At 40.5% G+C, this 72,089-nt stretch overlaps 1 protein-coding gene across 1 annotated transcript; it reads right to left on the bottom strand.

Moving 5' to 3' along the window:
• Nucleotides 1–20,851: 20,851 nt before the first annotated feature.
• Nucleotides 20,852–68,088, bottom strand: SAMD5 (sterile alpha motif domain containing 5). The gene is made up of 2 exons (XM_057738108.1): nucleotides 67,618–68,088; nucleotides 20,852–20,914 (listed from the first exon to the last, which is right to left on the bottom strand). Exons 1-2 carry the CDS (start codon nucleotides 68,086–68,088, stop codon nucleotides 20,852–20,854), a joined length of 534 nt encoding a protein of 177 aa, XP_057594091.1.
• Between the last annotated feature and the right edge of the window lie 4,001 nt (nucleotides 68,089–72,089).

Below are 72,089 nucleotides of genomic sequence, written 5' to 3'. Positions count from 1 at the left end.
TCACTATGACATGAGTGTAGACTATTGCTTAACTGTCTATATTTCTATATTTATTCATTTTACAAGATTTTAGATTTATTATACTGGATGATACTTGTCCAGAATGGCATGCCTTCAAGAGTTATTGAAAAAAATATTTTTAGCAAGAATCATAATAGTTGTTGCAGGTAATGGGAATGCGGTGATGAAAAAGACACGGGCCTTACCCTCTAGAAGCTTACAATCTAGCAGGGAAGATGACTTAAACAAGTGGACACGCAAATAAAGACTCAAACTCCACAACCAAATCTAATGGGAAAATAACATTCGTTTTTATCGGCATTCCCGTTACAATCAACATTGCAGGAAAGCAGCTATTTTTTTCAAAGCTTAACATATAAAATCGTAGGCAAGGAGCAGTGGAATACATAAGTTATATACTAATAATTGTTTATTAGTTCCCATAATTTTTTTTCTCTCAGCCTATTGGAAAGAGAAAGGCGAAAAGCAAGAAAAATGGAAGAACGCTAATGTATTTCTTCATTTCGGCTTTTATTTTATTAACTGGCCTTTATTTTATTTTTCCCGCCGTAGGCTCTTTTCCATTCCCTCTGTATCTTTATATTTATCTTTGTACCACTTATATCTTTGTATTATTGCAATATAAATTATAATACCTAATACTTTAACCCCCGTTATTTTCACAGAGTGTGGAAGAAATGGTGATTAAAAAATAAATCTAGGCAACGTGGACTTATTTAAAGAAAAAACGTGGTATTTGTTGATTAGTTTCAATGTGGAGTTCAGGCAGAAATAGTCTAGTCTAGTCTCTCCACTCGGCAATCTCTCTGTAAACATCCAAAGAGCTATTAACATCAACAGTAACACAGATATTTCTTCTCTAGTTTGTTCCCCTGTGAAAGGCATAAGCATTTTTATTAAATATTTATATGAATGAAATTTCATAAGATCGGGTGTTTTTGAATATATGTACACAAGGATTTTTCCCCACCCTTTTAAAATAAGTCAAATAGTTCTGTTTCCAAAGCTTTCCAAATACACACATCCTAACAAATTGGTTTGTGATGATATGAGACTAGGCAGTTTGCCCATAATTGAAGACATTTTGCCAACAAGTCACAGGCTGCCAAGAGAAGCGGTGACAGTGCTCTGAATATGAGCGTATCATCCCTATGTAAATATCCAGGCTTTCTGCCCTTTTCGAAGCGATGATTCAAGCCCATACGACTGGCAGATACCTTAATTAATCATGGCGCCTCGTGATGGCCATCCTTAAGGATGACGGCTATCTCAGCTCCAAGCTAATATTCACTTCCCACCCCATTCTTTGAGGTGACCCATTTCTTTTCGTCATGACCACGTTGTTCAGAACTGACACCAAGAAAATTTCATTTAAATTACAGCTCATCTTTTTCTGTGGTCCTTCCTGCAGGATTTACGTCAACACGGAATTTTCACTTTTCGCTAGCTGTTTTCCATATGCGTGGTGTGAAGACATGCATATATTTTCTCTCTCAAACTGAGATGGCATTATGACTTAGGAAAATCAAAGTTCTTTAGAAATTCATAATTAAAGACCAAAAATAAGACTTTTTGAAATGACAAAGAAATGCCAGGTTCTTCATACTGTATATGGGGCTTGTTCCTCCTGAAAAGAAGGAAGTAAATTGCTACTCCTTTGGAACACTTTTTCGGGCTATTAAGGAGCGCTTTCTTATGCTAGAGTAGTAATTTATTAAATGAATTCCTAGTTGCCTGAGAGACTTAATGCACCTTCTAACAGGAGCACTGCACTGCCTTCTCATTAACAGTTCTTGCCTATCGAATAAAGTTCGTAAGAGGCAGCAGTGAGCCCATCGCAGCTCTTAAGAGTAAAATCTTATTCTCTTTGGTGCGATTAATTATGGATACTGGGGGCGTGTTTTCTGACTTAATAATCACTAGAAAAAGGGTTCAGGCTATAACTCCATCAGCCTCATCTTTTCCTGCCTCCATTCCCTCTGCTAATATTTACAGCAGCATTTGGAGTTATCTCTGCAGCTTTCCATTTGAAACTGCTGATGTTTAAAAATCCCTCTGGCCTCCATCCCTCTCCATTAACAGATCCTCATCTAGTTGCCATGATATTCTCCAGATTCTTATATCACATCAATGGCTCTCAACCTTCTGTCTGCACCAACACACCTCCCATAAATGAGAGGCTGGCTCAAGTGGCTGCGGCTTTAGAGGTTGGGGGCAAAGCACAGGGTCCATGTGAATGGCTGCAATTTTTAGAACCCCCCAAATACTTTTAATATAACCATACATTTATACATCCCTGATGATATAAAGAACCATTGATTTGTTACATCTATTTGTACCAGCAAGCTACTTTTGTGAAGTCAACAATTTTCTCTCATACTCTTTTTTTTTTTCCTTTCTGTCACATTTTCTAATAAGGTTTTTATAGCTGATATCACATCTACCAAAGATAACACACAAGTTACATTTTGCCAGGCACTCACAGCGCTAATCTAATTAGTGGCTTGGAGCACTTTAACGATAAGTATGTGTTCTCATTTACTTATTCTAAGAAGGTATATGACACTAACAAAATAAGTATATATTTGTAATTCATATAGTAATTCATCAGTGATAAGACAGTGTGTAGAATCAGGGAAACAAATGTCATCCAAAGCCATGTTCCCACACTGCCTGGCATGGTCCCGGGGCTTCATTATTCAGCTAATAAGGAGAGGGTTGTGAGCCAGGAACTGGCCAGAGCAGCAGCTGTGAGGCCAGAGCAGCTCTGGCTGGGCTGGAAAAGCAGGTGGAAGACTTGGGCTCTGGGCAGCTTCAGGCTGAGTGAGCCCTGCCTGAAACCAGTGCTGTGCTCTTTGGTACCTTAGGATAAGGAACATGAGGGGCAAAGAGTTAAAGAAGCAGTGGATCAAATGACGGCTATAAAGAATTCCTTTATAAATCCAATATAATGCAAAGACAAATGACAGTTCTTTGAGAAACAAAATGAAGTCCTAAGTCAAGAACATCTGAATGGTTTCATGAACTTTCCATAAAAGTGTGTGAAACACTTAAGATTTTTTGTTTTCTTTGTTTTTTTTGGTGGGCTGTTTTATTAATCATGGACGTAATACGTGCTCGGAGCTAATATTCATTAATAAAGGAAAAATCATAACACTGCCTATAAGCATACCAATCAGAGATAAAAACTGTTACCTATGGCCATTTGACCTTCTGGTATATTTCCTACATGGATAGACTATATAAATTTTTACTGAAATACTACACACTTTGAAGTATGTTAGAGTATTTTTAAGGACTTTTTTTTAACTTGGCAATAGAATTGAACATTTATATACATTTTAGAAACGGAAGAAAATTCCAGAGACATAGTTTTCACTTATTTTAAAAAAAAAATCAACTAGTTTTTTTTAAATATATTTCTTCCAGGTAAATTGCCAATTTCTGCAGGGTTGTTTTAAATCCAGTTTTTTACATAATTATCAGGTAACTCATTCTAGAGCAAAGGAATCCTCCCCTAAATTTCTCTTGCTCTTCATTTTACCACCCTTCGTGCAGAATGGCAATAGATTATGGACTACTTTATGAGCAGTTCTTCATTTCAGTATAGGGCTGATGGTTCCTGCATAAAAATTACCTGTAACCTTCTGGAACTATCTTTCAAGTAGTTATGTGTATGATTGAATATGCTGGCTCAGGCATATTAGAGTCAGCTAAATATACGGATTGTATGTCAGCTCTTTCTCATAAATAATAATGTTGTACTTTCTCTCTCAAAACAGTTGGTTGCCACAATGGCAACTGATTGCAGGAAAAACAAAGAGGGTTTCTTGTGATGGATCCTTAATAGGTTTTAAATAATAAAAATTAGAACGTGATAAGCTCAAAAGCACAGCAACTACATTTCCCTTGTTTAGAAGGTAATCCAAATTCTCGCATTAATTCCACGCTGTGTGTTTAAATTTTGGTTCACTGAGGCTTACTGATTAGACCAGCTACATCTTGTAGTATTTCTTTCAATATTCAGCTAACTGTGGTATTGGATTGAGCAACTATTCCCTCCAGAGCCCTGATGTGGCATCTGGAGAAACAGCTGCTCTGTTTCATATTGGAGAAATATTCACGTAATGAAATGTTTATGTTTAAAACTAGATATGGATTTGATACATCCTGTTTTTATGTAATGAAAGGGGTATGTTATTTTAAGAAATCATTAAGTATTTTAATGTTTAGTCATATTTTCACTTTGCATAACAAGATTTTCTCAGAAGCTGATGCCACCCAGATCCCAATCCACCCCATCCGCCTGAAGCAACTGTGTTTTCTAGCACCTGCGAAGACAATGAGGGCTTCGGCTATGCACCACGGCAGGCAGGCAGGCAGGCAGGCAGGCAGGCACAACGTACCCCTGTCTCACACAAACAGGCGCTTCTAACACTGGACCTCTGGACGCAGTGCTGATCCAATCCAAAGCCTCGCTCACAGCTCTTAGGGCTCTGCACCTTAGAAACTCAAGGATGCATTTTTGTAGAGTTTTTAAAATTAAAACCACACATTTGCAATACAAACTGCAGAGAGGAAAAGCTAAAACAATTACTGTGCTCACTTCCTGCTTTTAACATACTCAAGGGGGATACATAGAGCTCCTCTTGATTTTAGAGCCTCAGGACGGCTTGCTGCTGAGAAGTGCTTCTGCAGATGACAGCGGACCCCTCCCTTTCCTAAAGCCCTAGACCAACTTCAGAAGCACAGCTGATTTGGATGGGGACTCTTCTTGTGAGCATACGTCTATTAGGTCAAATAAAAAGGTCACTTTAGGGATACAGAGAATCTTAGACGTAAAACTAGTTTTGGCAAAGCCAGCACTCAGCACTTTCTCACCACCTACTGAGCCTATTAACCTACCCTCAGTCACACCGGTCCTTTCCCTCTTAGACTGAAAGTCACCCTTCCCTCTGCCTAAGGTTGATGTCTCCCCCTCCACCTGTTCCTTGATACCAGTGATACCCCTTCTCAGGAGCCCCCTCCCTGGATGATCTGCTCACTCCCTTCCCCCTCTATGGACCCCTCAACTTGAGCCAACTCTATCCTACCTTCAGAACTAAACAAAACGAAATCCAAAAACCTCTCCACCCATCCCACGTCCCCCCAGCTACCACCATTCCAGCTCTCTCCCTAACACAACCAAACTTTTTCTAAGTAGTGGAACATACTTGCTCTCCTTGCTTTCTCACCTCCCACCCATCCCTCAAAGCTGTGTCACTCGTTCTCGCTGGAGCCTCTACTTTCCATGTCATGGGGCTTCATCCATTGGCTACTTTTCAGTCCTTCCTTAACTGGACCTTTTCAGAGCACATGACACTATCAAAAGTTCTTTTTCTTAGAATTGTCTCTCCTGTTGCCTTTGATGACTATCTTCTCTTGGTTTTCTCCTCCTCCTCTGTTCAAAGCTCTTATTCTTCACCGATCATGTAAATACTGATGCTATGGCTATATGCTATCTCTCATCCTTTCCTTTTCTCACTCTACACACTGGGTCTGGGCCATCTTATCTTTTCTGTGGCTTTAATTAGCATATGCCAATGACCTCCCAGACATTTATCTCCAGAACAGATCATTCTCCAGAGATGCAAATATATATCCCCCATCCAACTGCACATCTCACCACAAAGACCTCGAACTCAACGTGTCCAAAATGGAGCTCATCACCTCCCTGGCCCTGCTAATGGAGTCCTCCTCCTGTGCACCCTTCAGGAATGAATGGCACCAAGCATGGAGTTGCCTGTCAGATCATACGTGACCCCTCCCTCTCCTTCACCCCACATCCCTTAATAACCAGGAGCCAGTGAAGAGGAACCATGTCACTTTGCAGGGTACCTTTTTGTCTAAACAGAACTACCTCTTCTCTCTTGCAATTCTTACCCTGAGGTAGCCTGTTCAGAAAAGAGAGGAAGAAAAAACTGTTCTTTTTCTTGGCTAGAGAATGGCAAGTGGTAGATTAAAATAATAAGCCGCAGCAGAGCTGTACCTCTAAGATGGCATCTTCTTCTTGCCGGCTGCTATGGCTGGAAGGCCATGTGCAGACAAAGAACAAATAGCAATGTCACTCTCCTGCTCCTAGAGCTGGGTGAGAATTTAAATTTTTTAAAAAAATTATAGGGACTTCCCTGGTGGCGCAGTGGTTGGGAGTGCGCCTGCCAATGCAGGGGACACGGGTTCGATCCCTGGTCTGAGAAGACCCCACATGCAGCGGAGCAACTAAGCCCACGTGCCACAACTACTGAGCCCAAGTGCTGCAACTACTGAAGCCCAGGCACCTAGAGCCCTTGCCTAGCAACAAGAGAAGCCACTGCACTGAGAAGCCCACTCACTGCAAAGAAGAGTAGCCCCCCGCCCCTCACTCACCACAACTAGAGAAAGCCTGCACATAACAGTGAAGACCCAATGCAGCCAAATCAAAAAAAAAAAAAACAACAACTATTGCTATCCTCCATTAAATAAATATTTTTTAAAAAATCACAGATTGGCTGCAAAAAAGAATTCCGGGTACTTGAAAACTAGAAAAATTGAATGTAAGAATTTGTCACGTATATGCCTGTCAAGGAAGCAAAATATAGAATTGGACATTTTTTACGAACATCTAGATCTACGCTGTCTAATATGTTTCTCCTGGCCACCTAAGACTATTTAAATGTAAGTTAATTAAATTAAATTTAATTTAAAGTTGCATTCCTCAGTAACACGAACCATAATCCGAGCACTCAGCAGTCACGAATGGCTAGTGGCTACTGTACTGAATGGTGCAGAATGAAACATTTCCATCATTGCAGAGATTGCTACCGGACAGTGCTGGACCACACAAATATAATTACAGAATTCAGAACGGTAAATAAAACAAAGGGAGGTAAGACTGAATGAGAGGAAAAGGCCAGTGGTGGATTTGCACTGACAGGAGCTGCGACTTTGGCCTTCATGGTATAAAGCTGGTGCCAACAAACAAGTAGGAGGAAGTGTCAGGGGAGGCCCAGGGAAGGGCTGCCTGTGAATTCACAGGATGACAATGCTCACAAGGAGAACAGCCTTTCTTTTTCTTTTTGGCCACACCGCACGGCATGCAGGATCTTAGTTTCCCCATCAGGAATCAAAGCGGTGCCCTCTGCAGTAGAAGCTCAGAGTCATAACCACTGGACCACCAGGGAAGTCAAGACTAGCCTTAATGTTAGCATCCTCTGGTTTCTTCTCAGGTTTCCTTACTTTCCTCCTCAAAGACCTGAGCAGCAGTTGTCAGGACTGGGGTCCAGACACTCAGAAGAGCTGGCATGGATCTTGAGTTTACCAATAACCTGCTGACAAGTATATTTAAAGCAGCAGTTTGTGCATAATTGGCAATTTTATGCACTAGGCTCCTCCTATCATAACCTTCTTGAGTAAAAGAGGAAAGGAGTAGCCAGCACTAAATGACCCATACCTATATTTCTCTAGAAATACATGCTCCACAACAGCAGGACTATGTCTAGTTTTCCCTAGCACTTAGAACAATGCCTGGCATGAGTAAGAATGCAATATGTATTTGTCGCATGAAAATACGTTGGGCATGTGAATACCATCAGCCATACACCTTAAGAAAGAAAAGCTCGAAAATATCCAGCCTACAAAATAAAAATGTCCTCTTAGTATAATACTTAAGGATCGGAGACCTGCTTCCAAGCTATGACAGACATATCTTCCTCTTATTCACCTATTTGTTGTAGGTTCCTAGGCTCCAGAGCCACTGGCCAACGTCCTTTCCTCCACAAACACCACACATTTTCATCCCTTCAGGCCTCCGCTCATGCAGCTCTCCCCTCTGAGAATCCCTCCCCTCTTCACTCCTCTTCTATCCCGCAATAATCAAAATCCTACCCACCTTTTAAGACTATCCATCTAAATCACCTTCTCTTTTCTTCTCATCGTGTACTAGGAATTTCTTCGGCACTAGTGTTTTGATAGACTTTGAATCCTTTGCACACCTACCTCCTCCTATACACAGTATAAATCATTTGTTCTTTTTTCCTTGTGATCCCCTTAGGGCTCAATGCGGTACCTGTGGGCATACTGCTCAATCAATTCTCCTCAAACAGCATCATTTGGTTCATCACACAATCTTAACAGCATAGTTGTCAAATATGAAAATGAATTCTGATGACAACTGCTAAGATTTATTGGGCAATTACTATATGCACAATAGTTCATGTAGTCCTGACATAGATGAGCTAACTCAACCAAGGCCACATGGATTTAGGTAACAGAAAGGAATTCAAACCAACATCTAAGTCTTTTCTTTCCACTGACATTTGTGTTTTCTTTTCTTTGCGCTGTGTTGTATCACCTGTAATACGAGTGGATTGGTATAATTTTTTCACTCTGAAGATATTACTCTCGATGTTATCTATAAAATATGAATGATTATTACCCACAAACAACTTTCAACCTCTGCCATCTGTTTTTCCTATGGACATTAACTACAAAATGTTTGGGAGCATTTTTAACTACAGATGTGGACTACAACCTGTCAATATTTATCATTCTCTAAGTCTACTGTAACAAACTTTACTATCAAGGGGAAAATGCTGCTTACTTTTTTTCTATCACTAGATAATGCCTCAGAATTTTTGAATCATGCACTAAATAAATGAATCCTTTAGTGTGAAGATGTATTTATCTGTATGCAGTTTTTTAATAATTAAAGCCTCCCTCAGTATCTCCAAGGTGAGCAAAGAGGTGCAGTACCCAGTGCAGGTTTCCCTCCTAACCTAAGGTCACTCTTCTTTCAGGAGGTGAGAATGAAAATGGGCATAACATTTTAGTTGCTCAACATTATTTACTGTTTATGAAGCCAGGTAAATTATACAAAATTAGACCCCAAATATTCTACTACCATCACAACTAAGCAGCAGAGTACCAAAATGATTAAGCCTTAAGCAACTACTAATTAGACCCAAAAAATCTGAAGGTGAGATTCAAAAAACTTATAAAGCAGAAGGGCAATAAACTTCTTCTGATGGGCAGTAAACTTAATTCACAGCACTTTCTTGTCCTTCCTTATTCTGTCAGCTGTATGTATTCCATGAAGTGGGCTTTGTAAATGTGTTTCAACTTCTCCCCATTGTATGACACAGTCAGAGGCTTTGCCTTATTCCTTGCATTGCCTTTAACAGACCTATTATTTTGATAGATTGGACTTTTAAAATCATATACTCAATACTACAATATAGCCCTCATCAGTTTATTCTTTTCCAATTATTGGTTGCGATTACATTATGGTTTGTGTTATAAAAACACTAAACACTAGATAGATAGATATATATATAGTTAGTTAGTTAGTTAGTTAGTTGCTACATGCTTTTTTTTTTAAACTCATTCTTCAAAATCACGTACAACCTGGCTATTTTCTTTACTACAAATAGCTATTTTGGTTTATATCAATGATGTCTCTGGAGATTTTATATCTAAGTAGAGATTTAATTTTTCATTCAAAAATCACTTTTTTGCCAACCCTTTCCTCACACCTCCAAAATCTAGGAAATGTGCCAAGATTTTCAGAAAATATATTTACTTATTCTTCAAATGTACTTGGAAGGATATTAAAGCATAGAAAAATAAAAGCAGATGAATAGGACTTGTGGGTTAAGAGAGAGATATATGATTCATTTTGTTGTCAGTTCCAACAAAGAAAGAGAGAAAAACAAGGAAAGAAGACAGGCCCGAAAATTTGAGGCAATGATTTTAATATTTCCTAAAACTATGCCTTAATCAATTACTTCTATAAAATTCTTGGGTGAACTTCCTTGTCTTAACATGTATATAAATACTACCCTGTTTTGTATTTCGTGGGGGCAATAAAGTAATTTTCAAGAGGGAATATTTCTAATGGTAACACTGGGATTTTATCAAGATGAGAACTACTGGAAGTTATAGTTTGTTATGTATCTAACTGGATGATCATTGGTTCATGAAAAGTACAGAAGATACTAGATTTTCTCCGCAAAGGTCCAATTAAAAAATATTTGGTCACTAAATTCCTTCAGTTTAGGCATCAGGGAGATGTAAATGTTTGGATCTTGGTATGAAGCTGCCTACTGGGTTTTCTAAGTAAAAAAAAAAAAAATTAAAGGTTATCAATCACTTAAGACAAAACAGGAAGAATCAATGTGTATAACAGAAAATGTTCCAGGAAGGGTCAAAAATTCCAAAATGTTTATTTTCCTCTCAGAACATACAAGGCGATTTCAAATGGCAAATTATTACACCTTAGCATGTGCAAGGAGGAAGAGAAAAGCAATTAAAAACCAGCGAAATAAAATTACTTTCCATTTTAAGAACCCACTATATGCCATGTGTGTTCCGGATACGGCTAGTACTCACAACTATAACTTTTACAAACCTAAGGACACCTAGAATGAAAGAGGTGAAATGAATTTTCTAAGGTACTTAAAAACTCTGAGGCTTAGTTTCCTCACCTGTAAAATGGAGCAGTAACAGCAATTACCTTATTGGGTAGTTATAAGGATTCAATGGAATTTGTATATAGCTTGCTCTGACCATTGAAAGCACTTGGTATTTTTTCACCAAGGCCACTCATCAGGGAATCCAGCATTCCTTTCTCCCTGTCCCAAGGCCCCACACTCTTTCCATCACACCACACATACTCTGAGCACAAAGAATGGAAGCCTAAAAGCTCCTGAAGACATTAGCAACTTCAAATACTTTAACAGGGTTCTAATATATAAAGGTCAAATAGTAAATTATGAGCTGCCACTCAGAATTCTAATTACAGTATAGAGTATTTCTTACCCGGAAGCATTAGTGAGAACAAACTCCTGCTTCCAACAGTGGGCAGGGGCACTGGTGCTATGATGGTTGACCCTATAATGGGGCATCGTTAGTAAGATACACAAATAAAAAATTACTATCACTCCATGGAGAAAGGCGCTAAATTTAAATGATTTAAATAATATTTAAATCATTGTTTAAAGACTCTCCAAGAGCCAGAGATCCTCATGAAATAGAGAATACAGTAAGCCAAATGTACCCATATGTATTGTGTGACTGTGGGGTAAATCATGTCAGAGAGCCACTGGAGAATAATATCAGCACAGACTCAACTACAAAAAAAGTCAAAAGAAATTCTTATTGAGTCTAAGATAGTTACAGACAAAATTACTAATATATAACGCTCAACAAAGTAGAAGGACAGAAAGTAAAAAGAGACGGATAGTCTAATTTTCCTCATAACATACAAGTGTATTTCATAGATTTGAAGGCAGTTTGTCACACCTCAACAACACCAGGGTGGAGAGCAAGGGAGGGGGAGTTACCGCTGATGTGGACCGGCAGCTAGCAACACACTTGCCACTAGGTGCACGTGTGCAAACGCGATGCCGCTCCTGGCGGCACAACTACAGAGCCTCAAGCCCACATTTCAGCTAACAAACCACTTAATCACCATTTCAAGAAAGACTAAGACGCTGTCTGGAAACCTTCTGCAGACAACTTCGGGTAAGATCAAGATTGCACCAGCATCTAAACTCGTAAAAGGGTTTGGATGAAATCCAGAGATGACAGAGGCGCTCTCAAGACAGGTTGCATTAGCCATCCTCCTGCCGACCATGACACTGTGAGGACGAGCCTGAGTCTAAAAGTGACTCAGAAGAGTCTGCCTAGAAAAACGCTGAAGGATTACCTCATGCTTACTTAGATTTACTTTTACAGTTATGTATATCTGAGTGATAAATTATAAATATCTATGTATAAATAAGTCTAAGACAGCTCTGTCGATAAGTTAAAAATAAAAATCTTAATGGAAAAGCAGTGTCATGTACTAGCTGAACATTTCTTTTCCTTACTAGTGGTCTTACCCTTTATGGTACCTTAGACTTGTAATACGTTTCACACCTTCTTCACCTTGTCTCCTGACCCCTCAAGCACTCCCTCTTTTAACATAAACCCTACTCTCATCCATCTGCCTCTCCTGCTTCTTAATTTACGATCCTTATGTTTAGACTCATAATCATTTGGCCTCGTAAAACATAGATAAATGTTAAGGGGAGGGGCTTAAAGTTACACTGGTGAGATTCAAATTCCAGTACCCTGGTTACTGGCTATGTGGCCTTGGGTAAATTACCAAAAACCCGTCTTTACTTCAGTTTCCTCAGCTGTAGAATGCAAATAAAGATCACATCTACCTCATGGGGTTGTTGGGAAGATTAAATGAGAACATACATGTAAAGTGCTTTGAACTGTCCTGGGCACCATATTAAATATCCTTTGAAGGCTGGCAACTATACGTTTTAATATTGTTGTCTGTAATCAAGTCAAGAATATAAGCTTTGTCCTAACAGATCTGGAAAACAATCTTAGTCCATGAGTCACAAATCGTTCTTCTATGCCCTACCTCTCTGCTTCCCACCTGCGGATACTGCCCACCTGATGTGTAGTGAGGACTCAAGTTCCTCTGACACAAGATCTTTTATCGATTATCTACAGGTTAGTTTGTTCCATTTCCACAAGACCTCTTTGAGGGGGGTTTATTCACCTCACTTTTCAGATGGCAAGACAACAGACCAGAAAAAGTTTAGTAAACCACCTATGGTTACTGAGCCCGGTGTGGGGAACTGGGATTTGCATGCAGGTTTTTGTGATTCCAAAGCCTTAATGTTCTTTCCTCCCTCCCACGTGCTCCACAGGTATCAGCAGAACAAAAGAAAGAAAAGGCACGTGATCACTGTAGAGTTATAAGATTCCTCCTAGATCAAGCAACTGTAATTCTCAGTACTCTCTGGGATCCAAATCCAGTTGAACAACCCTGGAATGACTATTCTCTCTCTCTTTTTTTTAATTGGAGTATAGTTGATTAACATTGTTATATTAGTTTCAAGTGTACAACAAAGTGATTCAGTGATACATATACATGTATTTATTCTCTTTCAAATTCTTTTCCCATTTAGGTTATTACAGAATATTGAGCAAAGTTTCCTATGCTATACAGTAGGTCCTTGGTGGTTATCTATTTTAAATAGAGCAGTGTGTACATGTCAATTCCAGACTCCCAATCCATCCCTCCCCCTACCTGTTTATATCACTTGTGGAAGGACTATTCTTAAATAATCCACTCTTTTTTTTTTTTTTTTTTTGCCTTTCTCTTGCTAGAAAGGAAACATAATCTTTAGGGAATAAATAATTATTTCCAAGAATAAAACCAGGGGTCATATATGTATATTAAATATGTCTAAAAGGCAGTATATTCAAAACGCAATCAAAGAAGGAAGTTACTATTTGTGGAGGACAGGTTAGCAAAATATCTTTGTATTTTTTTTAGTAGCACACCATACACTAGCATGCATGTGATAAGTATATTCAACATAGTTTGATTAGCTTTAATTCCAAGAATAGATTGATATTTTATTAGCTTTAATTGCAGGAACAGGTGATATCCCTCTCACAATTCGAATTAGGAAAATACAACCAAAAGAAAATCATAACTCAAATAGTGTGTCATTTTAGTACTTTCAGATGTCTTCACAAATTATAATACTGCATACATTTATGCAAAAGAAAACCTAAATGAGAATGTAATTTTTTATTTTATAAAATATTTGCATTTATAGTTTTATACAAAAGGAAACAAGAAAGCCACAGGACTTGAATAACAACAAAACCATACCCCCAAGGTGAACTTCTGATAGAGAGAAATTTGCTTTCCCGGGTCTTGGAGTGAAAGGCATGCTCTCCTTTAAACACAAAGGCCATGGAGTTCCTGCAAGTTTCCTGAGACCAGGAAATGCTCTGGTAGAACCAACTGATAGAACTTCAGGGTTCAGTTTCCTTAGGCACGTGAGAAAGTTCACTTGGTTCTTCATTCATTCAACAATATTATTGAACACCTACAATGTGCCAGATAATACACCAGAGCTACGGAAGTACTAAGCAGAGAACAACTCTAGTGGGGACAAACCAGATGTCTCACAGCCTCAGGGAGGTCACAGCGAAAACCCAGACCATGCGCTCTGTGACTGTCTTCTAAAGGACATGATGTTATTCACAGATACCATCTGTTTCCCAGATCTTTCACAGGGTGTGTTTAGGTAATGCTGTTCACTGGACGCTTTTACAGATGTCTGAGCAGCAAAGGGGTAAAAGGAAGTGGTCAGACAAGCTACTCACCAAGAAAACCAAGACTGGCTTGGATTCAGGGCTTCTGATTTATAGGTCTGGATTTAGAAAAAAAAATTAAATGTATATTTCACTCAAAATGGCTACTTTTGCAAATGCTATTATGTAGATTGATTAATTTCCAAAATGAAGTTGAAGTTAAATTGATGGAGCTCAGCGGATGTAGAAGAATGCACACGGAATATATACAATTCACGATCTGTGCTCATTATTAAACCAAGAGACAGATGAGATTCCACAGACATCCTGTTAATGGTACATGGATATAATAAAGTAGAAAAGGTGGGCCAAAAAAGTGTCCATAATTACACGAAGGCACTCTGTCCTCACAGTAACTCTAGGGTAGGGGAGGGAGGGGAATGAGTTTTTCACTTAAAGTTGTTCAAGATTCCTCTTTTAAATTAGAAAGTCCTCAGTGGGACAGCATATGGCCTAGAATGAGACTAAAAGGTATTCATTTTCCAGATTCAGCTGACAGACGTTAAAGGCTGCCTTGGATGAAGTGATTTTATTAATGATATAAACCATCCTATTCTTTATCAAACACTCCTTACTCCGGCTCTCTACTGCATGCTCACATTTCCCCCATTTTAAAAATACATTTCAGTGCGCTTCACCAATATTATTGACTTTGCTAAATATGCTTGACAGATCAAGGAAGACTTAAAGCATAAGATTTTAGAGCCGAAAGATCAGGATTTCATACCATAATGCTGACCCCTGCAGAACCCTGGGGCTGGTTGGAGCTTTAGTTTATGAACAAAAGCATTCTAAGGTTTGTCCTGAAAACCCTGAATCCAAGTTGAAAATAAGGCCAGTCTAGAAAGATGGGCCTTTTTTTGAAGATGCCACAGACCCCTTTATGTACACTTTCTAGGATCTGACATCAGACAGAAAGCTGGCATCAGAGGATCCGTGAAAACCTCAACTGTCCATCACCAGCCCAGTGTCACAGTTGGGCATGCCACACACTCTAGGCTCCTCACTGTCTTAACTACACAATTTCTGAATCCGTGTAGGACATCCTCAGGTCCCTTTTCATTTCTGAAGATCAAAAATTTACATATTCCTTCCTAATATGTACTCCACATCTTCCTTGCTTTTTTAAAGAAAAATTTACTTTCCTCTCATCTTGTATTTAGTGTGAATAAAAACAGCTATTCACCATCATCAAAACTTATCACATGATGCCATTCATATAGAACCCAAAGCACTATTACAAAACTTCTTTGAGTTAATGTTCGGGGTTGTTTATCATGTGCTAATTATCGTGCTAAACATTTACAAGAATTATTCCATTTGCTCAAGGTCCTGAAGGCAGAAAGTTGTATGGCTGGGACGCAATTCTTTAGGTCTCATGACCCCTGAGATGCTGCTTGCCTGTAGCTGAATCAAGACAACCTTTGGGTGATGGAGAGTCAGGGACTCTGGCAGCCACAGCAGGATCCCGTGTGGAAAAACTCCACATATGCCCCTGCCTACCACCTAACATACCCCACCACCCCATCTCCCACTGTGGGGGGCCACAGTTGCTGGCACAGAATCACATGCTATCACCCTTAAAAGTACTTCTTTAGTCAGAAGTGGGGTGGGGGGAGAAGGGAGAAAGCCACAACATACATATATGTAACCAACACACAAAAGTGTCCAAGCAAACATCATTAAGGATTTATTTGAATTTTGAATGCAGTGTGGGGAGCCAGACTTTCTCCTGGCTTTCTTTTGAGTTAGCACTCTGATTTCCCATGCCAACCATAATGCTCCAGTACCATAAACATTTACATATCGTCCATTTAAATAACGCACATACTCTGGCCCATTCATCGAAATGTAAATGATCACAAAAGAGCCAAGGCGGGAACCGCTGTGAAAGCTGTAACATTTATTGAACAGAGGACATATGTTTGCAAATCACAGCGCTGCACGAGCATACATTCCAGGGTTCATGACGCTGTTCCAATGCAGCTTTCCAAAGTGCCTTCTCACAAAGTCCCCTTTTAAAACAGTAACGGAAAGGAAAAAGGTGTCAATTGCAATTACATGCACAAAACCACATGGCAACTTTCATTTCGAACTAATCTCTGCTCTACTACTTAGACGGACACAAGGTAATTTTTCAGGCCCATGCACACATTTTTGTACGGTCAGAACTTTTCAGAGAATAATGGTTTTGTAACCCATCCAGTATCTCAGAATATTGTCGCGCTTAGCCAGCAGGGCAACAACTTCAGTGAACCACAGAATTTCTCACATTTGCCCCAATCAATATCCCACTTTGCCCTCAAGATATTCAGTACAGCATTTCACTTTGGAATAACAAGGAAAAATTCATCTGACAAAGGGCATGATTCGGAATACATCTATGAAAGGTATCTCTCATCTCAAGCAACGTTTCACGGTTGACTTCTTTCCTTTTGTCCCATTGGAAGAAATTTTGGCCAAATTGTCCAAAAAAATACTAGCAAGCTCTTGAGGTAGACTTTAACCTCCAATTTTCCTCTAAAAGTTATCTTTTAACAATTTTTTTAAAAAAGACTTAATTTCCAGGAATTTAAACTATTTAAAAGAAAATATCTGTTTTGATAAGTAAAAAAAGGTATATTGTTCACTTTTCTGAACTACCATTCTTTTTTTTTCTGCCTTTTATAGAAATATCTAAAATGCTGATCATGGAGTAGAAAGTTATTAGATTTTTGTCTCCTTAGAGATTAATAATAGAAAACTGAAGAAGATTTTCTAATCAAAGAATCTGACAGTATAAAACATCTGATGTAAGAATACTTAATTGATGACCACTGAGACTGCTAATAAGAATAAAATTAGAAAATTCTAAAAGAGAAAGCCTAGCTGATTCACTTAGCTCTGCATAACTTATTTTGCTTAATTTAATACAGCATCTATGATGGCTTTATTCTAAGCAAAGTTGTCAGCTGGTGTCTTCTAAGAATTCTGTTACTCCGCCTTTGGTCCAAATGGAGAACTGGCCATTTTTAAGGTGACGCTCTTGCTCCTTTCTTGAATATGTCTCTGGATATAATTTTTCTATTCCTTATTCCTTATTTACTTTGAAATCCTCCACCTGTCTGAACATGATATTTTGACACGTAATTAAATATTACATGTAAAAATTAACCATTTTGTCCAAGAATTTAATTTTCCTCAACCTTCCTTTTTGTTATTGTTCAATGCCCGTGCAAAGGGCCTGTTTACAACACCCAGACTCTTCACAGAGGCCAATCCAGACAGGCTCAGCTCAGTTTGCTGGCAGGTGTATCCCAGTTACTGGCACATCTGGTTTCTCTTCGCGTAGAAAAGTTTGCCAGTCCACCATCATCTGCTTTGGGTCTTGGCTGGAGTTACCCCAGAAAAGGCTATGGGGCATGGGGGAACACCCATTCGCACTCCTAATTTGTAAATTGTAGTCATAAAATCAGAGGAAAATGCATATCTGCCACTCACTAATTTGCACACCAGTTTTATAAATCTAAATCTGTTTTAAAAAGAGGCAACTTAAAGAATACCTTTATACGTGTCTATGTGACTATTTCCCCAGACTTCAAAAATGCTGGCCTTGGCGATTTGCTCATTGTTTTTAAAAATCACATCCTTTTCATTCGATCAATACACATTTACTCAACCCCTACTATGAGCCATCACTGTAACCCTGGCTTTATCCTTCCCAAAAGAAAGCAAAGGGCCTTATTCAGTGGGTTTAAGGCAGCAATAAGTACATGTCAATTTATGCTTGAGTGTTCTAGTCAGTTTTAAGATAATCTCTCTCATACACCAGGGGAAAAAAAGGGAAGGGACATCTACTATGTGTCAAACACCAAGCCAAGAACTGCATGGATGAATGCTGCAGAGCTCTTAAGCCTCTTGAGAACTAAGGGAGGGTATTTACTCTTCCTGTTTTATGGGCAAGGATGAAAAGCTTTGATGAGCTTGGTAACCATTCAAGGTCATTTCTCAAACGACATTCTTAGCTATGTTCTTAGCAGATTCACCACAGCAAAAAGCTACCAACATGATTCTAGAACTTGAACTCAGATCTGAGGACCTCCAAAATAAAAACTCAATGCTGACTGTTTCTGGTATTAATTTCACAACACCAAGATGCTGTAAATTTCTCTGGATTGAAAAACTGCTTGAGTACAGCTATTCTGTGTCGCTGTAAATTCCTTTGTGAGGAAAGAGCCCTTAAAATCATGCATTCCCTAGGCCAAGTATATGTGAGTAAAATCTATCTTTCCTCACCTCAAAAATTTTATATTAAGATGAAGAAAATTTTGCTATAACCTTCCCAATTCCTCAATATTATAAAGTAAAAGTCTGTAATTAACCTCACGATGTTCTAGAAAATACAAATCAAGATAATCCTCTGGTTTTGATAATATTTATGTTCCTTTATTTCCTTTACCTTAAGAAATTAAGGATATCATGAATATTAGAGAAAAGAAAAAAAAACACTGAAAAAATTACTCTTCTTAAGCATAATTATCTCCAGATATAATTCATGGTAAGACTACTTCTTTTCTCTTATATCTTATATTCTAACTCTTAATTTGTCTTCATTTAATGCAAAAGAATTAATGGGCTTCCTTTAATACTTCTCTGCTTATTTTAAAGCTTTCTTCCTCTAGCTTTAGGTAATAAGTCTTTAAAATCCATGGGCTATTTTACTGTTCTAGATTGTGTCTCTTAATTTAGGTAGAGCATTGTTATTTTCAAATTCCAATAGCAAACACAAAGAGAAGATTTACACTTGGCAAAATAATTAAAGCTAGACATTATATAAGTAGAAAATAAAACTTGAAATGACCAAAAAGCCCACTTTTTGCTTGCATCACAATGCTCACGGTGAAAATAATAGATTTTTCAGAAAGCAGGTCCTCTCTAGCAACAATTCAACAAATGCATGTAGATGTACATCTGTGAAATAAATCTGCCACAGATGCTGCACCTGGAAATGAGGTCTCTAACAGGAAGCCATTTATTATCACAATACATTATATCTATAATCTATAGAGACCCCCACCCTTTAAAACACACACACACACACACACACACACACACACACACACACAAAACCCTAGCTTGGAAATTTGAAGGACTCTAGTTCACTTGAAAAAAAAAAAGGATGATGAAAAGTTGATTGGAGTATAATTCTTACAAAACTGCAAGCCATAACATGTAGTTTAAAAGACAATGTATACATGCTTTTACAGCTTAATTTCCTTGCATTTGTACTTAAGAATGAGACTAACTTTACCCCGTGTCTAAATTAATCTCTAGAAGTAGCTAAACTATGTAAACCTTAGGTTTTTAAAGCAGTGTTGTGATTAAAATCGCCCTTGGAGACCTTAACTGCCTACCCATTCCAGTATGATCAGGAAGAAATGAATGTAAATTTCTTTTTCTCTGAGAGTTCCCTACTCTTGAGCATCACAATGTGATGTAAACTTAAATCTCTTATGTACTTCTAAGTAGTGCAGGGAAGATTCTGGAATACAGCACTGCTCTCAGAAGCTGTCTCACTGTGGAGCTTGCTGCATGTCTAGATCTCTTTTGATGATCTCTTTTTAATGAAGTTTTTGGTCCCGTCAATATGATTGCATTTTCTAAGCAGGAAAGAAAATTGCCCATATCCAAAGTACAAAACCAATAGAAATTAGAAAAACTCCAGATTCATCTTTAGTTTCCTCCTTCCACCTCCTTCTACTCTCCTTTTGGGCTGTGGTTACACAGAGCTCTTAATATCCACTGCCACTGCCCACCTCTCTGCCCCCACCCCCACCCCCAAAGGCCTGAAATCAGAATCTGGGGAGGGAATCTGGGCCATGGCAGTGTCCAGGGCTGAGGAAAACTAGCCATCCAGTCTCACAGCTGGCCCTTGCTCAATGTACGTCAGCGCAAGACACTTGTACAGGTCCTAACACTCAACTTCAGTCAGATTAAGTGTCAAAAAGAGAAGTCAGAAAAAAGTTTCTTCCTTTGCTGATGTTCCTAATTTGTCACCTTTATCATTGTATCTATACATGAAATAACTATATAAAGCACCTTAAAATAAGAATTCCTTCACCAAACTATTCTATGTAGAATTATATAAAATATCTTAACCTGTGAAAACACAGACCTATATGAAGTGAAAAAATATGTTAAAATACAAAATTAATATGACTATTCTCAAGTTAAAGGCTAATTTGGAAATGATGTAACTCCTAGCTACTGCTAGAAACCTTTTCGTCTTATATTACACACTTAAAGTTAGTCAGTACCCAAATGCCTTAGCCAACCTCATTCATTTTCATCAAGAATTCACAGTACCAAGGGCAGAATCCCAAAATACGCAGAAGACTGTATCTCACAATGATATGTCCTTAAAAAAATGAACTCAACACTTCTTTCTGTGTGATATTTCACTGCCTCTCGTCTAGCTAATATAAGTTCGTTACCCAGTATGCTAAGTTGATTATTCCAGAATTTTTCCAAGCAAAAAGTTAGGCTGATGAGGATTTCCAGGGTCATCATCCATTTCCCTTTTTGAAAGAAGGTTCTAAATGTGCCCTTTTCCAGTCTTCAGGCACCTCATCAGTCCTCCACGAGTTCTCAAAAATGATATCTAGCGGTTCTGTGATGACTTCGGCCAATTCATTAAGAACTCTAGGATGCCAGCCATTGGGACCTGTGGATTTGAACATATCGGGGTTATTTAGGTTCTCCTTTACCCATTCTTCCCCTAGTCCATCACGGATTCCTGCTTCAATTTCTAAGTCATACTTGTCCCTTTCTGGTTACTACGTGGACTTCGGAAAACGAGCTTTAAGTCCCTGCTTTTTATCTATCAATTTTCTCTTTGAAGCTAATAAGAGAAGAAAGTATTTTATTCTTCTCAAGCCTAAGCATTCTGTACAAAAAAAAAAAAAGGTCTGCTTCTCTTTCCTTTTATGTTTCCTATAAGAAAAGGAAAGTAAAACAAATTAAAGTATATCTTATAATAGTGTGCATTCCTAAATCACATCACTCAGTTCTACATTCTGGCAGCTTTAGTCATAGAGTAACAGTTAACATACTGCAAACCATTTCAAAGGCTACCTAGCTCGTGCTCAGAAGGTACATATCTACCCAGCCTGTCTGCGCAGTGCTAATTCAAAATGCACCTTCCGAAATAAAAAAAGATTCACCATCCTCTTTAATCATAATCATTTGTCAGCATAAACAGTAACTTTTTCACATAGGCCTTTAAAAAGCACAGTTGTGAGTGAGCTGAAAAAAGACGAAAAAGGATTTCTTACGAGGCAGTAACCTAGTAGAATTCATCCGCTATTGTGTGGTCATCTGCATCAGTGTTTTGGGATTGATATTACAACAATTATCTCCAAGCTCTGAGCTCTGTTGACAGTTTTAACCCCTTCATAGTCACTACGATTCCTCCAAAATTGAAAGACAGCAACAGATTACAATTTCCTGCCCATCTGTCACGGTTTTTCCCTGGGCCAAGAATCCCTTGACAGATCGAGAATGGACAAAGGAGAAGAAGGAAAAAAAGAGTGCAAAGGAAGAATGAGGATGCCTGGGTCTCTCCCATGACTTCTGATATGACAGGCAGACGACGCTGCTTAGATGCAACTAATTTACTTGTTGTTTTTTAACTGGAAAAGCTTTTGGAAGACGTTGAATCAATTTTGCTCTCTTTTGTTCTTGTTTTGTCTTGTTTTCCTAGTCTATATCTCTCCAGTGGTACCCCTAGTTTTATCTCTTGCAGAAAAAATCATATTGCTGGCATGATTAGACTTTTAAAAAACGATTCTGCACATTTCTCTGGGGTATAATAATTTGTTTCAGCATGTGCCATCTTCACCTCTGCTCAAACAGCCACCAGCTGATGGCAATACGTTACCTAAGATGTCATTATCATTAATTATTTTGGGTAATATCATCCGGCAGTTCTGTCTAAACGGATAGAAAGTACTACTGGCCATGCTCAGGAAGTTTCCTTCTCCAGAGAATCAAGCTGTTTTCAGGTCTTTTTGCCCCTGTAAGACCAAGTAATAATAACGTACTACTCACTAATATATTCACAGTCACTCAAATAAACCCATATCCAAGCCAATCAATGCCTCTATGAAAATCAAACTGCTGTTATAAAATGTGTAAATGTAATGTTTAATCTGTCTTGACAAACTAAGTTGTTTTTTGAGGGGGGAGTGAGGGGAAGTTACATTAACATGAAGAAGGCAAAACTGTTTAATTTTTAATGCTCTAATAAGTGAATGAATGCAAAGGCATTGCAACAAAAATTATATTTACTATAGAGTGCAAGATAACTTGCTATTTCTATCTGAAAAAACAGAAAGAGCCTCAGGTTACAGTGTTAGGGTTACTAAGACCTCAGGAAGACTACGGCTGAATTTCGAAGGGGTCACAAAAGAAGGAGGCAGCATCTTGAGGACGTTCTTATTAAATCGAAAGATTCTCAGAGGTCTGTACCTCACCTGATTCAACTCTGCCTGAAGTCAACGAGATGACCTTGCCTACCGTTAAAGGTCATTTTATTCCAGGAACCAATGGAAATAAAGTAAACACCTTTGGACAGACTATCATCTAGTAAACGCCGACACCCTCCACACTAAACTCATCTAAAGATGTGGTCCACGAAGTCATTCACAAACCTAGCATCAAGCTAACAGCCTCCGAAACCTCTTGTGCCTTTAGTTCAACAAAAACAAATCGCATTCATTAAACAAGCCCAGCCCTGCAATTTGCTAGTTTTCATTCTTTCAGGGAGAGGGTGGGAGGCAGACAAACAGGATTTCCGCAGCTGGGTCATGGAGAGTTTCAAGATGTGAGAGCGGTCGCAGAGAACAGTAATTAGCCGAGCACATGTTGCTCCATGATCATAGGAAACATTAGTAATTTCCCTGCTAGCAAGGCTCCTTGGAGCTCTGGCGCCTGGCATGCATTGTGACATCCCAGATCCTGCTCCTTACAGACTCCAGTCTTCAAGCAGAAAAGAAATGAACAGATGTTTACAACTCTGACCAGCTTTAAGCAGATAACTGCTAAAAATACGCCTTATGGGCAAAACAGGCGATGCCAGTCCAGCCTCATTTCACAGAGCTGCTCCTACCACCTCACATTTTTTCATTTTCCCCTTAAATAATCCAGCGTACTCCTACAAAGAAAAAAGCCCTTTCTTCACTCCGCCAAGAAAAATAACAATCTGTTTATAAGCGTTTACAGCCTTCTTTGGATATAGGACTAGGATGACTTACAAAATCATGAAAGGAATTGCCTCAGATCTGGTCCTTTCTCAAAATTCATGAAAGTCAACCTCTGGACCAATAAACAGCAAGTTCTATTTTTGGTTCTACTAATGCTCCTGAACTTTTCCTGTTCTTAAAGACAGAGTTTGTAAAAACTGAATGCCAGCAGTTGATAATAAGCCAAATTATCTATTTCTAAGGAAACATTACTAAAAGGTTTATACCCTAGTTGGCCTAATTCTTCCCTGACCTGCCTTTGAGATCACTCTCAGAGAGTTCTTACATCAGGGCCATGTACACCTAATTCTTGGGCTGAACTGTGACTTTCTCAGTTTTATTTGTTCTAGGCTCTTAAGGGGGATGGGACGCGGGGAAAGTCTTTTATTTCACAGATATTTGGCAATTCTAATCTGTGTTAGAGTTCCAATCTGAGAAACAGAGGGGGTGGGCGGGGGCACAGAAAAGTGATTTAAGGAATAAAGAAACTATTATCCTGTGGTTAAAAATTAAGTTTTATGAGACTACTTTTTTTTCTGATTGTTAAGTGACTTCAAGTCTGTTACTGTTTTTAGCTTGTGATTTTCCCCCTAATTAAAACATAATCAGATTTATATGCAGGCTAAACCATTTAGAAGTTATTTCTCTATTGTGATATTATTTTAAAGAATGTAGCTCCACTGCAGATGTAGAACCGATAAAGTCTCCACATTTGGTGGCTGGGATAAAAAATAAAATAAAACTGGTGACTGTACAATATTAGCCCATGCAATTTCCTTAACAATGGAAGGGAGTGACTGACTCATAGGAAAAAATTAATAAAGAATAATGGTACAAATGTTGCCTTCTCTCCTCCTGGAGGGCACAAGGCCCACAGATCTGATCCCTTGGGTGGTTGGTGATAAGACATAAGATTCTTTTTACCACATGACTTTCTCAACATTCAGCCATGTCACACTACCTATCATTATGGCCAAGGAAGGTTGGTAATTTGCTAAGAGACCAGGAAGGTGGGGGTTTGGGGGGTGGGGTGTAAATACAGCCTCATTTTAACTGTAAACTTCTCCAGAGGCAGAAACCACATCTTACACTTCTTTATCTCTGCCTCAGGAACATTATATAGCATGTCACACACTGCTCCTGCTGATTGATACAACTGTCCACAGTATAATTTTTACATACCATTTCTCAGTAAACTAACCTGCTACTGAGAGATGTTTTTGTAATTTATTTATTCATTTCTTGGCTGCTTTGGGTCCTCATTGCTGCGTGTGGGCTTTCCCTAGTTGCAGCGAGCAGGGGCTACTCTTTGCTGCGGTGCACGGGCTTCTCATTGCAGTGGCTTCTCTTGTTGCCGAGCACCGGCTCTAGGCATGAGGGATTCAGTAGTTGTGGCACGCAGGCTCAGTAGTTGTGGCACACGGGCTTAGCTGCTCCACGGCATGTGGGATCTTCCTGGACCAGGGATGGAACCCGTGTCCCCTGCACTGGCAGGCGGATTCTCAACCACTGCGCCACCAGGGAAGTCCCCGCTATTGAGAAATTTTAGTCTGGCAAGTCAGGTAGGAGTATAGTTTTCTTTGCCTACACAACAGACAAAAAAACATCAATATGTTCACTAAACCCATCTGTATCTTCATGGTCATCTTGCAGTTCCTCGAAAGGCCTATGAGGGGTGACTCTCAGCTGCTGGGAAGGCTGAGGCTGCCTCCCAGACCCCAAGAGGCTGGAGGATGCAAAGTTATGTCACACGATGAGCTGGCATATATGGCCTTTTTTTTCTAAAGGAGTCTTACAGGGTAGCTTTCCTAGGAATTCTATAGACTAGAAAAATGTTTGGCCAGCTCCAGAATAATCCACGAATATTTTCTTTTTTTGACTTTAAACACAAATACCCAGATGCATTATAAACCATTCTGTGCACCTACCCTGTCTTCATCTGCGGTGTGTCCTTGGTAAGTACTGATTTGCTATCTAATTCCTGGAACAAATTAAACAGTTTATAATAAACCACACTGCTTCTCACCACCTTCTCTGGACCCACAAGAGTTCTAAGCTTCACTCATGACTAAATCTGCAGGTTTTCAGCAAATGGAAAGTATACTGGAAAGGATGGAAATTTTCCTACCCCTTTTTATTCAGAAAACTCTCAGGAACAAATTCAGAGGTTAAAAGACAAATGCATCTTTGTTTATGCTCTCCTCAGGGCATGAACCGATTTTACAGTTTTTCCAACTGAATAGCTATGTAAATTCCCGATTTCTTAAAAACACTTTGTTACAGTCATCCTTGGCATATTCTGAATATGCTAAATTCCCCCACCAGACTGCGGTCTGCAAGGGGCAGCAAATTCCAGGAGACCATGGTTCACAGACCTGGGACCTGCTCACTGCCCAGTGTTGGGTCATGTCTTATCTCTACCAGGGAGAAATTATCAAGAGTTTAACTGCTGGGACTTCTGAACTATTCTTCAACAATTCTATAATAATTAACAGCTGGTCACAACATGAAGCTAGGGCTAGGTCACCACACTTTCAAGAAGCTTAATAGTACAGTTAAGGAGACAAAATAGTAGCTGGAGGGGACAATGCTTTTAAGAACAAAGAGGGATTCTGGGCATGTTTACAGATGGCGTGGAAGGATTCCATGGAGAAGACCAAGTGCAAGAAAACAACAGGATCATTATGGACCATAATTATGACTAGTGCCAAGAGTAGATACCCAGAGGAGGGATTAGTCTTAGAGGGGAGAGGGGTAATTCCTAGTCAGTAACTGAGGAAGAAGAACAGATGGGTGAAGATGCCAACACACTTTGAGATGAAGGAGAGAGCGAGGGAGGTGGCTTAAGTGCAACAGAGTTGCAGTTCTCAGTAATGACCTAGCCAAGGTCATCTGCAGAAGGGGAGGTGACAGGGGCAAGGGTAGAGTTTCAAGGTGCCCAAAGGCGGCATGGGGGGCCTGAAACAGCCACCAAGGGAACTGTGACATGAAATCAGTTCCACGGCTGCAAGAAGGCAGATTCAGCTGGGCTAGACCCCACGGAATTACAGTGAAATAGGCTTTCAGAGTTTCTCTGTATTATGCTCCAACTCTCCAAATACCACCCAAAATAGTGATCAAGACACATGCCTAGAAATGCACAATAGAAGTCCGGAACAGAAATAATGATAAAGGCTGGAGTATGCTGAATACAAATGTTTTGCCTTCAGGTACAGCTAGAAGGCATATCTGTCTGATAGGTGTTTTGATGAAACAGTACCACTGATGACTATCTTGGTCTGTTTGGGCTGCTAAAACAGAATACCACAGACAGGGCGGATTATAAACAATAGAAATTTATTTCTCACACTTCTGGAGGCTGGGAAGTCCAAGATCAAGGTGCCCAGAGATTCAGTGCCTGGCGAGCCCATCTTCCCGGTTCACCATCTTCTAACTGGGTTCTCACAAGGCAGAAGGGGCCTCTTTTATAAGGGCATCAATCCCTTCCTGAGGGCTTTACTCTCATGACCTAATCACCTTCCAAAGGCCCCACCTCCAAACACCATCACATTGGGGATTAGGTTTCAACATATGAATTTTGAGAGGACTCAGACATTCAGTCTACAGCATCATCTGTCTCTAAACAGGCTCACTGGCTGCCCATTTAAGGGCTTCTCACCTCTCTGTCCCTCCCTGTCTCCTCTCTCATCCACCTACTCACAGTAACATCATCCTTTATTATGTACTAATGGTATTTGAAACCACCGTGAACACTAATCTGCTAACTCTTATTACAATTATCACCAACGTAATTGCCATTAACAGTAGGTTTACAGTACATACTACGATTATGATTACCTGCCAACCCTGGCAACAGTAAACAGCTACTAATAGAAACTGCACGAACTTCTTCTGTGCCAGGCACTGTGCTGAAGACACAGTATATTTACACATAATCTCCTTTACTTCCTACCACAAGCCAGCGTGATGGCCATCATGGACTCGGTTCTACAGATGGGGAATGTGAGGTTTTAAAATGTAGATACCCTGAAAGGGTCGCCACTTCCCCAACCGGGGATGGCATCAGTGCCCCCTGCAGTGTAAGCGTGGAGTCCTAACCACTGGATTGCCAGGGAATTCCCCCCATCATTTTTGATTGGGAATGTACAGTAGTTAAATAGCATCCCCCAAGATTCACATCCACCTGAAACCTCAGAATGAACTTGGAAATACAGTCTTTGCAGATGGTGTAAGCTCTGGAGGTGAAAATCATCCTGGATTGAGCGTGGGCCCTAGATGCAGTTACTGGTGTCCTTTTAAGAAGAGGAGAGGACACAGAGAGACACACACAGAGAAGAAGGCCACGTGAAGACAGAGGCTGACAGCAGAGTGATGCAGCTACAAGCCCAGTAATGCCAGGAGCCACCAGAAACTGGGCGGGACAAGGAAGAATTCTCCCTTCCAGGCTTTGGAGGGAGCATGGCCACACCCAAACTGTGATTTCACACTTCTGGACTCCAGAACTGAGAGAATAAATTTCTGTTGCTTTAATACGCTCAGTTTGTGGTGCTTTGTACAGCAGCCCTTAGAAACTAATATGAAATCCTTTCACACAAATACATAATTTCTCAAATGCTCTCAGGAGTATTTTTAATCACTTCATCATTTTTAGCAGTACATCCAAATGTGATTTTAGGCAAAAGGTATTTTATTTTTATTCAGGATAGGAAGTGTTTTGTATAATGCTCACTCACATATTATATTTAATGTCATTCATAATAAATAAGAAAATTTTAACTTTGTCCTATTAAATAAATGATGCAAGCTGTTTAATAATGTAAGAAAAATATGATTTATAAAAAATACATTAAAAACTATATACTGTTTACGCATGGCCTCCACCTATATTAAGATGCAAACTGAGATTTAACTATCTCCTACAGCATCAGAAAGTAGAAAATAATCAGCAACTGGGATGACTGTTTTCATTTTGCTTGATGTCCACTAGTTCATTTACTTGAATATTTATGACTTGCTTTAAATTGCAAGACAAGAGAGACGGTTTGGGTGACTATTTGTAAGCATTTCTCTATAAGTAACACACTATATATGTGGACATTTTTATTTCCAATAAGTTAAAATTGAAGGTAAATGCCAGTATTTTTCTATTTTGATATCAGTTATTCAAGAATGAGAGTTTAATGTGCAATGTAAGCATATTTGAGCTATATAAGGTTTTCATTTTACAGAGGCAATTATTTAAATAATTTTCATTGATGTACTTAAAGATATGTAATGAAACAGTTGCTATTCCCAGCCTGGAAAACTTTTGACTGACAGCTCAGAAACCTCCAGCTAGAATGGTAATGTTCTATATTAGCAGTTCTCAAACATTTGGTTCCGGGAGCCATTTTCATTTTTAAAAAACAATGAGAGGACTTCCTTGATGGCTCAGTGGTTAAGAATCCGCCTGCCAAGGCAGGGGACACGGGTTCGAGCCCTGCTCTGGGAAGATTCCACATGCCACAGAGCAACTAAGCGCGTGTGCCACAACGATTGAGCCCATGTGCCGCAACTACTGAAGCCCACATGCCTAGAGCCCATGCTCCACAATAAGAGAAGTCACTACAATGAGGAGCCTGGAGCCCGCGCACCACAATGAAGAGTAGTCCCTACTCTCAGCAACTAGAGAAGGCCCGTGTGTAGCAACCAAGACCCAACACAGCCAATAAATAAATAAAATTAAAAAAAAATTTAAAAACCAACCAAACAAAAACAAAAACAATGAGGAGTCCAAAGAGCTTTTGTTTGTATGGATTATAACTATTGATATTTACTATATTTGAAACTGCAACTGAGAAAGTATTTAATTCATTTAAAAATTAAAATAGTACATGCATCACATGTTAGCATAAATAACATTTTTTATAAAAAATAAATATATTTCCCCCCAAATTAATAATAAGCATGGCACTGTTTTTCATTTTTGCATATATCTCTTTAATGGTTAGCTTGATAAACTACTGAATTTTCATATCTTCCACATGTGAACTGTGACAGTATGTTGTTTTAGTTGAAGTATATGAAGAAAATCTGTGCCATACAGAAAAAGGAAAATATTTAAATAGCTTTTTTAGATCATTGTAGATATTCCTTTGATACCATGCCAAAATTTGACAACATACAGTTTCTTGTTAGTTACAATGTGAAATCTGAAAAAATATCAATGAACTTTTTGTACTCCATCAACTACATGAAAATCTTTGTCTTCTGTTATTAACAGATATCTTCTCATACGTGATTTGGTAACATAATGCATTAATCATTTGGAAAATATTGGGTTCCTGAGTTATGCAAATCTTCTAAATGTTAACACATCATCACCATTCAAATCAAAAAGTAACATTTGTTACTATCACCACTCAGCTTATCAAAAAAGCCTTGAAGTCTTGGAAAACTAAGTTCACTGTGGCAGACACAGGGTTTTTTACCGTAATTTTTACTTAAATATTCAAATTTTACCATTAACAAACATTGTCCATTGTTTCTCTTGAAATACTAGGTTGACTTTATTCACTTTCAAGAAGTTTATCTGCCAAATACCCAATAAGTAATCATAGTTTGTTCCTCAGTTGTTCTAAGTGAAAATGTCATTCCATGACTAAAGCAGCTAGTTCAGCTGGTAACTCAAACAACAGCCTAAGTGGCTGGTGAGGAGACAAGGTTCACGTACACTTCCATTTGCAACAGAAGTCTTTGTGAGTAGCTCTCATTTTGTCACACAGAATTTTTTTTTTTAATGTATTCAAAAGTTGAGATTTAGGGACTTCCCTGGCAGCGCAAGTGGTTGAGATTCCGCCTGCCAATGCAGGGGACACGAGCTTGATCCCTGGTCCAAGGAGGTCCCACATGCCAGGGAGCATCTAAGCCCATGCGCCACAACTGCTGAGCCTGTGCTCTAGAGCCCATGAGCCACAACTACTGAGTCCACATGCCACAACTACTGTCCATGCACTACAGAGCCCATACTCCACAACAAGAGAGGCCCATGCACTGCAACGAAGAGTAGCCACCACTCACCATAACTAGAAAAAGCCCAGTGCACAGCAACGAAGACCCAATGCAGCCAATAAATAAATAAGTAAGTAAATAAATCTAAAGAAAAAAAGACCAAAAAAAAGTTGAGATTTAATAAACTTACTAATTTCTACCGCTTCAACAAGGATATTTTAAGGAAATCAGCTATTTTTTGGCATGTGTGCAAGTGAAGAATGCCATAAGCACTAGTGCAGTTTGGTGCCACTACCCTGATTGGCACTAATGTGCTAGCATTTTTAACCCTTTGTGGCGTTTGTGCTACCAATGCAAATGTCCACAAGGTGAAAAAGGCAAATAATGTCAGAGCACTGTTATGAAATAATTATTACCTCACAGACCACTGGGTCTCAGGGACCCCCAGGGATCTGTGGACCGCACTTTGAGAACCACTGTCTAAACCACTCCTAGATGCCAGAGTCAAGGTACAGGTCGCAAAATCAGCACCAGTAGATCTCAGAGCAACTCATCAGTCTGGAATATACTTCTGCTCTTTGAAATGCTAACTCTTTCCTAACAATCGCTCTGTATATACCTCCTGGCTCCCCACCTGCCTCAGCCCTATGAAACTAGAAAGTCTGAATGTAGCCTTCCTGCTGTGAAGGTGAGTTGACTTTCCTCCTCTGGGAAGAGGGTTTGCAAAGACAGCAGTGCTGACTTGGGGGAGTGGAAATGCTTCTCGAAGAGACTGTGCTTGCCAGCCTTGACAAAAGCAAGAGCTTTTGATGTGACTTAGGCAATTTTGATCAAAAATAACCCTTTGTCTCTTGGCGTCCAGACCCGGCTCCCAGAACACTGAAGCGTGGCCTCCACTGGGTCTTTACCTCACTTGCCAAATTGGAATGGGCAGGGGAGCAAGACAACTGTCATAATCCTCTTTAGCAATTCCTTGGAAAACACATTTGCATCTTTAGTGGCAGCCAGAGTGAAGCACTCACGACTCAGGGGATCTGTGCTGTTTTCCATTACTCTACCTTTTCTCTGGTTTTGGTAGGGGAAAGAGGGACATTTTCAAATGCCTCAAGAAAGCCACAAGCTCTGATGGCATCATTCTGGGTCTTAAGGACCATCAGCTAATTGCTTTAAAGAAACAGTACTTATGAAGTCATCTGAATAATCCTCAAGATGCTGGTCTTGTCCAAATGAACTCTGAGGACATGTAAATGGGTTACCTGAAGCAGCAAAATATGTAAATAGGACTGAGCTCCATCATACACTGAAGGTCTTTATCACACACACACTTGCTGTTATGACACTTTTAGAAAGTTTGGGAGCAAAGCCCAAATCAAAGGGCTTCACACAGTTACAGTTCAAGGTAGCCTAATGTCATGTGTCCAGAGTGAGCTCAGGGTTGCTCCTTGTGTGTGTGTGTGTGAGAGAGAGAGAGATGCTGAGGGTTGGTGATGGGGTCTACCCACATGGGTCTACCTCCCTGAACCAAACCAGCCTCCAGGTATTCCTCAGCAGTCAGCACATCCCTTTCTTCCCCTGGGGGGAAGCAGTGCAGGGCAAGAGATCCAAGCTCAGACTCTGGAAGGAAACCCCAGGCTTACTACTTCCTGGAGGGTGGCCTTGAGCACGTTACTTAACCTACTGCCTTGTGCTTCAGTTTCCCATCTGAAATGGGAACAACAGAGCTACCTACATTTCAGAGAGTTGTTATGAGGATTAAACGAGCTAATATTTGCAAGACTGTTTAAAAACAGTATCTGGTACAGTGTAAGCCTATGTAAGTGTCTGGATGTTTTTTCTCACACCTACTCCATAAAAGGCATGGAATTCTATTTCTTCGTTCAATCACCAAGTGATATAAACACCCCCCTAAGGAGGCATAGGTACTTAGGCACATCTTCAGAAGAAAAACATAATGGATGTGCGGCAGCATTATTAAGTTAGTCATCCACAAATGTTATTAGAATAAATCATGAATAATGTGTATGCTTTAAGCACTGTCTAGCCATTAACTTTTAAAAATTTCATTTAGCTTTGTGAAGCATGCCCTATAGAACATAACTACCATAGCAGTCGTTCTCAGCTTGCTCAAGCATAAAGACCTCTTTAATTGTTTTAAAACATATGACACCCCTACCCCAGCCACAGGGCATGTGCATGTGTGTGTGCATGCACCCCTCACTCACACACACACACACACACACACACACAAAAGAGAGAGTAACTTCACTATTATAGTCTTCTTACTTTCCTACCATCTTTGAGAAAAATCGTTGCTTTAAAAGTGACCAAGAATTTAAGAATACCTTCAAATAAATTTATACAAAACGGTATTATTTATGTACAGATCCACTGAGGATAGTTGGTACCCAAGTAGGTTCCAAGAGCCTTGTGTTAATTCCTCAAGGATCTGGATTTCTCAGATTAGAAGCCGCTTTCACAGAGGAATGGAATCATCAGAAGCTAAGATTGTGTTCTTTAAGAAATTTAAATATATTAAAATAAAAGTTGATTAACCAAGTGAAAGTCAAACGCCAGGATCCTGACTTTAACACTGAGTGGTCACTCCAGCCTTGCACTGGTTAGTGTATGCCAGGCAAGAAGTATTTCAGTACATATGAACACAGCAGTATTTCAAGAAGCTAAAGGCCAACATTTTTTATGACTTAAATCAGAATAGCTTGCCTTCCTCTCCACACAATCCTCCACAATCGAGCCTTACAATTTTTCATTGTTTACTCCTTCAGGAATCTGACCCACTGCAGCAAAGATGTTAAACAGAGAAGCAGATAATCCCATGTAGTTTCTGCAGGAGCCATGCCTGGTTCCAGAGATAATGGAAAGGACCCAAATTTCCTGGAACTAATACAGACGCATGGAAACATCCCCAAGCAAAAACAGAGAAGCTCAATGGATTGGACAGTTTTCAGACAATTCAAAACTAGGATAACAAGAGATTTCAGAAACCCTCTACTGTTGACAGGAGATTCCCCTGTACGACAAGGAACACAATCCCAAGGGCTGACTTTCTGTCCCTCAGATAAAATAGTATTTAAAATAGGTATAAACGTCTGCTGAAATTACACTTAGGAACAAGTTCTTCAGTTATTTTCTTCTATGCTTCTCATTCCCTTTGAGACCAAATGTAAAATAATCTCTCACATAATTGCATTTTGCTATCACTTTAAAGGCAGAGTTGTTTTTATTTTAGGAAGTGATGTGCAAAATCATGCTATTTGACACTACATTATATTCACAGATCATGCAAGTTAAATAAAGACACCTTGCTGGTTTCTTAATATAGATTCAGCTAAGATTAGTTATGCATCTGCCACCTTAACATTCAGATTGGGGGGAAAAAAGCCTTAGTTAAAAATCACACTTGCATTGGAAGCGCTTAGAATTTCATGGTTCATTTAGGAGCATCACAATCAAGAAGTTAATTATGTCAGAAAAAGAATGGTATCTTTTTAACAACCGAAATTGCATCCCCCTAAATTTCTCTCCCCCACCACCACCAAAGTGGGGCATTTTCCTTAACCTTTATGAGCTTGTTTTCTGACCTATGAAATAAGGAGTGTGATTAGATGATCTTAAGAAACCCTCTGGTTCTATCATGCTGTGATCTTAAGATTTCTAGGGAATAGACTGACAAGGAGGTAAAGGGGAAACAGAGCCAAAATGCTATGGGAACTTGGCCAATTTAGTTCCTCAACGAGGCAATAGTTGCCACGATGCACACATCCCACTGGGCACTGTCAGTGGACTGGCAACTTGGAGCTACCACAGAACAACAGTTTCACCAAAACCTCAACTCCACATTTAACATTTAAACATCTACCTACACAGTTTATTTAATTCATTCTATTAATGCAAGGATCTCTACCATACCTGTTAAAAAACAAAATTCAACTGAGTAAATGTGAAGATCTAATTGGCTTTTAAAATAAATAAAAAATAAACAAGTAAATATTTGCCTAACAAAATGCTATTCAATAAATCACTCAACCTCAAAACAAAAACAAAAACACACGCAAAAAAAAAAAACCAAAAACAAAAATGAAAAAACCATGGATTCCTCCCAACCAAGGTCTGTGTTATGGGATCAGGATGGACTGAGAACTACTGACAGGAAATTAATCTCTGTGGGTAGAGAAGAAAGTCTAATTTTTGGAACAGCAAATCTAACAATAATTTCCAGGCTGAGTAACAAAGTCTTTATGCTTCGCAAATTTCTATAAATGCATAGTATTGAATATAATCCTTTATACCGCTGAATTACTTAAATATTTCACTCTGGTGGCGGATAATGTTTTGACTGGTTCAATTAAACGACGGTCTGACTGGTCCCCCCACCAAACAGAGCCTAAGACAAAAACTTAGGTACAGGTCATTTATTTGGGAATGTGACCCCAGACAGCAGAAGTAGGGGCCAGGGAGACTGAAATACAGAAGAGAAAGCCAACACAAGGATGCACTTGGAGCTGGCCACTCAGTGATGCGGTGTTAGATTCTGTAAGACCTTCAGGGGAGCCTTAGGAAATGCATCTCAGAACCATGCATGTGAGAGAAGAAAGGAGGAACATTTAGACCTCATCTTCTATTACCACTTGTCAACGTTTGCCTCATGGGTGGTAATTTTTCTGCACTTTGTGTTTATACATGGTGAGAGTCTAGTTAGCTCCCCCAGGAGTGAATGACAAAACCAAAGGAGCTCCTGGCTGTAAAGCAAGAAGTGCAGGCTTGAGCCAATGAGCCGTCGGGCTACACCTATGTGCTACCTGTTTAAGCTTGTGCAGAATTGTTCACTCAGCAGTGGGTGGAATCAGAAATAAGGCCAAGATGATTTGAACTGGTGCACACAAGCATCAGGTGTGTGTATGAGTCCAGATGGGCCAGTTCCGCCGCAGTAACAAATGACCCCATGATTTCAATGGCTTACAACAACAAAGGCTTATTTTTTAACTCATGCTACAAATCCAAGGTGGGTCTGCTATAATTCTGGGCCATTTTCTTCACTCCAGAACCAAATCTGACAAATCAGTCTCCATCAAAAAACATAGCCAGTCATTGTGACTTGAGGGAAAATATTAAATTTGTGAACTATGCACAGTTTGATAAAGCTTCTGCCAGGAAGAGATCCATATCACTTCCACTCACCTGTGATTGACCTAAGCATGCCATCTGCCTTAGTTCAAAGGGCTGGAATATATAATCCTCCTGCAGGGAGGGGTAATATAGGAAGGGTGATTTGGAGTACAGTAATACAGTCTATTACTCTATGCTTTCATTTTCACGGGACAAAAGCCAAGGGGAAGAGAACAACTCTCTTTAAGGAATGCTGTGAAAATTCTTTCATAGCACCATTTTTCTTTGAGCACATGGCAATCAATATTTAGGGATATTAAGTCTCAATCAAAGAAAGCACATCTTTTTCCAATGAGGAAAAAAAAGCATGGGGGGATAACCTCATGGGGAAGGATAAGAAACCATCTACTTCCTATGTCGTGAATTTCTTCATTTTATACATGTTGAAATGATTTTAAGAAATCACAAATAAAGTGACTTCTAAGAAAGTTAACAACAGACCTAGCATTCACTTAAATGCTCTGTATTACCACTCCAGGGCAAAGGTGATAGGAAACATAAGTCATCATTCTATATTCAAGTTACCTGAAAAGTATATACATTTTACAGAAAATATCTGTTCCTTTCCTAAACTTAACAACTTAATGTAACAATAAAACAATTTAAAATAACGAGGACATCACTACAGTGACAAGACAAAAATTCAATTTAATTTATTAATAAAGTAAGCATGTTACAGTTAGAGCATTTGATTTACCAGCCAGCCTGCTGACCGGAGATACCGAGTTCTTTGTACAGATTTAAGAACCATCAGAATTTTGTCAGATGCAACAACCAGGAGGGAAGAGGGAAGAGGTTAGATGAGCCTCACTGAAATAAAGGGAGTCCCTATTTGTGAGAGGAAACTGTAACCTCCAAGCCTTGACTTAATTTGATCTCCCTCAGGAGCCAATGAAAAAAGGGTGGCAAACTATTCTATCTGTTTATTCATTCAATCTGTATTTACTGAGCATCCATCCTGTGCACAGCACATTTCTAACCACTGGGCTGCCAGTGAAGAGCCAGGCAGCAATGTCCCTCCCCTCATGGAGTGTACACATTGGGGAGGCAGTGGGGGCTGCAGAGAATAAACAATTACACATGTAAAAAACCAAGATAACTTCAAACTATGGCAGGTCTTTAACAACAGTAAAACAGTGGTTTGATGGTGAGAGGCGAGGTGCCAATCTGTAAGTGGTGGTCTCTCTGAGCAGGCAACGTGTAAGAAAATTATGACACTATTTAAGTAAAGTCACAACCCGGCTGTTGATAACGTTTGGCAACGTTATCCTTTAAGGACTATTGTTACTCTAGAAGATCTTTGAATGGATTTCACCCCCTTTGCTTTCCCTCCAGTTCCCATTTCCCACCAAATCTCTCTCTTAATGGCCCATGACTATATTTTTTCTTGTTTTATTTATTAAATGCACTTTTATGATTACAGAATTAATTTAAAAATAAAGTAAGCCATTTTCTATCCCCATTACCCAAATTAAATTGCTTTTTAAGTATTTTCTATATATCACGAAACCTTTGAAAGAAAATTCATCCTCCCTCCTCACCGACCTCAGCTCCCCCCTCTTCCCCTACCTGCATTTAATTCTTGTAGAAAGATTTCTTACCTTTCAAATCTGCATTTGGGCAGAAATACAGGTTCTGCTAAACAAAAGCTTCCTTTCTAACCTATCCTGGGCAGAAACACGTACAGGAGGCAGAATTCTAAGAATGGTCCCAGTGACTCTTGCCTTTGTCCAAGCCTCTGCCCTTTGGGTAAGGGTGAAACCCATGAATACACAATACATGATGTCACTCCTGTGATTAGGTTACACTGCATGACAAAAGGCAGATTCTTCGGGTTGGCTTAATCTAATCCTAGTCATTTAAAAGCATAGAGTTTCTCTGGCTAGAAAGCAGGAAGACAGAGAAATTGGGAACATGAGAAGGACTTGGCTCACCACTGCTGGTTTGAAGATGGAAGGGCTACAGGAGAAGGAATGCAGTCAGTCTCTAGATGCCCACTGCTAACAGCCAGCAAAGAGACGGGAACCTCGAACCTACAGCTGCAAGGTACTGGATTCTCCCAATAACTTATGACCTTCGGAACAGATTCTCCCCCAACTCCTCCAGATAACAGCCCAAGCTGGCTGATTACCTTGGCTTTGGCCTTATAAGACCCTGAGCAGAGAATGCAGCCAACCTGGCCAGAGTGTTGACCTACAGAACTGTGAGATAACCAATGGGTGTTATTTTTAACCATAAGTTGGTGGGAATTTGTCATGCAGACAGAGAAAACTAATATAACAACTAACCAGATTTATCAACTGAGTGTTCTATTATTAAACAGCTAAATAATGACTCTTCCCCACCTTCAGAATGTGCACCATGAATTCTAATGAAAGGAGGGGACTTTTCTGGGAAAAAAGGGGGAGGAGGGTCAGTGATGGAAAAGTAGGACCCAGTGTGGGACAGACTAATGCCAAAAATATTGTCTCATTTACCCTGCCTGGTTGCAGTGTCACACTTGTGCTGGGCTACCAACTACTCTAAAGGAAGGAAAGAGGCAGAACTGTTAGGATAAACTAAAATGTGTCACGGCACAAGTGACAGGGAACTGGGTACAACCGATTTTCTCATAAATTCTTAGTACATGGGGTGAGGGAGAGAGGGGAAATGATGAAATTGCTTAAACAACATCATGCCTTTCTGGCATTTTTCCAATTATAAATTCACATAATTATATGCAGAGTTCAGAAGCACTGACATTTTGCAGCTGAGGAAACCCTGTGTTCACCTGATGCCCCTTCCTTTTCCTTGCCACAAAAGAAGGCTACCATTTCAGGCTCCCCGACACATATGTTGGGAACATGATGGAGTTCTGGCAAGCGGGATGTAAGTAGAAATAACAGAGACCATTTCCAGACCACGCTCTTAAAAAATACCATGAACTACTCTGAAGTTCTCTTGTCCCAGAAGAGGCCATGTGTTGAGGGAGCCTGGATCTCTGAATCACTGCATGGAAGAGAAACTCCACCAACATACACTGGTCTTTGTTGGAGCCAGAAATAAGTATCTGTTGGGACTTCCTAGGTGGTGCAGTGGTTAAGAATCCACCTGCCAATGCAGGGGACATGGGTTCGATCCCTGCTCCAGGAGGATCCTACTTGCCATGGAGCAACTAAGCCTGTGCGCCACAACTATTGAGCCTGCGCTCTGAAGCCCGTGAGCCACAACTATCGAGCCTGTGTGCTGCAACTAGAGCCCGTGCTCCACAACAAAAGAAGCCACTGCAATGAGGAGCCCACACACCACAATGAAGAGTAGCCCCTGCTCATCGCAACTAGAGAAAGCCCATGCACAGCAATGAAGACTCAACACAGCCATTAAATAAATAATTTTTTTTTAAAAAGTATCTGTTAAGGTTTTGAGATTTGGGATGGAGGTAATTTTCTTATTATAGCACAGCTCAATAATATTCACTTATCCTAAATAACACACATATATTTTCTCATTGGATTTAATTTAACAGGTTTACACAGAATCTCTTTATCTTAGATTTTTCTTGATTTAGTGTAACACCCAAGCATTGCACAAGGACATTAACACAGGAATTTGAATATCAAATTTAATTACTATTACAAGAAACTCACATTCTGACACATCTGATATTTACACTGGATAATTTCTGTCTTACATAAAACTACAATGAGGAGCACACATAAACATGCAAATTTATACATATATATATAATGATTAATAATAGGATAATGACAAACTCCTTCCTGCAATGCCAATTTCAAGTGTACTTACCCTTAACCACACCTCTATCCCCCCCACCCCCACCCCCACATCAGGAGATGGGCCTAGCTCTCTGATCTTTTCAGCCTAATTTAAGCAATCAATGTCAACCTGGAACAAGGACAAGTTTAAAGTGAAAACTAGCATTTGTTTAGCAGGGAGAAGGACTCACAATGAGAAGTCGAATTATTTTCCTGAACATTCAGAAAAGGTGTTAACCATTTATAAATCAGGAGGCAGAATTGAATATACCAGGCCTTCTAATCCAATCACACATTTTGCCATTTACTTGAATTTCAAAAGACCTAAGAAGAGACAAAGGGCTAATACTTATTCTTTAATGTACAAGATTATAATTAACCCAATGCCTGTTTCAAATTTACTATTATCTATTAAAGAATAAATAATTTTACAGCCCTCTAATATAGCTCTTAAGCTTTAAATCACTGACCATAACTAATAAGCAGCTTAATAGCAAGACTATCCTAAATAGAGCTACAGACCGCAATTTCACTGAGCGTAAATCATCATCATTTTTAATGCAAAGGCAACAGCAAATCTCTGTAATTACTGGGCGCATTTTGAATCACTTTTATTATTACTGCACTGGCCCCATTAAAAATCCAAAACACTGAACTGCATGGAATATAAAACTGGAATTATGATACTCTACAAACTCTAATTGAAATCCATAAATTTTCTGCTAGTATTCAGAATTATTTTGTTGCCAAAGAATTTCAGCTATTCAGAATTAACTTTGAAAGCGTTTGCTTTGTCTAGAGCAATAAAGTAAGAGCATTTTACACTGCCAAATTAGGGGGGAGTTGATTTTGGAGCAAAACTATGTGGATGGTTTCTTAATCACTCGGGATTTTACATTTCTAAAGCAAACCATAATATGCAAAAAGAAAAATAGAATAGGAAAATCAAACAGAATATACCATCCACGAAAGGATATCAAATAGTGCACGCCTTCCCAAATCACTGCCATAACCACACTCACCCAATGGGATGTAATGGGGACTACAACAGACCCGGCAACATCAGCATCAATCTCCTTACTAAAGATGACAAGTGGATGTCATGACATTTAAAAAAAGGTAATAATGACAGCATTCTTATTTGTGTGCATGTCAGCAAGGAACACAGGATGGGCCACCAAGCCATTGGGAGGGATGATGATACTATGAACATAACTTCATGTGTAAATTTAATAGCTAATGATTTAACAACTGCCTCGTAGATACATTTCGTAAATACTGGCGTTCACATGAATGCATGTATCTATGTAGATATAGTGTTTACTATTTACATCACATGGCTGAGCATGCAGTGTAATCATCCTATTAAAATTAAATTTCCTATATACTAACTCCTACTAATTTGCCGGATGTCCGCAACAGAGGTTACAGCCCTGCAAAACCAACAATTTTCTTTTAATGAGGTTGTGCCACCATAGGGAGCCTTTTTATAAATTATATGCATTATAATTTTCTCTTCACAGTGTACTGGCATCTGAAGGGCCTTAATCTCCTTTGAGTATCTTATTTTTGAATATACTTTTCTATTACCTTTCAAAAGAGAGGATTTTGCTCTGGCTTGAACAGTTCTTTCCCACTGCTCCCACGTGTTTGCTTATATTTTGTTACATTCTCTTGGAATGCCTCGGTTCCTCCTCCCAACTTATATCTAAACCTGATTCAAATTCCATCCTTTATGCTATAAATTCCCAGATCACCGCATCCTGAAGAATGCATTCTCTTTACTCTAAACTCTTAGTTCATGTAGCAGCCATCCTGCTTTCCCATCTTTGCTGCCTTAGGCTAATACTTCATTTACTCATTTAATATTTCACAAATTTCTGTCTTTTTTTATCAACTGTAAGTTTATCAACAGAAACGTTGCCTTAGTGCTGAAGTATTTTTAAAAACTGTCCATAATTCTCAACACTCTGGAGTTCTGTAATTTTAGGACTAGATGTTCTTTCCCAAGTTATTTAGACCTAAATACTGTATATTCTGGTCATTATATCTAATTTGGCTCCAAGCAAATCGAACACACAAATGGCAAAACAAAGACTCTGACAATAAATTTTATAAACTTAAAATTTTCTCACTTCTGGGTAAGGTCCACTAAGTTCTGTAATTCTAACCTTGCTCTCACTAGAACTTCCTCCAGAGGAGTGAGCAGAGGAAGTTCTCATTTGAAATCATAAAATTGTTTCTAGATGTCAAAATATATACACGTGTTTAAGCAAATCAATGCAAGCCAGGAACTATGACACAGCTTTCAATGAGAAAATAATTTTGCAGCCAGAAAGAATGTGACTTCAAATCTTGATTTTGTCATTCCACAAGCCTGGGACATTGATTCAGTGGTTTAGAAAACCGGGATGGTGGGCGTCCCTGGTGGAGCAGTGGTTAAGAATCTGCCTGCCAATGCAGGCGACAGGAGTTTGAGCCCTGGTCTGGGAAGATCCCACATGCTGCGGAACAACCAAGCCCATGCACCATAACTACCAAGCCTGCACTCTACAGCCCACAAGCCACAACTACTGAGCCCATGCACCCCAACTACTGAAGCTCACGAACCTAGAGCCCATGCTCCGCAACAAGAGAAGCCACCACACTGAGAAGCCCTCACACCGCAATGAAGAGTAGCCCCTGCTGTACGCAACTAGAGAAACCCCGCACACAGCAATGAAGACCCAATGCAGCCAATAAAATAAACTAAATAAATAAATAAATAAAAGATTACCTATGAAGTGTCTGTTGAAGGAAGGCTTTAAAAAAATAGAAAAAGAAAAAGAAAACCGGGATGGGAAAGTAGGGTTAGAATGACACAGATCAGTGATTCTCAAACCACTGAGTTACCCAGCCTGCCATGTGTGTTATCTGACTCTTATCTAACGGTTCATTCAGAGAAGCTCCTTTTAACTCTGTTTGGGAATTCCTGTGAGATTTTTTGCTTCAAAAAAGGTACTAAAAGAAAAAAAGAAACGAAAACCCCCGTCCTTTCACCTCTGACATGGCATGCCTCTACAAATGCTTTCATTTAATATAGAAGAAAACTCAGGCCAGAAAGGCTGAAGGGCTCACCTCCTCAGGAACCCAAACTAAAGTAGCCAATGGCAGAGCAAGGACTGGACCCCCATATTCCACGTGTGGTCCTTCTGCTACATTCTTGGTGTGGCAGCCACCTCTACGCTGTGGTAGGAGGTGACCTGACCTCCCCACCCGCTGCTGTGGTCCAGGTTGAGAACTCTCACGGGGGCTTGTGATGCTTAATTTTCTGTGTCAATGTGGCTTGGCAGTGGTGCCCCAAAACAGTCTAGATGTTGCTGTGAAGACATTTTTTCGATGTGTTTAACATTTAAATCAATAAACAACAGAGTAAAGCAGCTTTCCCTCTACATCGTGGGGGGGCCTCATCCAATCAGTTGAAAGCCTGAAGAGAAAAGACTGAGGTCCCCCAAGAATGAAGAAATTCTGCCTCCAGACTGATTTCAGACTCAAGCCGGTAACATCAACTCTTCCCTGAGTCTACAGCCTGCCCTGCAGATTTAGATGTGCCAGCCTGCACAATCACGTGAGCCAATGTCTTAAAATAAATCAATTTCACTCCCTCCTTCTCTCTCTCTACACACATACATACATACATGCACAGCCTATAGATTCTGATCCTCTGATACAGGATCCTCACCCTGCTGGATTTGCAGTAATCTCTCACTGTCTTCTGCCACCACTGAGCTTCCTGTGTGTCTTGTCTTGCAATCCTGTTGTCTGTCTTCCTGCTCTCAGCCTGAAAGCTTTGCCTGATCTCTAAAATGCTCCCTTTTGTTTGATCAAAGGCAGGTCTACCATGAAGTAGAAGCCTGAGGGCTTCTTCTTATCTGGGCTTTTCCCAGGCCTTTTACCTAACTGTGTATTTTGTTCCTTAAAAAGGGTCCTCTCAATCTGATAAACCTCATCTCCAAAAGACCTAGCTCTGCGCCTAGGTTCCATGGATGGGCATGTCTGGGTCCCTAGGTTGGGGTCTGAGTTCTGAACTCACCAGCTTTGCTTCTGGCAGTGCTGCCAGACTCCTACCCTGCCCAAGGCCTGACCTTTCCTGGGACCAGGCTGCATGGCAGGTGTGTAAAATCTCAGCTCAGAAGAACTTAAGTTAACCTTGGGAATTTAACTTAACCTTGGGAACTTAAGTTAACCCAAAATCCTAGAAGTAACTCTAACAATAAGGCCTCCTCAGTGGAGTGCTGTTGATACTTAATAACTGGCTCCCCAGGGGAAAAAATGTATACACATATACACATTCATAAATATATGATAAATTTTACTGATATAAATGATAGGTAGCACACAATCTATAAAAAAATGAATTCTATAATACCCCTTATTATAAATTCCATAATACCCAACTGATTCTCACAGAACGCTTTTGTTGATTTGGGCTGAACTCTTGTATTCAAAGCCAACCCATATTATAACAATGAGTATAGTTCTGACATGAATGTTGGTTGCTATGTTTATTTAAATTAATGAGCAAGATGAAAATGGGGGCAAGTGTCCTTTTAGTGCACATTCCATTGAGGGCAGCCTGCCAGGCACTAGGCATGGTGTCCAGCCTTGGGGCTGAAGAGGTAAGTAAGACATGGGCTTGCCTTCACATCTTATGGAACTAAAAAGACTTAAAGCAGCAATTATCCTGCTAATCATCTAAGATTACAATTAAATACTGCAATTTAGGTGGAATATTTTAAATGCTGAGCCAAATTCACTTCTACAATTTACATAGTCATAATTGACTATTTATGACTTGAGTGTAGATTTCATATGTGGACTGGACTTTATTCACATAAACAAGATTAAAGTGTTTTTTCTAAAACATTAGAAAAAAAATTAACTGAGAATTTTAGAGCCTAAAGAACCTCTTTGATCTCCAAAATTGAAAAGAAAAAAAAAAAAAACTATCATTTTTAAATCCTTGAAAGTTCAAATGTCTTGCGATAACTGAAATAGATATTCTGGTTTTGTTATAGAGATTTCTCAAGCCAGAAGGGATCTACAGTAGGAAAAAAAAGGCATATGTTTTATAAACAGAACACTGTTTAATGTGCCATCGTCATGACAGTAGTTTACAATTTTAAATCAGGCAAATTCTAAATGAAAGTAGGTCAAGTTCAGAAGTTAACTTGGATTAACTTGGATCTGTGTAACGTGATTTGGTAGTTCTTAAAAGAACAGATTAAGACATCAAATGGCAGAAACTGCAAAGAAGGCTGATTATGCAAAATGCCCAGGGCTCAGAACCCAGGACTTTTCTGCCAGACTTTTCCCAAACCAGTAGCCTGACCATACATCTTACTAATTCCTCAACAACACCCCAAGCCACTCTGCACCCCTGCTCTCTGCCTTTTAGTTGCTGATTCTTAGCATTTACAGCAAATCCTTTGTCAGGTTTGCATCTCACTGGTTGTTCTGCTTATTAAATTAATTTCACAATCCTCAACAATCACCACAAAGATTTAAAAAACAAAACAAAAAAAATTACAAGCTAGTTATGGTTGAGAAGGCAGGGGTGAGGGATGGACGGTATGTCTCCAAGATGCCAGCTAAATGAAGGAGTGGGCTGGCCCCGGAGGGTACCATGGGCTGCTTCACTTTGCACTTCTCTGCAGAAAGGAAATGAGAACTGACATGCCCTGTCACTTAGAAGAAGCTGTCTGCACCTGCCTCCTCCACACTGCCCACAGGCCCTGCTCCAAGGTAAATGCCAACAAGAAAAATGTGCACGTGTGTGCACAAGCGCAGGTACCACGTGATGGTAAGTAACTGTATCGCCAAAAAACATTCCTCCACTAATATTAACGTGATTCCTGTCCAGGTCACCTCTGTTTATAGTATAAAAGCTAAGGTTAATTATTACTAAAGAGAAATCCCAAACATAAACAACAAATATTTCCATTCCTGTGGCAGAACCTCTTAATATGTCTGCTGGATAGTTCTGTTTGTGGTTTTTTTTTTTTAAGCAGAATCTAAATATTAGAAAAGTAACTTCACCATATATAGTAAAGACTAATACACTTTAAAGAAAAAAGAAAGATCACCATAAAAAAAGATGCTGAAGAATCCCAACTGTCTACAGTACTCTTAAATGTTCTTTCAACCTGTCTCTAAAACTAACAAACCTTTCCCACTAACTTTATTCTTTTAAACGCGCAATACAAATCTTAAGTATCTCCGTTACCATTTGTATTGTATACACTGGGAAACCCCTGAAAGAATTATTCTATGATAATACTCAAAACAGCCATACATTACAAAGGATTTATAAGTGCCCAACTCAATTTTACTGGCTATTTCAAAATTTCTAAAACGAGTATAGGACTAGCAAAATAAGTGGTATGAAAACCATTAATAATAAATTGCTTTACTCAAGGTGGGAAGAAGTAGGCAGAAAGTACAAAAGATCCAAGAAAATCATTACTGATGAGTTTACTCAGCATTTTCTACGAATGCCACCCTTCCTTTATGCAAACCTCCTGGAAGGCTTCCTATGATATTATCAGTAATGAAATGATAATGGCGTCCGATTGTTCTGTGTATCTTAACAACACAAAGAAAGAACTTATTTGTATCTATACCCCATAGGTAAGACAATTAAAGTTTACACTGTTAACAGAATCAAATGTTCAACTCTAGAAGATAAATCCACCTAAGTTACACCTAAATTGGTATTCCTCAAATTGTTGGATTAAGGCCAAGGAAAGTTATTTTTCAATAATACTACAGTGTACACAAGATTAAAAGTACATTTATTTAAAAAGCGTATGAGAACAATATTTATGATATTTTTAAAATATATGACATTAAGAAAAATTGTTTCTTCTATTTATAAAAATATGGCTGCAAAGACTAATATTTTATTAATAGTTCTATTGCTACTATGCCTGTGAATAGATCCACCATTTTCATCTTTTCAATAGCAGCTAAAATTGTATATATATTAGATTAGTTAACTTTCTGAGTGCTATGTACCAAGCACTGTGCTGAATGCTTGATATACATCTTCTCGTTTAATTTTCAGAACAAACCTATAAGGTAGGAAGCATTGTCTTTGATTTATAGATAAGGAAAGAGTGGCAAAGAAAGATTAAGCCATCTGCCTGAGGTCACACAGATCAAAAATGATGGAGTTCAGTACTTTTGACCTGACTCATCTCATCAACTATACTGTTTAACACTTGCTTAGTTGGTTATTCTCTAGTAAATGTAATACAACTATGCTCTGGATTTATGTTCATCCTTTTGAAACTTACTTAAAACTACTGTAATATGGACTGCCTCTGGATTTGGTAAATATGGAGCACTTCAGAAAGGATCCCTTCACAAGGCAACAATCTAGTTCCATCAGCTTCTGAGCAACTAGCCACTTAGTCTTAGATTCAAGCTCAGCTCCCAACCACGTGACACGAACTGTCTTAAACCCCAACAGCACGACTTCCTGTCGGTAAACAGGTATATAACTCCTTAGGTCAGTGTTATGGGTTGAACTGTGTCCCTTCCAAAATTCATGTGTTGAAGTCCTAATCCCCAGTATTCCAGAATGTGACTGTATTGGAGATAGGGCCTTTAAGAGGTAATTACAGTATAATAAGGTCATATGGGTGGCCCCTCATCCAATGCAACTGACTGGTCTCCTTATAAGAAGAGGAGATTAGAAGATTAGGATACGGACAATACAAAGAGAGGAGACCATGTGAGAACCCAGTGAGAAGATGGCCATCTGCAAGCCAAGGAGAGAGTCTTCAGAACAAAACCAACCCTGCCCACACCTTGATTTTGGACTTCTAGCCTCCAGAACTGGGAGAAAATAAATTTCTATTGCTTAAATCACCCAGCTTGTGGTATTTTGTTATGGCAGCCTCAGCCAACTGATATAGTCAGCAGTTGAATCCACGTTCAACCCTTGCAGGAATACCTTGTTCCTGAAAAATATGCTTTTGACCAATAAAACAGGAAAATTAATTTATTACCATTAGAGCGATGTAGGAGATGGTTTTATAAAGCAAAGCCCCAAAGATGGAGGATAAGGTAGAGCCCAATACACTGAATGCTTGTGGATAAAGAGATTCAGAACTCCTGAGGAGATGACAGAAAAGAAAACAAAGAATGGTGAAAGCACGAAGGAGTTCTGTAAAAGAAACAGTAACTCTCCAGGTCAAATGTATCTGGCAGGTCCCAGGCAGTGGAATAAACTGTACACTCAACACTACAGCAAAGTCCTTCAAAAACCCAGCCCATCCCTAAGCTGAACCCTATACTATAAGCACTGGCGCCTAGGCGACCACCACCCATGGTGGACCCGTCACCAATTTACAATTTGTCTTCTTTACCCTGAGATTTTGGTGATGATGTTTCATGCATGCATTCATTTAACAAATATGTGTAGCAACGTGCTGAATATTCAAAAGTTTATAAAATGGACAAGTTATAAAATGGGCAGTCTAATTCCCTCAGTTTCCAGTCCCTAGTCCCCACGGTGGCTCTGCCTAGTGAAACCTACCATTTACTCTCCAAAGATCCTCCCAACCCCCCATCAAAATGAACAGTTCTCTCTTTGGTGTTCCCCAAAATTCTGTTTATATTTCATTTTGGCATTCATATCATTCTGAAAATATTATGTGTACTTACTTATATACATACTTACTATGTACGGGTTTGTGGATGTATTTGTGTGTCTATGTAGGTATCGATATAGATACAGATATATTGATACAGATCCTCCTCTAGATTATAAATTCCATGAGAGCATAATTTATACTTTAATTACCTTTGAATTCCCCACATAACACCTAACAATGCTTTGCACATTCTTGGTGTTCAAAAAATATTTGCTGAATGTCATTAAAAATATTAATGAACAATAATCGGTAATATGCTAAGGCACAGAACTAAAAAAAATATGAAACTCACCAAATCTAAGGCCCCCAAATTTCTAGGATCACAATGCTTTCTCTGCAAAACACTGTCCCCCCATTCCCTCTGCAAATGTTCATGCTTTTTAGCTGAATTGCCACAAGCCCACTTCATGATGCCTGGACCCTGCCCCAGGAGTTCATCTCTAGCAGGCCATCTGAAGAGTGTGGTATGTAGGTGACACTAACAAAATAACAAAAGCCAGCCAAGTGTGGTCTCTGTGGTATATCCAAGGATAATGGCCCAAAGGGTGGACCTGTACCGGCTTACTGGAACTTAAGCATCAATTTCTAAAGCAATCTTATCACAATCATAAACCATCTAGCTTTCCAGACGGCATACTGGCTTTCTCAGTTGTGTTTTTCTACCTGTAGGTAAGCATCTCAACGGACTGATCCTTCTAAAGCAGCAGAATTTGTCAAGCATATTCAGGGACATTTTGACAATAACCAGTCTTTCTCCAACACAGGCTGACATGTTTCTCTCTTCATCGGACTTTGCGACACAGACTCCAGCTGATTTTGCCCACGCAGGAATCAACCACCACGGTTCACACCTCAATTTAAAATCTTAACTGCTCTCTTTAGGAGCTGGATGGCTGTGGTTGAAGTCTGACCTTTCCATTACGACTAACAACAGTGTCAAGTCACAAACGTGAAAAAGTTAGAATCAGATCCCTTGTAACCTCTAGGTTTGGGATCAATTATCAATTGATTTTACTTTGGATTATCAATTGATTTACTAAAAGATCCAATACTATTTACACAGATTCAGTTCTGTTTTTTAAGCTTCTTTTCCTTCTTTTCCTTAGTGTTCCATGGACTTTTAAACGTGTATTTCCACTCCCAAACAGGCCAACTGATGACCAGCTTGCATTACGGGTCAGCCACATCATCACTTCCTCCATAAAATCTTCCCGCTTTCCAGATCAGATACCTACTCCACAGAATCCCATAACAGGCTCCCACACCTACTCATAGTCCTTATCTCACTCAAAGCACTGTAATCCCCTACTGAGTGATCTGTTTTCACACTAAGTTCTTGAGGACACAGACTGTCTTATTCTTTAAGGTAATCCCACCACCTAACAAGCAATGTCTAACAGAGAGAAAGTACCCGGCTAAAAAATTTTGAATGAATGCAGAAATGAGTCTCTGCAATAGCGCTAGCAAACATCAATTCTGAAGTAAAACTGTGTGGACAAAGAATGTCACCTGCCGTTTCATTAAACAAAGGATGTTGCAGCCACGGTGGCCACCCCTGATGGTGCAGCTGAAAGGAACTCAGGTTGCAGAAAAACAGGAAAATGGCCCTAGATGTTTAAAGTGCATATCAAAGGAATAATTTCAATAAGCTTAGACTCTTGCATCTTCCCATACATAGAAAACCACTAAACTCATTAACTTGAGATGTCTCTTTTGTCTTTAATTAGCAGTAATCTTTTGATGTTCCAACTACCCGGGGTGTTTTTTGTTTGTCTGTTTGTTTTTGCAAAACCTCCTATATATTCTGGCTACTCTCTTACCTCTCTGGAACAGTCCCCCAGAGTTAACTGAGAGGCTGTCTGTCGCCTGGTTTAAGTCCTCAGTATGTCCACCAAAAAAAAACATCACTTTCAACTTTTAGGTTGCGCATTTTTTTCAGTTAACAATAGTAATATGTATCTAAATTCTTACTTCGCCTAGTATACACAGAAGCTAAAGCAGCAGAGAGATAACATTATTTGATTACTTACTATGTTCGGGGAATTTTTCCAAGTCCTTTATGCGTATTATTTAAATGTTCACAAAAAAATTCACATAAGGTCTGTAGGACTGCTATCCCATAAGGAAAATAAGGCCCCGAGAAGTGAAGTAACTTGTTCAAGGCCCCTCACATTGCACAGCATCATTGTGGACAGAAAGTACCAAAAGTTCTTAAAATTATATTTTGTTATTTTATGAGAACTTACTATGTGTTCTTCTAGAGTTTAATAGTATTTTGGACAAGTCTGTTAAAACACAATTTGCATGCAATAATTTACCCTTTTTATCTATTTGGCTCAATGAGCTTTGACAGATGTATACAGTCATGAAACCACAACCGCAGTAAAATATATAACATTTTCATCATCTCGAAAATTTTCCATGTGGCTTTTTGCAGTCTTTCCCATCCCTCCACCCAGCCCACAGCAATCACTGATCTTTTTTCTTTCCCTTTAGTTTTGTCTTTTCTAGAATATCATATAAATGGAATCACACACTATGTAGTCGTTTGTGTCTGGCTTCTTTCATTTTGCATAAGACTTCTGAGGTTCATCCATGTTATTGCCAAGTATGAGGAATTTATTCCTCATAAATAAATTTTTCTTGCTTGGTAGTATTTCATAGTACGGATATATGACAACCTGTTCATCCACTCACAAATAGATAAAGATTTGTGTTGTCTCCAGTTTGGGGCTATTTTAGGTAAAGCTTCTACGTATATTCACGCACAGGTCTTTGTATGGACATACATTTAATGTCTCGTGGGTAGAGAGCTATGAACGGGGCTGCTTGGTTGTGTGGTAAGCTTACATGCACCTTGATAATAAACTGCCAAAGTGTTTTCCAAAGAGGCTGGACCATCCTGCATTCTCACCAGCAATGTATGTGAGTTCCACTTGCTTTATATTCTTCACAGTGCTTGGTTTTGACAGGCTTCTTAATTCTAGCCATTCTAATGGTGTCTCACTGTGGTTTTAATCGGCACTTCTCTAATGACTAATGATGTTGAGCATCTTTTCATGTGCATAACTGCAATCCATAAATCCTTCTTTGGGGAAGGTCAAAATGTTTGTTCATTTTCCTGTTGAAATGATTTTCTTCCTATTAGTGAGTTGTCAGAGTTCTCTCTATATTCTAGTTAGTCACCAGTCCTTGACTCAGACAGGCACTTTTTTTAACAGACAGGCACCTTGCAAATTCTTTCTCTCAGTCTCTGGCTTGAACTTTTATTTCCTTAATAATACATTTTAAATGCATTCCTTAACAACATAATTTTTCATAAACTTTACTTTTTAGAACACTTTCAGATTTATAGAAAAACTGAGACAATAGTACAAAGAGTTCCTACATAACCACATACCCATTTCTGCTTGTTTTTAACATCTTACATTACTATGGTATATTTTTTATCATTAATAGCCATTTCTTAAGTTTCTGTCTGATTGTTGCAACATCCTGGTCATTGCTGGGTCTGGTTCTATGATTGCTTTTTCTCTTGGTAGGTCAATGTTCTTTTTGCTTTTCCTTTTGCACATCATATGGGTTTTGATTAAATGCAAAACACACTGTATGTAAAACAGCAGCTAAAACTGAGGTAAATGAATTTGCTTCTGGAATGGGCACATCTCTTCTGTTGTCAGGCTATTATTGTGAGTGGCTGAGTTAATCTAAAAGAACTGAGGTGCGTATGTGTTTTGCTGATGCTCTAGTAACCTTCAGTACAGCAAAAACTGTGAGTTCTGCTAGCAGCAGATTCCAGCTACGTTATATTAAATGTGAGATCTGGGGTAACAGAAGGTTTTTCTTAGTGTTCTTGTTCCACACCAATACATGGTGGGATCAAAAGTTTTCTTTAACCTCCTGATGCAGCCTCTGTCTTTGACAGACCTTGTGTACCTGAGCTTCAGAGGTGAGGCTTTCTTAGCATCCCTTCCTCTTCTACCCAGGAATGACAGCCAGTCTCTACCTTGCACTATCAGTGGATCAGTGGATCACGAATCCAAGCTTGCTCCTCCCCAGCTGTGGCAGACCACTGTTTAATATCCGTTCAGAATCTGGGCACAAGTAGATTCCCCAATCCTCCCTTGGTACAGATGGGATTTATCCAGCTTCTGTGCAGGGCTGGGACAGTAGATTTTCTAGCCCTATTCCAACAACCTGCTAAACTTTGCCTGGATCCAGGTGTTTGAGCAGGTTTCTTGCCCCTCCCCTGCCTATGACAGCTTTTGCGTCCTATGTTAGAAGTTCTGAGACCCTGGTGGATTTGGGGCCTGTCTCCCAGGGGTAGAGTTCACCATCATCTGCATACCTGCACCACTGATGGGCTTCCTCTGGTTTCCTGTCCCACTCCTATTCTTTCTCATGAGTACTGAGTGGAAGGCCTATGGTAAAGAGTGGCAAGTAGATACAGATGCTCTGTGTCTGGGGTTCCTGGGAATTTTAAATTGTCATGCTGGCCCATACTAGCTTTTAAAAATTCACAGAAATTTTACTTGTCGTCTTCACATCTGCTTTGATGGCTGCTAACCCTCCCTCTTGGGTCCTGTCCAAGACAAGACAATGATATGTCCCTTCTCTCCTTGGAATTTAGATCACCTGACTGCCTTAAGAAGTCAGGTCTCTGGTGGGACTGAAGAAAAGGCATGATACTGTACATTATCCATCTTTCTCTCGTGGCTAAGGTGGGAGCAATGTCTTCTTGTGGCTTTCTACACCTTAAATGAAAGTGGAACTCTAGAGTTTAGTATTATTTAAAACAAGTTATTGAGCCTATAGGACATTACAGTATAACCAAATTGTTTTCTCATTATTTTAAAACGCCCCTCTCCTTCCTTTCCAACAACATTAAGCCTCATATTCAGTATATGAGTCTTTTTTTCAGATTCAAATGATCTGAAGGTATCCTAAGCATATTCCCATCAAGACACACATGGTGTTCACAGATGTAATAAGGGCTGAGTCTTACAGGAACTGTACAATATGTCAACTAATTCTTCATAACAGGCTGATTCCCTCTTTCATAATAAGGCCTAGAAGACAGCCTGTTTCTCTGAGTTTATAATTGCTACTCACTTAATTTCAAATATCTATTCTTAATTTTAATAGCAAAATAAGACCATTAAAATATATGAACCTAAGCAAAGGGGATACTTACTACCAATGATTAAGTAGATTTCTTTAAGCAAACAACTCAAGACATATAACCATAAAAGGTATCTTTAAACTAATTTCTGTTGTGAGACAATGCTTATTACAACAGTAGAGCTACTCACATGATCAAGATATCAATGAATCATATCTCCCTGGACATGCACAGTTCTAAGAAAACCAGTCTTATTGCTTGATAATCACATTTTTGTTTTGTTTTATTTCTCATTTGATTGTTTGGGACTTGGGACTAAAATAGGACTACCCACTAACGTGTCTACCAAAATGACTTTCTACTATTTCCAAAACCACCTCAAACACCATTTATGCCATTATGGATATTCAAAAACTGTGCTGGAGGCTATGAAAGCAACTCAAATTAACTTCAAGAAGTATTCCAAGCAAGAAAAGAATCATTCAATTAAATGCCTGTTTCCCGCATTATTCTCCAGTTTTGTCTAAAAGAAGAAAAGCCCTGGATCTTAAGAACTTATCTTAAACTAAAATTTCAAGGTATGTATTTAGCAAAGACATTAATACAGCGAATACTCCTGAAAAGCCAAACCAAAGAGAACCGATATTTGTTTGCAGAGTATGTACCGCAGTTACAATCATACACAGTTACTCATGACTGATCACTTCATCAGTGGATGCGCAAGCTTAACAGTGGCTTTTGTCACCAAACTGGGGTGATTTAATTTATATACGACTTTCTTCCCAGTCTCCTCTTGCCAATCAGTATTTGTAATGCGTGTTGAAAGAATGAAGGAATTCTCCTTGTCTTAAATGAAACATAAAATATGGATTCATTCTACCACAAGTCTGTGAAATTTACACTAATTAGTATGCTATTCAATTTTTAAAATAAACTCTCTAGGACATATCCACTCCCTACCCCACAACTATTCCTCATTTTCCTCATCTATAAAACAGGGATAGCAAAAATGACATCTCCCTCAGAGACCTGTGATGAGGACTGAATGAAATAATGTGACAAAGCACTCTTAACAAATAATACAGACTGTTATCACTATTATTATCTTGCACGAGGGAGGTGGTTCAAGGAAGAAGTCCCTGCCTGATGTGAACAAGAAAATCAGACATATCCATAAGTAATTCATATAAGGTTGAATTAAGATTAAGTCTAAATTTCACAGTTAATGAAATCAAAGTGCAGTGAAAGGTGTTCAGACTCCAGGGTGAGTTCACTACTTTAGGAAGCTCTTGCTTTTTCAATTTGCCTGCTTTCAAAAGAACACCACCCATCTCCACCTTTCCCTACAAATCACTTTTAATATAATTTAGCATGTGCATCCCAAAACAGCAATCTTGGGGGTGATAAAGGAGATCAGGCTTCCTGTCAGGGAGCAGGACTAATATGAATCAGCAGGTCAAGCATGTTACTGTCACGTTTTAATAAACGATCAGAAGATTCAATTCACCACCATTTTCAAGGTAAGTATATCAATACAAGGAACCATATTAACAGAGATAAATACATGGCCCAAACTGCTGTGCCAAGAAGTAGCAGTAAAAACTCTGATTTAAAATGACACAGCAATAAAACTCAGAGTTAATGTCACCAGCCTAACTCCAATTCGCCACCACCTCTCCCTAATGAAGTAGGTCTCAAAAGAGTAAAGTATTTTGCATACCCTCTGGCTCCACTCTAATCTATAATGGATGCAATATGCATATCATGGATTTTTCTCCTACTGTGCAAGCCTAAGCAAGCCAGATATACAGGGGGTTTGTGTGATCCCAGATGGCAACTAGTCCCATCTTTTCTTTAGATGCCTTATAAATGACAGTGGCTAGAGCACGGACCTTGGATGCAATTAACAACTCATCGAATTATTGGGGGGGGGGGTTGTTTCACATTTAGGTACAGCTACTTTTCACCTTAACTGGATCCTGGCATTAGCAAGTCCTAAGAATTGCTCAACGGTTTTTTATGTAAAATATTTCTTCTTCATAAAGATTATCGACCGCTTTATTACTTTCTGGCCATGAAAATATTGCTGCTACTTACGCAGAACTACTTTTGTCCATCAAGAGTTTCCCAAAGGAGCACTTCCTAATCCAGCAGTGTTCCATCATGTTCCTTTGATACACGCTTACTTTAAAATGCCTCTATCTTTATTGCATGATTGATGGCCAGCTTGGGAAGCAGTGGGTGCATCCATTTCTACACCCTAAGCTGAATTCAGCACCTGAGGTACGTACTTCCTCCAAAAACATACCATTCCTGTGCCCCGACTTTAATCCTTGCTTCAATGACCTTTTCAAAACGTAATTCTACTTGATCTGTCAACAAAGGTTTAAATGTAAATCAAGGATTTGATATAATAATATTTCTTATAAGGTTTTCCAACTTTATCTTCGTTACAATTAGGCTGTTGTTTCTACACACAGCCAAACATTCAAATTAAAATGAATGCTACTTCAATTTCTTTTATAAGGGTTTTCAATTTAACATGGCATCTGGCAAGCAGCCCTCATCTGTATGTTCCACTAAAAGGCCTGGGGTGGGGTGGGGGCGGGAAGGGAGCAGACTAGTTGATCAGGGAGTACTAGCCAGGTGGGGGGACTGCAAGAGTGGGAGGATGAAGGAGAGGAATGTAATTCCAGAATCTGGGAGAAATTCCCTGAACTGCACTTGGGGGGGAAACAGAAGCCAATTTTGGCTATGAAAACAGTAAAATCAATAAAGATTCAAGTTAACACCTCACACCCCTCAGTGTCTCTGCCCTCTGGTCAAAAACAAAACGTCTGCACAAACCAGAAAACTAAATCTTTATCCACGACTATGTGGCTATTGCCTTTTGAGCAAGAAGAGTGTGGGGCTGGTCCCCACATCTCACTGCTGTCACTGCCTCTCTTGCTTATCTAGACAGAGGCAGCAACTTCCAAAAAGCTATTGGCAGGAAGTCAACTGTAATAATATCATGACAATAACTGTGTAGTGGTTATCAAACTGAAGGTAAATGTCACACATCATTCATGAAAGAAAAGCTATGTAATGTAAAAGAATGTCACAATAATCTGGGAGTAAGATCACAAAATTCCTCCTCTCACACTCAGGTTGCTTCAAAAGACAACACTTAAGGGTGGTTTCATACTAGGAAATCTGCTCATGTAATATATCACAACTTTAGGCCCAGGAAGAAAGAAAAAGACTCTCAATTATTTTAAGTCGCTACAAAGATATTTAATAGACTCAAATGTCCATTCCCCATAAACATGCCTACAAAATTAGGAAAACAAAGATGCTTTTCAACATCATCAAGAATATCTTAAGCTGAGAGCCAATGGCAGAATAATAACAAAATACTAGTAGCATGTCCATTAAAATTTGGAATAAGACAAGAACATCTAATTATCACTATTATTTAACATTGGTATACAAATTCTAGCCAATGCAATAATACCAGAACACAGAAATAAAAGCTATAATTCCTGTAAAGTAGGTGATAAAATTATTGTTTGTGTATGATTACATATAACATTAGAACTCTATCTTATATCATGTCCCAAAACAAATTTCACATGAATTAGAGTTCAATGTAAACCTGAAACCAAATAAATTAATTGGAGATACGGGTAAGTATTAACTGATTCTGAACTAGAGAAAGGTTTTATTATAAGAGCAAAAGTAATCAAAAAAATAGATTGATTCTATTTCTCCACTAAAAAAAAAAAAAGGAAAACCTAGAAGGCAAATGGGTAAATTGAGTCAAATATTTTCATTTGTTATACCAGACAAACAAATTATATGTTATTGTTAAAGAGCTTTTTGAAATTATGCAAAGAACATTTAGCCTCAACAGAATCATAAAGATATGAACTAATAATTTAAGATAGGTCTTTATATTGAGAATAACTTTATAATCACAAGATTTTGTAATATACTACAAAGATTAGCCACATGTTTTGAGGAATTACTGTCAATTATTCTTTGAAGCACTTTTCATATACTGTCTCTCTGATTCAACACCCTTAAGAAGTAGGTAATATTATACTCATTTTATAGATGTGGCAATTCAGTTTTACAAAGATTAAATAATTTGTCCAAGTAAATGGTAAAAAAGAATTTAACTTTAATTCTATCTTAGTCTGTACTCTCTATATTCCTCCAGTCTGGAAGAAACAGCTAAAATTATTGGTAAGATGGAATACATAAAAGTTGTTAAATTTTGGATATCCAAAAATAAATCATTAAATTCTAAGGTAAACCACACTCTGAAAAATCTCTGCAACCTCTGTGCAACAATGATTATTCTCCTTAATAAATAAAGAGCTTTTGCCAAGCAATTGGAAGTGGTTTAAGACCAACAGGGAAAAAAAAAAAAAACAGGCAAGCACTGTGAACAAGCAGTACATAATTATAAAAGCCACAAATATGAAATTATGTAAGTCAGTAATCTAAGAAATGTCATTCAAAGAATGATGAAATACTATTTCTCAAACATGACATTTTCAAATTGTGAAGAAATTAAAATAATCAGTAATAACATGGGTAAGGTTTCAACCCAATAAGAAAATGATTAAATTAATTATGGTGTTAAACTAAGATGGAATATGTCTTAGTATTAAAATCATTTTTCAAATGATATCTGCTAACACAGGACGAGCCTTACCCTTATTCTTATCCAATACCAGATTTATGCATGTGTACAAGACAGAAATTCTAATTCATAGGTGATTTTTAAAGAAATACACTGTAGTGTCAGAAATTGTAAAACAGACCGTTTTAAATTTCTTCTCCATCTGCTTCAGTGTTTTCCAAACTTTCTCAATTCGGTGTATTTACTTTTCAATCAGAAATATTTTCAAAATTGTATTAAAAACATAATGATATATTCAGTATCAATACGAACACATTAAATTTGTGATGTTCTTTTAGAATTTACAAAACAATCTGATAAATATAATCCCATTTAATTCAAACTACAACCTTTGAGATAAATACTGGCACTATTTTACAGAAGAAATAACTTTCCTTAAACTCAAAAGATCACATTTCTTTATGTCTTCCAAAGACAGGGCAGAGAGAAGGAGAAGGCAAAGAAGGGGCCCTTAAAACCAAATGAAATTTTAATTTATGAACACGCCCTACAGAAATGCTAAGCAATGTCAGTGATAAAACACTTCTCCTTGAAAAAATCTTTTGTTGGTCTAACTTCTAGCTGTCACCGTTACCGTCAAGTTTCAATGGTATTTGCATTCACTTCACATTAAGATCTTTTATTACCTGTCCTTTTATAGGCATTGTGTTCTACTCCGGAGTTAATTCACAGAACTCCTGGTTATATGGTTGGCACCAACCCACAAACTTGGTTATAAGAGTCCTTTTCTAAAATAAGCTTGTAAAAGTTGTCATGTCTCTCCCATCATACTACATATTCCTAAGTTAAACAGTAGATTGGAAGTAAACAATGATAGCACCATGATTTGTTAAAAAAAAGACAAGAAAAGAAACTTGAATTAGTTCAATTCTATTATTCTTATGTGACCACTTAGAGTTTTTATTTGTGCTGAAAATTCAAAACAGTGAAACAGAGTATAAACTGCAAGGTGTAATACGTTAGTCTGATTAAGTGCAACTTCTATTTCATCTATAGATGAAATGTTTTTACTAAATTTGAATTCTTTAGAACTGAAATGTATTCCTTATTTTAATTGTTAACTGTTGAAAACTGAAGAAGAAATCAAGAAAATAATTACTGTGTCAAATCCAAAAAGTCAAATCCATGACTTTTACTCAAAATAATTTTGTCAAATAGAGGTAGGATGTTAAAAAATATGGGTGTCAAATACAACAAGTACACCTCTAGTCTTATTATAAAATTACGGTATGCTTAGGGAAAATATATTAAAATTTGGAAAATCCATTCATTATGATTTTGATAAAGAATACTTACTAATTGTTTTCCTTATCTTTTGGACATGTTCCAAATGAAGCAGGTCTTATTTTGTTTGTATTTATAACTTTATGGAAACATAATAGTAAGGTTTTAAGAGCTCATCAGACCATTTATTTCAATTAGAAGCAGTAATGAAATCTCTTTAAACTATTAGATATCACTTAGTCTCCATGTAAGACAGATTGTACGCTTAATGCCTTTTGGCATGATCCACAATTCTTTGTCCTTAATACTTTTTATATTGACTGAAAACAAGGAATCCCTTCCTACCTCTCCCAGGCCTCCTCAAGTTCAAATCAGCGGTTCATCTGAAATAGCATTTTGCATAAAACTTAGAAAATAACTGTTAAAAACCTTTCAGCTCAAGGGCTAGCAGTAGCAATAATAAGCCTTAGCTACGGCCAAGGACTCGATGCTGTTTCTTGGTCTACACAGACTATGACCTTGAAAAGTTATAACTATCATAGTCCTGGGTATACGTTCCCTCACCATGGACAATGTTTTTCCAAATACCTTTCCTTTCCACAAGATAAGGCACTGGTCCACTATACTGATGACATCACACTACTTGGACCAAGTGGGCAAGACATAGCAACTACTCTAGACTTACTGGTAAGAGTTTTGCATGTCAGAAAGTGGGAAATCCAATGAAAATTCAGGGGCCTTCTACCTCAATGAAACTTTCAGGGATCTGGTGGTATGGGGCGTCTTGAGATACCCTTTCTAAAGTGAGGCTAAGCTGTTTCTCCTACCGTCACAAAAAGAGGCACAGTGTCTCTTTGGATTTTGCAGACAACCTACTCCTCAGTTGGATGTGCTACTCTAGCCCATTTACCAAGAGACCCCCAAATCTACTAGTTTTGAGGGGGGCCCAGAACAAGGGCAGACTCTGCACAGTGAAGGCTGTCGTGAAGGGTCCAGGCTGCCATGCAGGCTGCTCTGATATCTGGGCACGTGCTCCAGCAGCAGGTCAGTGGTGCTTGTCCTGTCAGCGGCAGGGAGAGGCACGCCGTTGGGAGCCTTGGGGGGCACTTACAGGCAAATCATAGTGCAGACCCTTAGGATCTTGGAGCAAGACCCTACCAACACCTTAGCTTTGGACATCTAGCCTCCAGAACTGTCAGAGAATAAATTTCAGCTGTTTTGTGCATCCAGTTTGTGGTAGTTTATTATTGCAGCCCTAAGAAACAGAAATTTTTTTCTAATAAGTTCACAAGTATTAGCTCATCTAAGCACCTTAAGAGTCACTAGCATTACTAGTTTTTACAGAAGAGCCAAAGATAACCTAGCACGGGGCAGAGCTGGGACGTGAACTTTGCCGTCTGGTTCTGAGCCTGTGCTGTTAACCGCTAGAGCACTGTGTCATTAGAGAGGAGTCACAGGAACACAATGGCCTCTCTCACCCAGATGAACTCCATGGACTCCCATCACCAGAGAAACCACGACATCTTAGTTTGGGAGCTCAGCATCTACTAGGTTTTCAGCACTCTGCTGATGAGGGCAGGTACTGAGCACTGGAAGAGCAGTTGACTGCTCAGTGTATGACCTGAGGACTGCTTGCAGTGCCCACAAATACCCGCTATTTCCTGATAAGAGATTTATTCTGTTAATGGCAGCCAGCCTAGACTTGCACAATCCCAAGGGTGATCCCCTTCTTAAATTTTACACCCTGGTGCCCCACTTGCCTCACCCTGGTCCTGGCCCTGCTGCCAAGATCTTCTTTTTAAATGACCTGCAGGGGTAGCATTTTAATTCCTAGTTCTTCCTTGATAATACTTAATGAATAAATCCATTTTGTTTTTAAACTTCATCACCTTACACAAGTCTACACCACAGTTGATCTTTTTTTTTAACATTTGAAATAAACACACATGTAAAATCCCTGAACCCTCAGTATTTGTAGAAATAATATTCAACTTTTATATGATGTAACCATTCCATGCCAGGCACTGGGTTAGACCCTCCACACACAGGTCCATTAAACTGTAAGTAGGAGCACATCTGTCTAGTTCTCTGCTGTAAGCCTAGGGCTTGGAACGTGGAATGTGCCTAACATTTATTAAGTAGATGGGTGGACTGATGGATTGATGGATGAATGGCTGAGGGTCCACATATGTGGAAATTGCATAGAAAATAAACTATAAGGAGTATGAGGAAACTGGCAGCTCTGCCGCCACCCAAGCTCTTGTCTCCTTTCTCCCTCTTTTATACGCAGTGTTCTAATCAGCAACCGAAAACAAAACAAAACAAAACAAAAAAAAACAAAACCAGAAAGCCCTTCATTTGCCTAGGCTGAGGATACATGACGATATTGATTCAATTTGGGAAAACTGAATTTTGCCAGCCTCCAGTCTTCCCCTAGTAACTTCATAAAGGCAGAGGAATTCTTGGAAGAAGGAATATTTACTGTCATTTCAGCTCTGCCAAGACCCAAGGCACAACTCAAAACGACACAAGCATATCTTTGCCAACCTCTCTCTTTCCTTTCTAAATACTTCTTCCATACCCTTCACCCTGACCCCAGACACAGGAGCCCTCATGCCACCTGCCTCTCCAAACACTTTCATCCCAAGCCATCTCTCCCAGACACCCATGAATAACCCTATTACCATGAGAGTCTTGTTACTTAATTAAATTCACACTGAGCCGTGACTGAAGCTCAACACTCCTACAGCATTATCAAACAACATTATAGGAACTCAAACAGCTCTAGTTGGTAGTGTGTGGCAAGGAGGTATTCTTCAGTGAAGACGTCTATACACCTGCCCCATCCACTACCTACCCTAGAGCCTGCCTTCCACTTTTCCAAGTGTGCCCAGAAAACAGGATGTTTTTACAGTCCCACACCATCCACATCTACCACAACCCCCATGCACAAGCATGGCCAAACTTGCAGGACACAACACAACATCACACATAGTTTGTAACCCGCAGCACAAATATAGGAATGGTGAGGGTACTTTCTATTCATGTATAGTCATATACATCCTACAAGCATTATTGTATAATACTTATATTTAGGCATTGCTATAAACACCAGATTCATAACACCTAATATCTGTATACTAACACAATGTGCCCCATAAACCTCTAATCTCTCCATCTCCCCCCTCACAGGTAAGGCAGAGAAATAAGGGCTCTTCAGTGTCATCCCCACATAGTTCCCAGTCTCCTCACCCATCCTTCCTCTCCTCCTCTCTGCCATGAAGAAGGCATCCCCTCCCACTGGAAGTGTGTCTTCCCCCTTTTTTTCCAGTGCTCTGGTCGCAATTCTTTCCCACTTCTTTGATCTCTTGGGTGGTCTCCCTTCTCCCACATCTTCACCAGCTCCCTCTGGCTCCCTCCCACCAACACTTAGACATGCTGCAGTTTCTCATTCTTGAAAAAAAAAAAAAAACCCACAAAACTCTTCCCTTGACCCAAATCCTCCCTTCTTCCCCAGCTGTAGCTTTAGGTTTACCTTCTCAGTCCGACTTCATTAAAAAGTTGTCTGTAGTACATCCAGACAATGGAATATGACTCAGTGCTAAAAAGAAATGAGCTACCAAGCCATGAAAAGACACAGAGGAACCATAAACGCCTATCACCAAGTGAAAGAAACCAACCTGAAAAGCCTACACACGATAGAATTCCAACTATGTGATGTTCTGGAAAAGGCAAAACTATGGAGACAGCAAAAAAAGAAAAAAATGATTGGTTGCCAGGGACTGGGGGAAGAGAGGGATGAATGGGCAAAGCACAGAGGATTCTTGGGGCAGTGAAAATACTCTGCATGATATAATAATGGCTACATGTCATTCATTATACATTTGTCCAAAGCCATAGAATGCACAACACTGAGAGTCATCCCTAATGTAGGCTATGAACTTTAGGTGATTATAATGTATCCATGTAGGTTCATCAATTGTAACAAATGTACCACTGCTGATGGGAGATGTTGATAACCCTGAGACTATGCACCTGTTGGGGCAGAGGCATACAGGAAATCTCTGAATCATCCTCTCAGTTTTGCTAGGAACCTGAAACTGCTCTTTAAAAAAACTATCTTTAAAAAAAATGTTGTCTGCTCCATTTCCACTTCCTCTCATTGGTCCATCACTAGAACCTGCTGTTTCAGAGGTCCCCAGTGGCATGGCTGCTACTTCCAATAGATACATTTAGTACTTGTCCTGCTTGACTGCTCCCTGACCTCCTGACCAGCCCCTCCTCCTTGAACATCACTGTTTCTGCTGACTCCCCCTTTCAGCCTGCCTCCAAGGTTCTTCGCACTCAGCCCATCTCCTAAATCCTGGTGTTCCCCAGGGTTCTGTCCTGGTCCCTTCTCCCTTCTTTCTGTACAGCTCACTCATATTTGTGGCTTCAATGTGCACACAACTCCCAAATCTGTATCTTTTGCCCCAGGATCTCTCCTCTGCTCCACAACTGTATTTCCAACTAGACAACTACATTCAAATATGCCACCAGCATCAAACACTCAGTATGTTTAAACTTAAAAGGCAGCATATTTGTTTCCAAACTTGCTCTTCTCCTGGGTCGCCTACTCAGGAAAGGGCATCACAATCCTAAACCAGAAATCTACACGTCATCCCAACCTCTCTCCCTCTTACCGCTGTTATCCAAACAGTCCTCCAGTTCAGGCATTTCTACCTCTCAGTTACCTCCATGGAGCCTCCCTCACTGTCGCCATGCAGTCCGGGCTGCCAGCAATCTCTCCTGGCACTGCAACCTCATCCTAATCATTCACTCCATCTCTGGTCAGGATTCATCAACAGCTCCCCTCTCGAGACACCCTCCAACTCCTAAATATGACTTCAAGGCCATCCAGGACCAGCCCCTGCCTATCTTGCCATCTCTTGCCACTTCCTCCGGGCATTCTGTGCTCCAGCCAGACCAAATCCCTTCAAACTCCCGCTGCCCTGCTGCCTGCTGCACGTCCTCCCTCTCTGGTTTGCACACACAGTTCTCTCTGCCCAGAACGCTTGTTCCCTTAGGATCCTCCTCTCCTTCAGGGTAAACCCTCCATCCTTCAGTTCTCAGGCCAAAGGCAGGTTCTAGAAAGTCTGCCATGATCTCACCTCCCTGCAAAGCAGGCTGGATGCACCTGTCCATAGCTCATATGCTTCACATAAAAGCAATCACCACGCTTTATCACTGTTGTTCATTTCATTTTATGTCTTCCCCACTAGATCCCAAGCTCCTTGAAGGCAGGGTTCCTGCCTCCTGTCAGTCACAGTATCCTGGAGCCTGGCAGAGCCTCAGCATGGAGAAGCTTGGTAAAGTATTGAGATTCTGTACACAAAGCTTTAGCTAATCCTTACTTTGTGAAAACATACACCCCCCCCCCTCATTAAGGTAGAAATCACAACAGTCAGAGAAGCTAAAGACTGTTTTCAGATTTTAAGCATCGCTCTTTCCAAGCTCCTGGTCTTCCAAACCTAGACTGCCTTTGGAAAACAAAGAGAAATCTACTTTACTTACATTTTAACTCACCTAAAAGAGGAAAGTGGCAACTGTTGATAAGATTTAATGCACACAGCACAGTAGCACAGTTCCTGGTAACATTAACTGTTATTGGGGCAAATACCACAATGCTACAGTACTTTCAAGTAATTCTTAGAGAAACTCCATGTCTTACTTTCCTCTGTAAAGATCCACTATTCCTGCCTTGATCACCCTTGGTAAAATCCGCTTTCAAACCATCTAATATTCTCACCAAAGTATCAAAAATTACAAAGATCATCCATGCAAAGACTGCAGAGGAGACGTGAGACCGCTCTAACAAGTAGAATTCCAAATGCATGTAATGAACACTACGTGTTCTGATCATGACAAAGCCAGGGAATCTGGAGAAATTAAAACATGGATCACATTTTAGAGAAGAGTCCTAACACTGTTTGCAAAGAAACAAGCTGCACTAGAAACAACGTCTTAAATAATTTAAAACCCAAAACTTAAGAGGCAATGCACACGTAAGCAACAAATTCAGAATGACCCACCTGCTCTGGCACTATAAATGTGCAAGCTCAGTTTGGGGTAAATTAGTTTAGTTTCTATTTCAGTGTGCGTTCTTCTTGTAACAAATATATAAAGTAACAGAATTTTTTCTACAATTAAATTTGTCAGCTCCATTCTTTTGGTCCCCAGTTGGAGCATCAGTGAAGGAGGTACAAAAACATTCTGGCCCCATTTCCTTTTTCTAGAAAGAGAATTACATATGTATAGAAATTAAATGAGGGTATGTTTTTATTATCAAACACGATGTTATGGGATTTATGTAGAAGTTGACCTAAATGATTATTTACATGGAAAGTAAATAATAGTACAATGTAAGCTGAACTTTTCTTCAATAAATTGCACTTCCTCAAATGTACTACCATCTCACACACTGCTCTAGGCAGAAATGCACAGTTCAAAGCCAATGCCCAGACATTCATGTCCTTAGAATCCTCTTCCACTTACCCTCTTCAGCTTCTGAGTTTCATATCTAGGCCTGTCTTTTTTAGTACCAGAATCAAAATGCATTACTTCCTACGCATCATCCCTACCTGCAGCCCATATTCTTCTCTGGCCTCCCAGCCCTGTACCCAGCTCTTCTCCTGAAGAATAAGCAAGCCCTAGTGATATTAACCTGTTCTCAGCATCTCTTTCTGGCCAAGACTTGACCTGTGCCCTCACCATGTGCCCAGGTGCTCACACTCTCCCAGCCTAAGCCCACCTCACTTCTTGGGATGTAATCACAAAAGTCTGACTGGCCTTGAACTCCTTTGACCTGCCATCTCCAGGAATGAGCCTTTATTTTACACCGATGGTCAGGGTCACCATATACACACTACACATATCTCCAACTCCACCTACCCGAGAAAACTGCGTTCTCCCCTTCACCACTCTGTTTGGGACACATATCAGAAACACAGTCAGAGTGGCTAACTGTAACACATGTTTAATTTGAGGCAAACTGTCCTTCAGACTTACTCTCTTCATATAGGCCTTATAAAACAAATTTATATTCAAGCAGGTTATCTGAATTGCCTGTCTTACAAGATAACGTATGGACAATATTAAACCCTCTATTCTCATCTACCCTAGATATTGTTATCCACTTTTTACAAAGTTTTCTCTTGAACTTCCTTAAATCCAGACATTGTAACCTTTACTGAAGACTATAAAGCAATGCAAGTGCCCTAGACAAGCACACAGCATTTGGATTACCTGCACGTCCCTGGTGCGGCGCTGTGTCTACTCCCCGCCAGCTACAGCATCCTTGCCATCCTTTTCCCCTGGGCTTCTCTCTATGTCTGGACCTTCCCGCTGAGGTGCTCCTTTTCCTGGGTAACTCCAGGCAGGCTTGAGGATTACATGTACTGTTTACTTCTCCCTTTCAAGTCAGGACCCTCTACCTGGGCGGCTGCAGAAGCCTAAACTGAACAGACTCAGCTGGTGGCCGAGCTCTTGTAAGAAATAAGACTTTCTGTGGTTAATTATTAAACTACAAATCCACAGTTCAGCCTTCCTCAAAGAGCAGCTGCCATAACTTCCCAGCTTCTTCCCTGAGGCCCCTCCTCAGGGAATTCCTCGCTGGTGATGGAAAATCTCACTTCCTTGGGTTGTGCCCTCCTTTCCCACATGCAAATGCACTCAGACTTTCTAGAAGTCACAGTTGTACCTGCTTCATCTCATCTGGATTAATAATCAACCAAACTGGTGACCCAGCACAGAACTTGGCAGCACACCCTCAGTGGCCCATTACCTCCAATGTCCTTAGCACCTATTACCTCCCTACCCCTGAGTTGAAGGAACTTATCCCAAGTGGACTGACTTGTGTTTTGTTAACTTTCCCCCTGACTGTTCATGTCAGTCGTTCACTTTTCAAATCTGCAGCAGTGCTGGGATTCGACTTTATGGAATTGAGAGCAGCAGGGCATCATCATTTCTCACTCTCTGAAGAAAAGAGTTGGCCAGTTTCCCTTGGGAACTTCTCAAAAAGGTAAGGAAAAGAACGAGAAAAAGAAAAGCCGAGAACAATGTGGGTTTTAACCATTCTTCTGCTACCTTCGGACCCAAACACTACCACGGAGGGTATCATGACCTGTCCTGTGCTCCTGGGGAAGCGCGTCCAGCTCCTGACCGAGACTACGAGGGGACTTGGTCCCAGTTTAGATAGAACACCTGGGTGAGGGATCCTGTCTTATCAACCTTTGGTGACACCAGAAAGGAAGGAATAAAAGAGCGAACACAGAAAGAACACATTAGAGAATCCCAGATACCCAAAGCATCCTCGTCTGCCGTCGTCTCCTGGCGTGGGCTGTCAAGCCTGGGCAGAGCGGCTGGGCCGCGTCCCTCCCGCCGCGCTCCCCGCGCCGCCCGGGCGGCGCCTCCTTACCTTGCGGGAGTACGGGGGCTTGCTCAGGTGGATGCCGTCGCGGACGAGCTTATCCCTGATCATGATCTTCAGCTTCAGTTTCGGGTAGCTCACCAGCTCCCTGCCGCGAGGGGCGGTCGTCTGGCTGCGGGGGTCCCCGCGGGGGCCCTGGGCCGGGCCGCCGCAAGGCTCCCCCCGGCGGCGGGTGGCGACGGCGACCGCGACCGCGGGCGGCCCGGGTGGCGCGGGCGGCGGCTGCGGCTCCAGCGTGAAATAGAGGCCGGCGGCGGCGGCGTCCCGCTCCCGCAGCCGGCGCACGGCCTCCAGGATGCGGCGACGGTGCGCGGGCGCCAGCACCCCGATGGCGTCCAGGTCCGGGTCCCCGATCTGCTTGCACACCTCCAGGTCATCGTAGCCGTTATCCACGAAGGACTCCGCGTACTGCGGGAGCTGCAGCGCCTTCAGCCACTCGTAAACTATGTTGGTGCACATGGCGGGACTGGAACCCCGCCGGCAAACAGCGTCCCAGCGCCGGAGCGGCACTGGCGGCACCAGTTCTGAGAACTTTTAATCCTCTCCTCCGAGGGGAAAAAGAAACCTTAGTAAAGTTTTCCTTTTAAAGAAAAGGATAGGGCCGGAGACAGAAAAGCCATCAGAAGCCTGAAGAGGGAGAAGCGGCAAAGCGGCAAAGTGAATTCCCCAAGCAGCCTCGAGCTCGTAGGCACTGGCGGCTGGGCCAGCCGCTCCCCGCCGCCCCTGTATTCGCCGCCGCCGCCGTCGCCGCCGCCGCGGGGAGGGGCGCGCGAGGGGGCGGAGGCGGGCGGGGCCGGGGCACACCCCCTCGGACCCGCGCGGGGTCAGCCGCGCGCCGCGCTGCGCCGGACTTTGCGCAGCCGGGACCGTCCCGGGGCTGCGCGCCGCATCTCAGCTCCTGGCCTCCGCCGCCGGCGTCTGAACGCGCGCCGCACGCTGGGGAGGGAGCTCCTCCGCGCAGACCCGCGGCCGCCCAGGAGCGCCTCGTCTTCGCGAGTGCGAGTCACTGTCGTCCTCCTAGCGGGGAGGGGGTGTCTTCTAAACTGCCGGGCTCCAGCGGCTGCCTTGGATTGCTTTTTACATGTTTTTTTTTAAATCCGCTTTCTCTAGCCGGTGGAAATCTCTGCGCTCACTTCTTCCCGAGCGTCTCCGACTCCAGCCTGCGCGCTCGCGGGCCGCCCAAGGGCACTTCCCCAGGCTGGGCGAGGCTGTGAGGTCAAGTTTCTCTCCTCCTTTCCCGATCCGCGTGGATCCCGGTTTCTCGAAGCCCGTGCGCAAGCCGGAGCCCGGCGGTGTGGCTTCTCCCGTGGACGGCCGCTCAGCGCCTGAGCAGCGAGGCTTTGGCTCGGCGGGTGGGCGCGACGCGGGGACCGCCCGTTTCCAGCCGGCGCTGCGTGCGGCCCCTCCTCGCTGCAGCTGGGCTCGCTGGGCGGTGGGAGAGGCTGGTGCTTCTGCCTAGGTCTCCCTTCCTAGGCCCTGGGGTCTGCGAAAGTTTGGTGTGGGTCGTACGATACCCTTAGCTGGCGCATTCCCTGCGGTCCCCCACCTGACTTTCGGCCGGGTCCTCTCACCCTCGTCTCCACTGTGCTTTCCTTCCTGTCCCCACCACCATCACCACCACCCAGCATTCTGCCCGACCTCCCCAGGTGGCTTTGCCCCCCCCAGGGACGACACTTCGAGGCGTTCAGTCCTGGAGCCTGGGGAGCAGAGCTCACGCCTCCCGCCCCGGGATCCCGTGGACATCGATACGCCGCCACCAAATGCGCGTTATTGGAGCCGCACAGACCTCCGCCCGCCACACTTCTCTCTCTAGGGAAGAACAAAATCTCCCGAGTTTTTCCCTTTCGTGCCCAATGCCTGAACAGGAGCCTGGGGTGGGGACCCGAGGAGCAGGTGGAACAGCCCGAGTACCTCCGCAAGTTTCCTTAAGTGTCTTGACCTCGTCTTGGAACTAAGGGAATTTTGGTCTAGATACTCGGTGGGGCAGGTTCACTGCCTCCTGTCTTTTCGCTATTCAACTTCGCACCTGAGCCATTTCAGGAGCTGAGCTGGACACTTTTCCTGGAGTCACCGAGCGTGGGGCGTGCCAGCCGCTAGCCCGAGCCTGGAGGTGGACAAAGGTGATTTCAGTGCCGTTTCCAGACCTGAGCATTTGGCCTTTAGGACTGGGGGCGGGGAGGGTCCTCTTTCCCTACATCAGAGGAGCTTAACCCTTTCGGGAACATCGACCCCTTAAAGAATCAAATGACACCTTTGGCCCTTGGGCCGGGAAAACAACCCACCTAGGTGCACCCAAAATATTCCCCACAGTCGGGGGTGGGGTGCGGGGGTGTTCTGGGTTCCCAAGCCTCGGGACTCTCGGATCCCACAGTTGCCAGGAAGGATCTTACTGGATGGAATCTGGTGGGGGGTGGGGAGTCGAGCGCGAAGAGCTGTGGGGCTGCAAGTAGCCCGTCCCCACCCCCACTGAGTCACCCGGGTCGCCGCTTCCGGAGCTCGAGCTAGGGTCGCCGGCACTTCTAGGCTGCGTCTCTCCTGCGCGCCTGGGTGCTAGAAGCATCAAGCCCTTTCCGCCCGGCGCTGCTAGCCTCCCCTCTCGCGCCAAAGTAGGCTCACAGTGCCCCCTAGCGATCGCAAGGCCGAATTTTAAGGCGTTGTTCAAGTCCCCCCCAAACTTATTCAACCAAAGTGAGCTTCAAGGCTTTATATTAGTTCCCGGCCCCCTTTTAAAAACGAATGTTTACACCAGGTTTACCTTTGTACCCCAAGACTGTTTCATAAGGACCTTTGCCTTGGAGGAGGAAAATATTCCAGCAGTGTGAATTGTGCTGCTAGGAACAGAAAGTTACAGCAGGTATTTATTTGGAACTTACTGTGTGCCAGGCACTTACACATATCTCTATATATGGCAAGTTGTATTATTACTCAGTATCTTGCATAAGAAGAAACTGAGGTACCGAAAGACGTCCCCCAAGACGTCACTGTTCACGATGGAGCAAGGGCTAGAACTTTGGAGGAATAAATTCCGCGCCTGTCTTCCAGCCAGGAAATGTCCTGGTCTCTAGCGTGTGCTTTGTGACGTGCAGGAAAAATTGGTCTGGTTGTAAGAGAGGAGCGCTTTTTGTTTTTAGACTGGGAAACTGAAAGTTCCAGGGTTTTACTGCTGTGGTTTTTTTCTTTTCCCAGTTGTGTGAAAAGTCCCACAGTGTTGCCGCGGGGTTCTTTGCTTCCTTATATACAGCCTTTTCTCCTCTGGAAGCTTGAAGACATTCACTTTGCTCATTAATCCTCAGTGACGGCAGCAAGTATTTTTATTAACATTTTGTAATTAGGGAAACTGGTTTGGGGGAAGATAAATTACTTGCCTAAGGTCATACAGTAAATCAGAGCAGAGGCAAGAACAAACCTGCCATGTCAAAGTGTCTCCCCAACAGGCAGCCGTTGATTCTCCCTTTATTTATGTGCAAAGTCACTATCCAATTAGGAAATAAAGCATCCTGGTGCTCTCTTTGGAAGGGAAGCCTTTTATAAATTAATCACGTGTTAATCAGTCATAAATAAAATGTACTGACTGTTACCTCTAGAGAAAGCCTGCTATATGGAAATTTCACTAGTCTGAACTACAGAGACATTTTTTCCAGATACCCCTTCTACTTCACTTGTCTCCTACACTTGCTCAAGTCTTTTATTTGTGAGCCCTCAAGGCTACTATCTTTCTTCTGCTTCCCTTAGCACACTGAACCTCTTAATAGATTTAGTTCCAGAAGCAACTACATGTAATCGCAAGTACAAAAGTTTTATAGGCTAAACAGGAGGGAGGCGCAAGGCTAAAGTCCAAAGTAAAACAGGCAATTTTAAGATTTAGAACTGTAGTGTTTTGGAGCTAGAAGGCCATTCAAGGTCATCTCAAGCATCCATATTTACATGAAGGAAGTTGAGGCTCAGGAAGGTCAAGTTACTTACCTAAGGTCACACCACTAGTTTGTGACGGATCTAGGACAGGACCTGTTTTCTCTTATGTTCTTCACAATGCACTGCATTACCTCATTTTTGCTGTAAGCACCTAGCTGCTGTCAAAATCATTCATTTACTCATCAAATGTTTATTAAGTAGGCACTTCAGTGTCAGGCACTGAAGCAAAAAGAGACAAGTTTTTCTCCATTAATTGGAACTGGAGAGATTTCAACATTCTAAATATGTAGAGAATAAACCCATAGTTTTTTTTGTATGTGAGTTCATGAATTAAGAAGATGACAGAGGTGATATTTTCTTCTATCTTTAATTAATTATTAAAATTCCATGAATCATTACATTAGACAAAATTTGTAATTAAACTATTTTACATCCAGACAAAAATGTATTTTTAAAAAAACAAGTGGCACATACAGCCTTAGAACACCAAATTAATTTACTCAACACACATTGTCGAGTACCTATAATTTTACAAGTATTTTTGAGTG

The sequence above is a fragment of the Hippopotamus amphibius genome, chromosome 6, assembly GCF_030028045.1.
Source record: "Hippopotamus amphibius kiboko isolate mHipAmp2 chromosome 6, mHipAmp2.hap2, whole genome shotgun sequence".
Classification (NCBI taxonomy): Eukaryota; Metazoa; Chordata; class Mammalia; order Artiodactyla; family Hippopotamidae; genus Hippopotamus; species Hippopotamus amphibius.
The sequence above is the reverse complement of the archived record's forward strand: the minus strand, read 5'-3'. Positions and strand labels throughout refer to the sequence as shown.

What these genes read in the sequence shown, in the direction of transcription:
- SAMD5 (XM_057738108.1), bottom strand. Translation starts at nt 68,088, where the DNA reads ATGTGCACCAACATAGTTTACGAGTGGCTGAAGGCGCTGCAGCTCCCG. An exon ending in AGCCCCCGTACTCCCGCAAG is followed by an intron (nt 20,915 to 67,617) that starts GTAAGGAGGCGC and finishes TCAAATCCACAG; the next exon opens with GTCCCAATGGCTGGCATCCT.